Raw genomic sequence first — 67033 nt, 5'->3', positions numbered from 1 at the left:
GTTTGAACCTGCTGCGGAAATAGGGCCTTGAGAAAAAGGAAGTGGGTTTGGGGCAGGCAGAGGGAAGGAAATGGCGAGAGCAGTTGGTAATCATTGAGGTGCTGTGTCTACCCAAAGTTGTTCTTCCCCTCCCCTGTCCCAGGGAACCCAGGAGTCCTTACTCTTGCCTCCACCTGTGCTCTAAGTGATCCACAAATGGATGACAACAGGTCATGATCCTTGTCCTTCTCTAGGCCTGACACCCTTGTCAGGTCCCCCGCTGCTCCCTCCCAGGTTTCCCTCTCCCCATCCCTGCTTTGCAACACAGTTGCAGACTCCATTTTTCTCCCACCTGGCTGGGGTGTTTCAACCCTTTTCTCACTTTGTGGCCTCAGTAGCTGAGTTCTTTCATCAGCAAAATTGTACTCCTTGGAGGTTTAAGTAACAACTTGTGTAGGCTGGATTTGCAGATTCCATTCATAACCCCCACAATGGGCCATCATGTCTGTTTTTAGTTAGTAAGTTTAGATTTGGGTTGATGCTGTCCCAGTTTCCCCCACGATGAACTTCTGTTTGCCCCCAGGATACAACCATCTCATGACTCCAGTGTGACAGGGGAGTGAGGAGCGGATTCACACTCTTCTGAAACCAGAGCAACAAAATGGGGGGGAGGGAGGGGTGAGGATGTGGGGAGAGGCCATGTGACCATTGCCTAGGCCAGTGAGTCCAAGTCTGGTGTCGTGGCCATAAGCTCCCCTTTTGAGCTGGGCTGGTGGCTCTCTACATTGACCTGGTGCCCTCATTTTCTTACTGGACAGTTGCCCAGTTTCCTGCTCCAACTCGTTGATTGGCTAGGTGGGATAACTGGACCCCCTTGCAGGCAACGAGCAGGCAGTTCCTAGTCACAGTGGAAGAGGGAGGAAGATGGATTGCAGAGCTGGTATTGAAGGTGCTGGCAGGTTGGGGGCATAGCCTAGAGCAGGGGTCTCCAAACCCTGGCTGGGGGGGGGGCCAGATGCAGCCCGCAAAGTGCCTCTATCCGGCCCATGACCAGGCTCTGGTCCCCTGAGAGCCTCTGGCCCGGTTGACCAAACACAATCAGAGTTGTGCTGGTGGGGTGGGAGAATGGGGGTCCATTTAAGTGTGTGTGCTTTATTTCTTGGGCTGTGTTGGAGCTTGGAGAAATCCTGGACATTTGAGCCCATTCATTCATTTCAGTCATTCATCTAAGTTCCATCTCTCATGTATTTATTTAAATTTTATATTTAATCTTTTTTTCCGGCCCTCGACACCATGCCAGATATTTGATGCGGCCCTTCGGCCAAAAAGTTTAGAGACCCCTGGCCTAGAGCAGCATGACGACATGCAATTCCAATCTAGGGACAGATGGCAAATGTATTTGCCCATCTTCAGAGGATTATAAAGAATGGTATGAAGTTGCAGTTCCCCCATGGCTGCAGCCCCAGAAACCTAACTTGCTAGATGACCAGTGCAAAAACCATGCCTAACCTGTTCTTGTGCCTTTAACAACTTTTCAATGTGCAGAAATTCAGAGGTGAAGTTTTTCGCAAAACATCATTGCTTGCTAATGTGATTCAGCTTGCCAGGAAGTGCTATATAAATTGAACAGATAAAAATAGATGATGACAAGACGGGGCGATAATAATGCCTGCTGATCAAGCTGCTGCTAAAGACACAGGAGCAGGGGTAGGCTGAAAAGTTGGCAACCCTGCAGTTATTTCATGCTCTAAGTTGGAATTGTGGTTAAGCAGATTGTGCAGGTGTTTTAGGAAGAGGTGGCAAGTGTGTGCACTGCACACGAGCGCTAAGTACGGAAGGAAAGTGGTGTAGCTGGGAAAGAAGCAGAAAAGGGGATGAAGGAGCTTTGCAAACAAAACTTGATATGAATACAGAAATCCAGGTGCCCAATAACCACTTGGTGATTAAACTGAACCTGCCAAGCAGCAACTGACTTGTTGTGGGGGTTTCTCCTGCATCCTGTTTGGCTCTTAGAAAACAGTTAGTTCCTAAGTTTAAAACATATGCACACATGTATCCTGCTAATGAGGTTTCAGAGGGGTTGTGTGCATGCCCATAGGAGATTTTGGCTTATGCATACAGCAGAATAAGGAGATAAACTCATGAGATGATGAAGTGGACTGTACCAGGGCAAGTGAGAGATACCATTTTTGTCAGCTCTTGCCTTAAAAAAAAAATCCCTTCTAGTAGAAAACTAACACCGCAGGGAGAAAAGTTGTTTCCTAACCCTTTGTTTGCTGTGCTGGATTTCTAGTTACAAGGTCTGGATTTTTTATTTTTTTACAAAGGCAAGCATTCAGCATGATCACTCACCAGTAGCCCATTCTACAAGTTCAACGGTCTATCACCTCATTCCATTGTTTTTGTAAATCAGGCCCCCGGCCAAGAGTGTGGGGGTAAAGTGGACTGTATCCCTTTAGGCTGTAGGTTGTGATGCCTTTTTTTTTTTTTTTTAAGTGTAACTCTCCCCCTAAATTGAAAAAATAAAAATAATCAGCACATTGAGGAGAAGGGGTCTGGCCCAGCCTTCTTCCTGCCATGCTAGTTCTGCTGGTGCAGCAAATCTTTCATGTAGAAGAGCATTCAAATGGTGAGCCGTCACTTGTAGTCTGAAACGGAAGAAGCCACTCTACCACCTCATTCTGTTACCCGTCTAGACCAGGCCTTCATGTTTAGATCTTGAGTGGATTGGGATGTTTATACATTTGAGAAACCCCTATCTACAGGAAAAAGAAAACGGATTGTTGCAACCAGGATGTGTTGCAACAGAGCTGGGTTGTCTCTCTAACATAGGCAGCTGCCTCCTACAGAGTCAGTCCCTTGGTTCATCTAGTTCACTATGGCCTGTGCTGATTGGCAGGAGCTCTCCAGGGATTTAGACAAGTGTCTTCTCCTGTCCAAATTGGAGTTGTGAAGGGCTGAACCTGGGACCTTCTGCATGCAGAGCATGTAATCTGAGATATGGTCCCATGCCTCTAGAGGGCTTCCTGCTTAAATAGCCCCACATAGTCCACCACTACTGGAACTCTGAAACCATTTCTGCCTGTCCTCTGGCTGGTTAGGGCATAGGAAATATGACTATTTCACCTCTGAGTTGGAGAAAGCCGAATTGCCTGTTTGTTATGCGGCCAGTAGAGATCAACCCAGGTCACCTGTGTAATGCAGACATTGTGCTTTGACTTCTGAAAAAGCAGGTTTGTATAGAAAGATGGAGTATAAATACTTGGAAATAAATACACAAAAGTCACTGTGACATTTGAACAGGTGGGGAGTTCTGTGTATCATAAAGCTTGCAGATTCCTTGATCACTCTGCTGCGTTTCTCCCCTTGCCTTGCAGACTGGTCGCTTGGATAAGGCCTACCCTGTGGTCTCAGGGCACACGGCACCTGTGCTGGATGTGGAATGGTGCCCCCATAATGATCACGTTATTGCCAGTGGATCTGAGGACTGTAATGTTATGGTAAGCGGGTACTGTGGATGACAAAGGGGTATTGAAGCAGACAGGTGTGGAGCTGTACAGGCTGAGAGAGGGGTGGGAGGAGGAAAGTAGGTGGGGCTTAGAGGAAAATGGGTGGGGCTTAGAGAGAAAGGAGGCAAATGGGAAGACCTAAGAAGAACCGTGGATCAGATCAAAAGTCCTTTGAGGTCAGATTCCTGTTTCCCACAGTGACTGATCAGGTGCTTCTAAGACTGTAGGGGTCCTCCTCCATTGCTCCCCCCAGCAATGGATAATCAGTGCCTAGTCTGAACTTGGAGGTTCTGCATAACTGTCAGGACTGATAGCCATTCATAGACTTATCCTTCAGGAGTGTGTCTGTAAGAGCCTACACATAGCCTTTTGTCTATACAAAAAAGTTCAAGGCAGGGCCAGGAAGTATTTGCTGTCTACTGTAGGGAAGGCAGCAGCTGAGGGGCAGAGTAAAGGTGGGGCTTAGTGGTAGGGAAGAAGCCCAAGAAGCTAGCAGAGAAATGGCAGGTCAAGGATACAGGGAAGGGAGAGACAAAGCAATAGATGGGATTTGCAAAAGGAGTAGGGCCATAAATCAGAGGGTGGGACGCTGGGAACTGTGTGGGGTCAGAAAAGGATTTTGCTGGAACAGGGAAGAGAGAAGTCACACCAATTGAGGAGAGTTTGTCTGACAGGTGAGCAGGGCTGGTTTCTTGCTGTTTTCAAGGCTCTCACTGACTGAAACTCTCATGCAGTGCCACAGGTAATGCACAGGTGCAATCCAGGCCCTGCATCCCAGAATACTCTACAATGTTCCAAATGATCCTTCTTTGATTTCCCCCTCCCTCCCATGAAAAAAAAAATATTGTGGCCCCGAGCAATTGCCTAGGTTGCTTGTGGAGTCTGGGCGGTCCAGCAGGGCAGAGGAGGGATCACGGATGGGTCAATGAGCCGATGCTGGAAGGAGAGAAATGTCTCTTATTCCCATATCTCTGATATCCTCCTTCCCCGCATCTTTTCCTTTCAGATCTGGGCAGTGCCTGAAGGTGGACTTACACGACCTTTGAATGAACCCCTGGTGACCCTTGAGGGCCACTCCAAACGGGTGGGGATTGTCGCGTGGCACCCGACAGCCCAGAACCTCCTGCTGAGTGCAGGTAATAAGCAGTGGGCACAGACCCTGGCAGAGGGTCACAGTCATGGTCTGTGACCCTTTTCTACCCATTGCCTGGCAGACCATCACATCTTCAAATTGATGGTCTTACTCTTATGCCCTTTCCTACAGGCTGTGACAACGTTGTGACAGTCTGGGATGTAGGCATTGGGCAGGCGTCGCTGTCACTGGACGAGCTGCACCCTGACGCCATCTACAGTGCAGACTGGAACCGGGATGGGTCCTTGCTCTGCACAGCATGCCGGGATAAGCGCGTTCGGATTTTTGACCCACGTAGGGGGGGCGCTGTTGCTAACGTAAGTGCCAGTTGCAAGATGGGAGGGTGTAGATCTGACAGTGCTGGGAGGGGCAGATTCGGACCAGCAGTGAGTGCCATCAGTCTTCATGGTGCTTTACAGAGTGAATAGACAGGTCTCTGCCCTGAGGGGCTTACAATCTAACAAACAAGGGAGACAACAGTGGCAGAGAAGCAGGGGCAAATAGGAAAACATGCCTTTGTTTCAGTTGCATGCATGTAACTTAAGTGACAGGGGGGAGGAGATAAAAGCACAAGGGTGGCGGCTTTGCAGAAAAGGATGGGTTTTAAGAAGAAATTTGAAGGAAGTGCGTGAGGAATCATCCCCCAGGTGTTCCAGGAGGCAGTTCAAAGCATTGGGGTAGTTGGTTTCTGGTGAGTAAAATAGGTTTTCAACCCAAGTCTTACTGAACACAATGGGGTTACTTTTGAGTAAAGTTGGTTGGTTGGCAACCTTCAGTCTTGAAAGACTAGGGTATAAGCCTACAGCACCCGGTATTCCCAGGTGGTCTCCCATCCAAGTACTAGCCAGGCCTGACCCTGCTTAGCTTCTGAGATCAGACGAGATCAGGCATGCGCAGGGTAACAGTATAACACCAATTTCAAACACCTCTAGATGTGGGGCAGCAAGAGGAAAAGGACAGAGTCAATTGAGGGGGTGGGAGATCCTTGGATGGTGCTGGCCTTTGCTTATTTATTCAGAACTGAGTCCCACTGTGTTCAGTAGAACGTACTCTCAGGTGAATGTAGGATTGCAGCCTTCAAGAAACATGAGCACGCAACATAGTGTTAATCAGTTCTCAGGCCTTAGGAAAAATGATGGCCTAGATATCAACATGTGCCCTTAGGCAAATATCTCAGTTTGCTTTCTGCTGAGTATGATTGTTCTTCTTTAAAAAAAGTTCTGAATGCAGTACTGGATTGCTTCCGTTGATGACATCACTGCTCCTTCTCTAGGAGACGTCCCAGAGCTCTGCTCCCCACCCCCCACAACATCACTGGTTGTGTCTTGGTTGGAGTTAAGTGCCAATGAGGAAATACTTTAAAAGTCAGTTTCCTGACCCTTATTGTCTTAATTGGAACAGAAATAAAACACTGGTCCCAAAGAGAATTGGCTATTGGCACACCTAAATCCGTTTTCCAGCATGCTTTGTGTGCTCGACGATAGAATTCAATCAACAATTTATGTTGAGGACACCTCTGAGGCCCTCTTGCATCTCTCCATCAGGAGCTGCCACGTCCTCATGAAGGCTCCCGTCCTGTCCGGGCAGTTGCTGTGAAGGATGGAAAACTGCTGACGACTGGCTTCAGCCGCATGAGTGAGAGACAGGTGGCGCTGTGGGACCTGGTAAGGGAAACAAATAAGGACGGCGTCCTGGGCTGACTTCGCCCCCTGACTTTTAGGCATCTAAGGGCCCAATCCTATCCAACTTTATAGCTCTGGTGTAGCCATAATGCAGCCCCTTGGTAAGGGAACACATGTTCCCATACCTTAAGGAGGCCCCAGTGACTGCCCCTCCACCACAGGATGCAGCTCACACCCTACTGGCACAACTGCACCAGCACTGGAAAATTGGATAGGATTGGGCCCTTAGTTGCTCCTTTGCTATTGATATTGTGGGAATGACCTTCTTCCATAGGTTGGGAGATAGGCAATTGTGCACACCCCAGCGGAGAAGGGGCTTCAACAAAGGATCTTAGATGCTGGAGGGGAAAAGTATGTGAGCCTTCAGAGCAGCAGGCAGCACACAAACTGTCACCATTTACAAAATCAAAATATTTTCTGTCAGTCTGGGCAGGCATTAGGGTTGAGGGGGTATCCTTTGTGTTTTTACTGGAAACTTGAAAGCAAATCTTCTCCGAGTGACTATAAATCAGAAATTCTAACTGTCTTATTTAGAAGGAGAAAGATGTTGCTGCTGTGACACAATCAGGTGTCAGAAATTTATGTTGATCTACTGCAAATCCTCCAGCCATTTACCAGTGCAGTCCAATCTGTCTTCTGCCCACATGTGGGATGCTTGCAAGTGGAGTGGCTGGGAATTGCATCTCATAAATCAGTAATGATGTCATGGACACTCTTCACTCTTTGGTGCTTCTGCAAGTCACTCCTCTATTTCTGGGATCCACCAGCCACTAGGAGGTGGTGAAAGATCTTTAAGGCTTAGCATTTATATTGCACTTCAGAGTGTTCAAATTGCTTCACTGTCTTCATTTCAACATTGCTTACAATGATCCTGCAAGGCAGGCCAGTTGTTATCCTAACATTACAAGTGAACGTGGGGATGGGGTGGCCTAGTGGCTTTCTTCAGGACATCTAGTCCCTGGTAGAGGTGAGAGTTGAACTTGGGATTTTCTAGTGCAAAGCCGAGTCTTCTGGTCATCACCATGCCATGGAACCTTCAATTCTGATTTGTACTTTGCGCACTAGCAGAACCAGTTAGTCCAAGAGTGCAGGTGCAACTGCAAGGGAAGGCACCTGTGTCTCCCGCAGAAATATAATTACTTGTGGGCAGCTTCTTCAGCGCCGTCTTCTAGGCCTCAAGCATCTCCTTTGTCTCTGCTCACCTGTACTTAACTCACTCTCTCTTTGTCCTGTAGAGGAAGCCTGACGAGCCATTGACCCTCCAAGAGTTAGACACAAGCAGCGGGGTCCTGCTTCCTTACTACGATCCTGACACCAATGTGGTTTACCTGACTGGCAAGGTGAATTCTAGGTGGAGGAGGCTGGCAGGGTCTGGTCTGGAGAGAGAACTTTGGAGCTGTTGGCCAAGATGCCCCTTTGGAGTGTGTGCCAGCAGCAGACATGCGTCAAAGAGGTTGAGATGATATACCAGAGGGGAGGATGTTTTGGTTGTTTTGGTCAAGGAGAGTAATTGAAACTGGCTTTTACGAGAAGGGAAAAACCTGTCATCCCTCTGAAAGTGTTTGAATAGGGAAGAAGGTTACTGCTGGGAAACATAACAAGGAGGAGGAAATAAGCATCCAAATTTACCTCCTTCACTGCAGGGCGACAGCAGCATCCGCTATTTTGAGCTCACGGATGAGACGCCTTTTGTGCACTACCTGTCCATGTTCACCTCCAAGGAGTCACAACGAGGAGGGGGATGGATGCCCAAACGAGGCCTGGATGTCAGCAAATGCGAGATTGCCAGGTGTTTTTATGTATTTATTTGTTACTTTGTAATCCTACCCTTCCTTCTAGGGAAGGAATTTATATTCCTTGTGGCAATGGTTAGGTTGCGACTGTGATTGGATTAAGATCATCATATGAATTTTGGGGCTGACCAGAGATTTGAACCTGGTTCTAAGCTGACACTCTAACGGAGAGTCATTCTGGGCCAGACATTACATTCTGGGCATTACAGAATGCCCGGCCCTCTTGGTTTTGGGGATTAGGCCTTCTCCCTTCCAAAGTGTTACTCAAACTGCTTCTCATCTCTTCCAGGTTTTACAAACTCCATGAGAGAAAGTGTGAGCCCATTGCTATGACAGTGCCTCGGAAGGTAAACCCAGATTCTTGGTTTCTGTGGGGATTGGGGGGGGGGGAGAGAAAAAGAGCAGACTAGGCATAAGCAGAGAAGCCAAGAGCCTTGGGTTTTCAGTGAGGGGAGAAGGCCCTTAAAGCGGTAAGTCTCAAATTGTGCTTTGCAAAAAAAAAAATGGCTAAAATAATAAAAGTCACTTGTGAGCTTTCCTCTCCTCTAAACACTAGAAAGTGGCTTGTTCTTTGCACCCCCACCCCTGAGCCAGGTTCGTCATGTTGCTTTTGCAGTCAGACCTGTTCCAAGAAGATCTATATCCTGACACAACTGGCCCAGATGCTTCACTGACATCAGAAGCCTGGCTATCAGGGAAGAATGCCGAACCCATCCTCATCTCTCTCAAAGATGGTTACACTCCCCAAAAGACTCGAGAATTCAAGGTCAACCAGACCCTCCTCCAAGGGCCAAAACGAAGCCAGGTGTGCCACGAAGGAGCATCTCATGGGGTAAGAGTCTCTTGACACCTTTCAGCAGCTATGAGTCATGATGGCTATACACAGCCTCCATGTCCAGAGGCAGTGTACCTCTGAAGATTGGTTCCTGGGGAGCAACAATTAAAGAGGTAGGGTGGTGGACTAGACACACCTTTGGCCAGATCCAGCTGGGCTCCACCCTTTACCATGTAGTGCCTTTTACATACATGGCACTTTGCAAACAATGAGAGGACAGCCTCCTGCCCCAAGAAGCTCCTAGTCTAGAAAAAAGGTATAAGCGGTGGGGGCAGAGGAATTAAGGGGAAGTGGAGATTGCAAAGAACAGGGAGTTATTTCAGTTCCGCATTTCAGATTTACAGCCCAATCCTATGCATGTCTACTCAGAATAAATAATAATAATAATAATAAACTTTATTTATATCCCACCCTTCTCCCTAAAAGGGACCCAGGACGGCTACCCAGAAGTAAGTCCCATTAGTGTCAGTGGTGCTTACTCCCAGGAAAGTGTGGATAGGATTGGGCTCTTAGTTGTAGTGCCTTTGCAAAACTATGAAGGATTGGGGGATTTGTTATTTTGGAAGACCACCCAAAAATCTTGATTGGGGGGCATCAACAGAGCGGGGAGAGTGGTACTGAGATTTTGGGGTGGGGGGAGATCTGGACTGAGGGGCATCAGAAGAAGTAGGGGAGACAGCTCAATGCAGTGAAGGTCACCCTGTGGTCTCTTGCAGGGCCCGGCTTTAGAGCAGCTCTCCGAGGACCTGAAGCGGCTGCAAGCCACTGTTTCAGAGCAGGAACGACGCATCGTGGAGTTGGAGCAGCTTGTGAAGAAATAGGCCTCCCCTCCTCTAGCCCTGTTTCCTGTTTCCCCATCCGTCATACTGGACTTGGTTTCTTTGGTCTTTTAAAAAACCCTTCAGTTTGTACCTTTTCCCCATGGGTGGATCCTCAGGGCATTATTAAGTTCCACCCACTCCAAACTCAGGGCAGAAACCAAAGCCAGCTGTGAGAGGTGATGGTGGGACAGTTTATTACATCACACCCACACACCCCACTGCAACTTGCTGGTTTCAGACAGGCTCCTTTTCCAGCTAGCCTGGCTGTGCTCAATGCATCAGACAACTTCTTGCTATGTCCCTGTGAAATCAGGCAGCCTTTCATATACAGTTCATGGTCCCCTTTCCCTGCCACTCTTGAGCATTTTTCTCTCTGGCTGTTTCCCCCAGAACTTCTTCTGGAACTGCTGTAGGGATCATCCACTTGCTTTACCCTGGCTTCCTGTTTATTTGTGACAGTGAATCAAGTAATTGTTTAGATTGATGGATCATCAAGGTCATTTTAAACTAAATGGTGCACTCAATTAACAGGGCAGCAGATGCTTTTAAAAACAGTAATTTCTATTACAAGCACTGGTAGCAGCTGCCATGTTGTGTGGGGGAAATGCCTCTTCCAACACAATACCTGCTGCAGAGTATTGTTGAAAGAAGCAATACTTTTTAAAAAAGCAGTATCAAATGCAGATTTAGAGCACAGTCCTGTGCATGTCTACTCAGAAGTAACTCCCATTGTGCCAGATGGGTCTTACTGTCAGGCAAGTGTGCATAGGATTGTAGCCTGCATCAGTCAAAACTCACAGAATTAAGATCGCTTTAAAACACCAGACAATGGTAGTTGTAGCTCTTTTAGCCTAGTAATGGTTGGGTGTTGATATCTACACCTTCTTGCAAGCTCTGTGGAGCCTTCCAGACAAGGTGGACTGGAAATATAACAATCAGAAGGACTCATGTGTCTAACCAGAAGTGCCTGTGATATGTCAAAAGACATGCATACAGAGGCGTGATCCTAAATGAGATGGCAGTTTACAGAGAGGAAGCAGCCAGCTCTCTCTCACCAAAGATCACTCTCAGCATCAGTTTGCATAATAGCTGCTTGTGAGGCAAGTCACGTTTGGGGAAGGGCAGGACGTTTTCAGTGGGAAAACAGATCCAGAAAAAGCTGGCTGTCCTTCCCTGTATACCTGATGCAACTGCTTTTTTGCAAAAAGGGCATCTTCGGTTAGAAGCATGCCTCTTCAGCATGCATTCTTGCAAGTGTGCATCTAGCCCCTAAGTAAGCTGGATTGTTAGCCTGGCTATCCAACCCACTTAAATAGCATACCTCTTTAGGCATTGTCAGAGGGCAGTAAACAATCAAATTAAGCAGCTCTCTCCACCACCAGAGGGTGCCACACCAACCCACACCCTCCAACATTTTTTGCTACTCGAGGGGAGTACTCCACTCACTTGCTATTTTTCACCAAGCTGCTGCCTGTATTCAGCTTTTTCAATCTTCCTTTCATCGAACTCATTCATGGCCATACTTTGCAGAAAGGCAACATTTTATATCTGGATATGGTTCAGCTGGCGTCTGTCTCTTTTAGGAGAGGGGCAACTTGAATAAAGTCTGTAAATATCACAAATAGTGCTTCTTTGAGTCCAAAGCGGAGGATAACTAGGACTATCTTATCACAGAAGTATTTTTAACAAACAAATGGGGGTGGGAAACAGGATTTCTCACAAACACTGATTTCCATAGTCACAAAAAAATCACCTCCCACACCCTTCAATTATGTAAAAAAAGTTCAATCTGAACCATTTTAACTTGTCTGTGAATAAATCCTACTGAACTATTTTTCCAGATTTCCCCAACAGTATGCTGGGAGAAGACCATAAGACAAATGGTAAGAACATATGCTTGCAGAAGGTGCCAGGTTCAGTCCTTGGCATCTTTAGCTGGCAGGATCTCAAGTGGTAGGGCTGGGAAAGACCGAGACCCTGGGGGGCTGCTGTCTGTCCGACAAGACAGATAACGGACCAAGGTCTTAATATATAAGCCTAAACAAGAAGATTGGGAAGGGTTAGAGCAGTGGTTCCAAAACTGTGAGCCGTGGCTCTCTGGGGAGCCACAGAATGCTTGCACAAAACCTGCCGCCCTATACAATGTATAGGATTGTAGCCCTAATGGGGAGCTGCGGCCAGTGGACCAAGCTAGTGGACCGAGGTCAAGGGAGTTGCCAGCCGAATAAGGTTGGGAACCACTGGGTTAGAGGACCAGGCTGGCTCAGACCAGAAAGTCAGCAAGTAGAATTGACAGAAATAACATGCAAGGTAACATTTTTTATTTTCAGCTTCAGATGTTTTCCAAGTTTCCCCAAACACATCCATTAGGGTGGCATGGATGGGTCCCACAGATATGCATCACAAGGCTGCTCTCTTGGTCTCCTGGGCAGTTGTTTTGGTCTCTGGGCAGTTTTCTTTCTGTCCAAGGGGAAGGGGGACATCTCACTTAGCTTCTTGTTCTTTCGCCCATTGTTCCGGCGTTAGTGTTCGCTGTTCAAAGGCATGAATGAGTTTCAATTCATCTGCCAAGATCTCATTGACCAGCCTGAGGGAGGAGGGAGAGTGAAATGAATAGAGAAAACCAGAAACACTCCATACCTTCTGTCTGGTTTTTGTCCCACACTGCCCTTGAGTCAGTGATGCTCCTTTCTAAACTTCCATCCAGGAGGGAGATGGTGGATTCTCCCTCACTGGAGATCTTCAAGCAGAGGCGCTCAACAAGCACCTGCTGGAGATGTTCTAAGAGGATTTCCTGCTACAAGCAGGGGATTGGATTAGATGACCTTGTGAGTCCCTTCCAACTCTATGATTCTATAACATTTTCTGCTTCCAGCAACAAACATGGTAGGGCAGGTTAACACTAAAGAGGCCACATATAACAGATCTTCAACAGACTTTTTTTAATTTAATGAGTCCTATTTGTCAATACACTAGTACGTACGAATGCATTTAGGAATAGTATAATTTATTCTGAATGCAGCATTTGGAATTTGGAATGTCTGGGGAAGAATGAGACAGGAGCGATAAATGAGACAGAAAGTGAAGCCAAAGCAAAGAGAGGCAAGGAATCTCTTGATTCCAGGTTCTGAATCCTTTGTAGACACTGCCAAGATAGTTCCAACAACTTAAGAGAAAAAGAGAATCCCCTATTATTTTCTCCCAGTTCCACTTACCGGTGCCGCTGAAGCAGTGGTTTACCACGGAAACGTGGGGAGACCACGAGGACTTTGAAGCTTGTGGCACAGCGTCCAGGAGTCGTGTCTTCCACCTCCTTATGGGGCAAGGAAAAGGTTTATATAGACAGTTTTAGGTGCATCTGACACAGCCCATTCCCTCCCCTCCCCTGCAAATTCTTTTCAACAGGCAAGGCAATGGTTAGGCTTTGGTGGACAAAAGAAGAATCTGCACATGCATACAAAATCGAGATGAAAAGAACACCACACTTAGTGGTGAAGATATGGATAGTGGAGGGTAGATAGTGAAGATATGGAAAGCCAGAATACAGCCTACACAAAAAACATTCTAGAGAAGAAAACAGAAAGCCTTGGGACACAAGCACCAAGTGGCTGGAGCAGAGGAGGAGGTAACTTGATCAGCAAAGAGGCTAAAGAAAGAATGTGGACTCAGGTAGAGACAGAAAACCAAGAAAACAATTAGGTAACTAAGGAGGGACCCTACATGTGTTACGTTGATGAGCAATAAAACTCATGGATTATGCACTTGTGTTCAGAACCTACAAGAGTCATTTGGCCCACTGTGTTGTACGATCCCAAACATTTTATTTCATTTCAGAACACCTTTGGCTAACCCAAATGTCTACCCCAGGGGTCTCCAAACTACAACCCAAGGGCCACATGCAGGCCATCACCAGATTATATCCAGCTTGCAGCAACTTTTTTTGCTTGATATTTTTACTCATTATATACAGTATATTTCTCAGTTTAAGCCATTTCTGTCCAACACTGCATGTACACAGTAGGGACCAAATGTTTACACCTGTGGGCTGGGCAGAAATGGGTCAAGCACAGCATTGTTTCTTAGTAATTGTCACATTTCTCTCTTGTTCTGAATCATATCATACTGATTAAAAGACACATTAAAGTAAAACATTCCTTCATTTCAAATTCATGCATTCATTCATAAAACTGATTTTTTCAGCCTGCAAAAATGTATAAAATATACTATGTGGCCCTGGAGACCATTAGTCTACCCTAAGCCCAACTACCACAGAATAAAGTCCACTGAGGTCAGAATAATTTACTTCTAAATACACATATTTGGTTCGTCACATGCGAGTCCATTTCTAGAGCCCATGAGCACTCATTGCTCTGATTTGACCTAGTTTAACACAACACTTGCACCTGCCATTTATGACAGTGTTTCTCAACGTTTGTCCTCCACTGTACCACTTTGCATGGTCCACCTACTGGAAGTACCACCGGAAGTAACTGGCAATTATGTCATCACCAGTTACTTACAGGTTGGGAAGCCAGATGCAATGTGACAAATGTGGGTAAGAGGCTCAGGATGAATAGGGTGCTCTTTTTGAGAGTGTGAAAAGCACATGCTGGAGCTCTGTCCAATGAGCTGAGTCTCCTACTGCCACTTGTCGTGTTGCATTGTTGGTCTTGCTGCCAGGCAGTGGGGGTCTGGGGGTCCCACAAGTACCACCAGATACCACCTCAAGTACCACCAGTAGTACTAGTACCACTGCTTGAGAAATATTGATTTATGATAATCTCTGATGTTCATGAGCTGAGATCATAACGCTTTAATTACATCACGCCCAAACAGCAGCACACTATAACTCTACTGAAAAAGGCATCAAAGCACAATCTAAGTCAGTGGTTCCCAAACTTTTCAGCACCAGGACCCAATTTTTTAAAAGGGCACCCTATTGGGACCCACCTGGGTTTACCAGACTTTTAAAAAAAAGATCTAGAAATAAATAATTATTTCTAAGTAATAACCATAAGTAGTAATAACTTATTACTTAAGTAACCAGTAGTAATAAGCAAGAAAAAAATGCTCAAACATTAATCTCCCTTTATTTACACTTGTTTGCAAACTGTAGGAGCTCTGCTCCTTGCAGGGCAGTTAGCCATTACCTCGCAAACTGCAGGAGCTGAGCTCTTTGCAGGGTAGTCAACAGCTCCAGTATCTGATTTTTCAACAGAAAAAGATTTACACATGTTTGCAGGCAGGAGGAACTCAGCTCCTTGCAGGGCAGTCAGTCATTACCTTGCAAACTGAAGGAGCTGAGCTCTTTGCAGGGCAGTCAGCAGCTCCAGTATTTGATTTTTCAACAGCCTCAGGGCTTGAGGCAATTAGTTATCTGAGCAACCCATCAGCCTTTGGGGACCCACCAAAAATCAGGTCACGACCCACCAGTGGGTCCCGACCCACAGCGAACCACGGGTCCAAGCACTACCTCCCTTTCCCCAGCGAGGACCAAGGGGGATCTACAGCTCAAGCCCAGTGGGGGGTCCTGCAGGCAGCCAGATGAAGAGTAGACCTTTGAATGGAAGGGGGGTGAGGAGCTCCACACTGACCACATGCTCCGCCTCAAGGCCTTCGAGCAGCCGCTCCCGCAGAGCCTCCGCGCTGAGAGCTCCAGACGCCTCCATCCTCACCACCCTGCCCACTGCCTATGGTGGGCAGCACTTCCGCCTATGGTGTCTCCCTTCGCCAATTAGATCGTTGCTCCTCCCGTCAACGTCACTCTCACGTGGTGCAGATCCCGCCCTCTTCCGGGAAAGGGAAGTTTTGGTCTTAGTTTCCCCATAGATGTAATAATCTAGACTCATATAAAGTGTACATATTCCGGGTCTATCAACAGTGTTTTTCCTCCCCTTATTCCTGGGGAGCGGCGGGGAGAGGCCTGGAGTCACAGTTGCCTGTAGAAGTCAGGGACAGCCATCAAGATTGAACATGGGACAATCAGGGGCTTCTGGCGTGTCTGTGGGTAGAAGCCGGTATCCACACCCAACTCAGACCACACCACCGCCTGTGACCTGGAACAGCGGTTGTGCATTACAAGCTTCCCTCTTTTGAATAGAGAACCCGGAAGTGCGTACTCGCGACTACGCGATGTGACACTCTAGCGTTTTCTTAACTCTAAGTAGCTTACTCTGCTTTCGTGACGTCATCTGCTTCAAAGCGTCGGTTGGAAGGATGTGGCGGGTGAGCGTTGCCCGGGCAACAACGGTCCAGTGGGCGTGGATGGGTGGATGGTATCCTAGAGGTGCAATGCATGATGGGAGCTAACCATAGCATCAGACCTGGTGGCCAATGAGAAGAGCCAATGGGAAGGGGGCCTGAAGCAGGAAGGAGAAATGCTGGGCTAGGTCTGCATTAGGCTGGGTGGCAGGCAGGAGTTCAACATGTACAGCTTCTCCCCACCATAGTGGCTCAGTTCACCCTGCAGGGCTGTGTGCTGTTGCGTGCTTGGCAGGCAGAAATTCAACAGGTGCAGCTGTTCCCACCATAGACAGTCAGTGGCTGCAGTGGGTGGGGAGGCAGGTGAGGCAGAGCCTCCCCACTGGAGTCCTTTGGAAAGCGCTGCTGCCATGCGAGGCACCCAAGCACCCACAACCCATGCACTCTATGCATGGGTTGTGGGTGTTTGGGTGCCGCGCACAGCGGCGGCGCTTTCAAAAGGACTCCAGTGGGGAGGCTCTGCCTCACCTGCCTCCCCACCCACTGCACATCCCTGACTCTCTTGTGTTGTGATGCAGCACTTAAAGGCAGAGGAGCAGGATATGTTGGCAACCCTATCTGGGGAGGGTAGACCTATCAGAGCAAGGAGAGAATGGAGATGGGGCTGGAAACTATGGAGCCACTAAAACTTGGAGTGAACTGTTTTTTCTAATGCTTTCTGTCTTCTTACTTCCAGATCTCTTGACCGGGTGGACCCCTGGCAGCAACGGCGGCAGCAGCCATGGTGGTGGAAGTACGCAACTTCTTCGGGGTCTACCTTCTGTACTGCACCAACCCCCGTTACCAGGGTCGGATCTATATTGGCTTCACAGTCAATCCAGAACGGCGCATCGATCAGCATAATGGCGGGAAGCGGCGTGGCGGGGCTTGGAAGACAAGTGGCCGTGGACCTTGGTAATTCTCTTTTCTGTCCACAGCTTCCCTCTTGTATCTATATTTTAGGCCCACAGTTCTAAGGGGGGTCCAGTGTACGCTGCAAACCAGTTCTTTCTGAGCTGTGTGTGCTGTGAAATTGAGCTCTCCTCCTTCTCTCCTGGCAGGGACATGGTACTGATTGTCCATGGGTTTCCTTCTGATGTAGCTGCCCTGCGGGTAAGGCAATTTTATCTCACAGGGTGATTTTCCCACCATTGCTTAATTCCTCCCAAACCTTAGCGCTGTCTTTGATTGCTCCTCTCTTGATCATTCTCACAGTTTGAATGGGCCTGGCAGCACCCACATGCCTCGCGTCGTCTCACCCATGTCACCCGCCGCACTTCACGTGAGCGTCAGTTTGACTTCCACCTCCGTGTTTTAGCCCACATGCTCCAGGTTGCCCCCTGGTGCCGCCTGCCCCTCACCATCCGCTGGCTCAAGCAGGAATATCGCAGAGATTTCCCCCGTGGTTTGGAGCCTCCCTTGCACATGCCAGTGGCCTTTGGACAGGTTCGAGCTGTCAAGGAGACCAAGGGAATGAGACCAGTACCCTCAGAGGGACATGCAGCTGCTCCCAAACGCTGTAGTGTCTGTCTGAAAAAGTTCCAGGTAACATAGAATTGGAGTCTTTCAGCAAGAGGCTGGATATGATCAGGCTAGATGTCCAGACTTCTGAGTGATCTGAGATTTTTTTTTGGGGGGGGGGGGTTAGTTTTGTCTGATCAAAATAGTTACCAAGCCTCTGAAGCCCGCTGGGGGAAGAGCTGGATTGAACCCTGCTGGATCAGACCAAAGGCCCACCTAATCCAACAGCCTGTTTCCACAATTGACAGATTTCTTCAGGAAGCTTTCAAACTTGAGACTCCATACAGCTATCCTGATGAATAGCCATTGGTAGATTTATTCTTCATGAACTTTTCTAATGGTTTTTTGACACTATCTAAGGGGATGCTCATCAGTCACATTTTGTGACTCACTATGCAAAGATGGACAGTATTTTTGTCTCTCCTGAATCTACAGCCAGTAAGTTTCACTGAAATGGATAACTGGACACTTTGGTTACCTGAGAGGAGAGCTGGGTACACTGAATCAAAGCTTGAGGTGCCAGCTTCTTCTGTCTCTCTTTCTTCCAGGGCAGGTTCAACTGGAAAAAGCTGAGGACTTTGTTTCTAAAATCTTTTGCAGGATGAGGATGATGACACCCCCTTGCACTGTTTCCACCCTGGCTGCACCCTGGCTGCCCATATTACATGCCTGGCTCAAGTTTTCCTAGAAAAAGATCCACATCAGTTCCTTCCCATAGAAGGACAGTGCCCATGGTAAGCAGCTCCTCTTGTGAACTAGCAGAACTGAAGAGATGGCATGCTTTGCACAGACAGTGAATGCTGACCTACATTTCTTCCCTCTAGTCTCTCATTTCTGCCTTTCCTCCCCTTCCCCCAGCTGCAAGAATCTTGTGTTGTGGGGAGACCTGATTCATCATTTTAAAGGTTGCTATGGTAATCTGGAAGCTGATCTGACCTCCTCCCAGGTAAGAATCACCTGCCAGAATTCAAATTTGTCCCTTTTCTGCTGTAAATCTAGTTCTGTGTAGAGAAATATGCCTTGCTGTCATTTAAACCCCTCCCAATTTGATATAAGCCTTTTCTCCTTATTATCCTGGACACTTTGATGAAATGTTGTTAATTTTTTGCACTGTTAATCAGTGACACTGAAGGGGTGTGTGTGGACAACTCTTCCTGGATAATCTTCACCCATTTCCACATAACACCCTTTCTTTTATATCTGCAGGACCATTGGGCCAATGAATTGCAGCAGTGAAGTAGCACCCTGTATATGAGGAAAACCTGGCCAAGCCTGAGCTCCTCTACTTCAGGACAATAGAAAAGGAACTATGAATCTCAGGACTTATTTTATCCCTTCCTTAAACCCCAGCATCTCTTCTTGCCAGCAGCTTGGGGCCCCTAAATTAAGCTCTCCTAATTGTCTCAGTCCCAGCTGGACCTGGGACCTTTGAATTCCCTATAATTACCTAGCAAATGATTCATTTTAATGTTCTTAAATATAATGAAATAAAGACCAAGAATCATGCATAATGATTGTGAAATGAGTAAGCTGGGGAGGAGGAGATAGAACTTGATTCTCTGGCCAGTGGCGTCGTTAAGGGGGTGCGGGGGGGGGGTGTGTGCAGGCCGCACCGGGTGACGAGCACAGGGTTGACGCGCACTGGGGGTGACATGCTAAAATTGCAGTGGTTAGGAGTAACCCCATCATATTATATACAGTTGGATGCAGAATTTTGAGCAGAATGCAATGCAAAAAACCTGAGTGAAATATCTCCTTTCTATCAAAAGTTATGGCCAAGAAACTGGAGAACAAAAAATGCATGGATCCCTATGGAAAGTGAAAGTGAGCCATATTGCGCGTTTACTCATGAGTGGGTGAACGTGCCTTAGTCCGTCGGAAAGGGCAGGCTGAGAGGAATCCAATGACACCAGAATGGTCCTGATCCAATGAATGCAGCCCCCAAAAACACCTGAGAAGGAAGTCCCTCCCTCCAAGCAGATGAGTGTATTGCACCCTATGGAAAGGGAAACTAAGCCTCATGGTTGTGTTTACTTGCGAGTAAGCAAATGTGCCTTGGCTGGTGTGGAAGATCAGGTGAAGGAGAGTGCAAGGCTACCAGAATGGTCCTGATCCTATGCACCTGGAGCTAAACAAGTGCTCCAGAAGGCAGCCTCCCCCCCCCCCCCCACTAAAAAGGATCAAAACAGAGGCTTCAGCTAATAAGGTGAAGCTTTTTGAGACCTGCAAAGCCAGGTGGATCCTGACAGTGATCTGGTTGAAACAGAAGTTCTTAAATTGAACTGGGCACTGGGTAGGTCTGAAAACCTTACTGATTTTGGAGGGGTGTGTTATTGCAGGCAGGCTACAGAGGAAATTCACTTGCTGGACCAGGGCTGGCTTCTGCTTATTTAATTATTTGTTTTACTTTAATTATTTATACTTATTTATTTTAATTTTGCCTGATGATGTCACTTCCACTGTGACATCACTTCTGGTGGGTCTTGGACAGATTATCATTCTAAAAAGAGGGTCCCAGTGCTAAAAGTTTGAGGACTGCTGCAATAACGTGAGTTGACACCCGGGGGTGTGTGTGACACCACTAGTGACCAAAATCACTAAAACCATAATTTGGAGGAATACCATCATGCTATATATCAATCAATGCGTAATTTCATGCAGAATGTGTTCTATCTTTGTTCTATCAAAAGGTATAGCCAAAAAAACTAGTGGGGGCTGAGTGATGGTACATCACCACGCCCACCACCTGGGGTGTTGCCCTGCCCACTGCATGGGGGGGTGACGCGCTGGCATCCTGCACCGGGTGATGCAAACCCTAGTGATGCCACTGTCTCTGGGAAGAGAACAGAATCAAGTCTGTCTCGATTAAGTCTACTGTAAACCAAACGCCTGAATTTTTTGGTTGGGAATGTCTAGGCCTAATAGCCTAGTGCAGGGGGATAGCAGCAGTAGTTGTGCCACTAGCATGCAAAACAGTGAATAGGGATAGCACAGCCAATTGTTGCAGAAGGAGAGGGAGCCTACAGTCCAGATCAGATAGGTAAAAACGAATATTGTATGTAGTGCCCATAATGTTAGGTGTGTATAAGGAACCAAAGCACCATTCCACTTTGTTACTATAAAGGCTACTATGCTTCTCTTATTTGTGCTCTCTGCCCTAAGAGGGGCCATGTGCCCTGCCAGAGGCAATGAACAGAATAAGTGCTAGATTTTATATTTCCTCAAAATGGAGCAACAACCAGTAAACTCTTGCTGTGCCTATGGGGTATGCACTGATTCCTGTGTTGGGGATGCAGTCACAGAGGTCTCCTCAAGTTATGGGAACATCTGTTCCCTTACCTCCGGGCTGTGCTGAGGTTGCACTGGTGCTGGAAAGTTGGATAGAATTGGGCCCTCAATCAACAAGCATCCATATGGGTAGCTCCACCACACTTAGCTTCCCATCCTCTCTTTGTTCTACTTGACCATCCAGCCTGCTAAAGAGTTGTAAAGAACTCCAAAGCTTGCTGCTCACACCTTTGTTATATTTAGTTGGTCCCAAGACTAATATAACCCAGCTATTGCTTGTATCTAGAACTTGGAAGAGATGTGACTCTTGACCCCATTGCAGAAAGAATCATAAAGCACAATCCTATACATGTCTACTCAGAAGTAAGTATAATTGAGTTCATTCAGACTTGCTCCCAGGTAAGTGTGCATAGGATTGCAGCCTGAGCCTTGAAACGCTTGAGAAGACTTCATATTTCTGTAACCTTTTCTGGAATGCTCAAAATGTTCAGGTGCATTGTCTCCATAATCCTTATAAGTTTTGTCTGGTAGCACAGCATTATTATTCTCATTGATGGGGAGGGCAGGACTGACACCTTTGAGGGCCTAAAGCTTCTGAATAAGTTCATGGATGAAGTGAAAGTTGAACTAGAGACTTCCAAGCTCACTTCATTGAACGATTAATGGAAATCAAATGAAAGATATGATAGGAGGATAGTTTGATTAGGACTTGATCACTTGTGTGTACAATGGATATAATCTTTCCCCATCTTGTTCTATAGCAAATAGATGTTAACATAGGAAGAGTGGGGAATTAAGGGTATACAAATCACCTACCTCCATTATAAAAACCTGACAATCACATAAGCCAAAATGACCCTAGGACTGGATATGCTCAAACCTGTGGTTAAAAATAATAGAAACCTAAACTCTGCTCCAAGAGAAGTCAATTTCTCATGGACAAATGATGCACTTAATAAAAAGTTTTTAAAAAGCCAGATCTCCACTTTCCTGCTTTAACAGCTATGCAGGGATCACAAACCATTGTTGGAACAGGACCATCCTAGGCTGTCATGCTTGGGGAATAATGGGGATTGTTGCCACATTTTATTACGAAAGATATTCTTAGTCTGTGCATGTTTTATGGTTTATGCATTGCCTATTGAAAAACTTGTAAGTTGCTTTTGAACAATTATTAGAAACATGAGAAATAAATTATTAAACAAAATGCTGACTTGACCTTCCACTTTGAAAGGGTTAAAACAACATTTTAATGGCCAAGGGCCCAATCCTATCCAATTTTCCATTGCTGGTGCAGTTGGGGTATGTGCTGCATTGTGTGGTGGTGGGGCAATCACTGGGGCCTTCTCAAGGTATGGGAAGAGGTATTCCCTTGCCATAGGGCTGCATTGTGGCTACACAAGAGCTGGAAAGTTGTATAGGATTGGGCCCTAAATCAGCAATATATCATGTAGGCTGGAAGCACCCAGGACTGCAATCTCATCCCATGTGACTACTGCAGTGAGCAAAAGGATTGCCAGAGGACCCCATGATTCCTTCCTTGGCACATAGACTATATGGCACTCCAATCTTTACCCAAAATAGGGATCAGCTTGCTTCCTGTCCAGACCTCCCTCGCCACTTAAGTGCTACCAACTTTTCAACCAGCCACTTGTCTTTAATAGCAGCTTGATGTGCAAAAATTAGGCAATAATGTTAATCTGTGTACACTTTCACCTACAGATATCTGCATATCAACCTGGTGATAAGAGGCAAGGCCAGTTACTTTTGTTTTAGGTCAATTAGCAATCCTATCATAAATTCCAGGTTTGGCACTAATCTCAAGCTGGACTAGCCTGCACTCTTTTCAGCAAATTCTGCCATGATGGTGGTCAATGCAAACAAAGTCCACAGTGTGTCCCCAAAGGCTATGGGGGAGCAGGAGTCACTCTGTCAGTTGACACACCTGTCTGTTCTTGTAGCACATTGCCTGCCAGGCTCTTATGCTGTATTTATGGTGAGTACAGTAACCTCAACCTTGAGTATGGAAAGATTCAAAGTGTACTGCTGGTTCAGCAAGGCTCACTCAATACAAAGATGCATTGAGGACTTGGTAATTCCAACACTTGCTTCCATTCTCCTAGAAACACTAAATGGTTTGAGATCAGAGTTCCACCAAAATCACAATTAAATACTAACTTCTGAGCAAATAAAACTGCTGTATACCAGATCAGACCAATGTTCTTGCCCAATATAGACAACAACTCTCCAAAGTCTGAAGCACAGAGACCTTTTCCAGCCCTGCTACCTGAGCTCCTAGCAGGAGACACTGAGAATTGAACCTGAGGCTTTCAAAGCATGCATGAACCTGAACATGCAAAGGATATGCCACAGAGCTACAATCCTTTCTGCTCCAGCAGTCCATGTGTAAAAAGAACACAAAAAATATGGAATTCCATCTAATAATCACACGCTGGATCAGATAATGTTGAGTGCTGTTTCTGAGGTTCTCTCAGTCTCATTGTCTTTTGTCAACTGATAGAAGTGAGCATGGATCCTCTTCCTTACCCCAATCAAAGCAGAACCTTTCCAAGTCGCTTGTCCTCAGATGCGTTCTGATCCTGACGTTAAAGGTGCACACTAACAAGAAAAGCTCTTGAAGCGGCCCTTTGTAACAGCTTAGCCTGCATTCTGAGCCTCATAACGTAAACATGCAGCTATTCTTTTGTCCTCTGGATGCAACGTAAAATGCTCCCACGTGCTCAGTCTGTTGCATGGCTTGGAGGTGATGGATTCCTCATCAAGATCTTCCCTGGCTGCAACCAAAGTAAAGAGTGAATCAACAGAAGGAACAGGAAGTCAAGAGTTGCTCTCCATCAATTTGGCCCTGAAACTGAGTGCTCTCACGTAGGACCAAGGCTCAGAACTGAGCAAGATAGTTCACTGTCCCCCCACAAGAGAAGTGGTGGATTCCTCTTGGGAGTGCACCACTATAGAATGCCCATGGAAGAATTGCTTCCTTAAATGTTCACATTATTATTATTTTTTTAAATAGTCTCTTCATATACAAGGGAGCAGGTTAGCCAATTTTTCTCAGACATTGGCTCTTGAGCAAAATGTGCCGGTCTCTAGTTGTGGATGCCCAGGAACCCTTGAGAGAGAGAACTGTGTAGTAGTTACTATGGGTTGTGGCTTGGGGAGACTAAGTTCAAATCCTTGCTTAGTCAAAAGGCGCACTTGTTCTCTTTGGCCGAATCACTTGTTCTCAGACTAATCTACCTCAAAGGGCTGTTGTGAGGATAAAGGGAATGAACATGTGATCACTCTAACATCCTTGAAGGAAGCACTAAACATATACCAAATGAAGCAATAAAAGTAATAAATATAGCAATACGACTGTCTTTCTGGTCACACTTTCCTTCTATTCACACACTCCCATCCCAGCTGGGCTGCGTATTGTTGCACTAAAACCAGACCCAGGACAGACAAGAGAGAAAGGAAGGGATGGAGTATCTCCTACCACGAGTAGCGTCTTTGGTGGTTCACAACATGTGAACGCCGTGTGAACCTCTTCCCACAATAAGTGCACTGGTGAGGTTTCTCTCCTGAGTGAATGAGAAGGTGTTTTGTAAGGGTTGTATTCCGGTTGAAGCTATTCCCACATTCGGGACACTGATATGGTTTCTCACCAGTGTGGATCCTTTCGTGCCTAATGAGATCCCATTTCTTGCGGAATCTTTTCCCACACTCCTTACACAGATGCCGCTTTGCTTCTGGGTCGGTAAGGATCCCTTCGAGGGCTTGATCCGCAATCATTCTCATGGACAGATAGCTTTTCTGTTGTCTTCCTATACCATGCTCGCTCATACATGCTCTTCTAGGGTCACTTCTTGGGAAAGCGCCCTCTCCAAGCTGTCCTGGAGATACCCTTCCTTGTTCCGCCACCTCAATCTCTCCCTGGTGCACATCTGGGATCCCAGTTTGGGTGGCAAAATTGCTTTCTGTTGGACAAAAGGAAAGAGACAAGTATTTTACTTCTGCTGGTCAGACAGCAAGTTAGGGAGGATTTTGTCGTCTCTGTTTCTGGCAAATTGTTGGTCCCAAATTTGTGGAAAGGTTTTCTGATACTGATGATGGACTAACTGATTTATTTAAAGTACTGTAATTGTATCCCATCCTTCTGCTTGACAACTGGCATCCAAAGCAGCAGACAATAAGACACAATTAATATACAATATATTTCTCCAGGCACCAGCTTAGAAAGGGGTCAGTTGGGCCAGAGCCCTTTTGAGGCAGGGAGGAGGAAGCCAAGCTCCAAGAACCCTCTCTGGTTGATGGTAGGGGCCAAAGTGGTCCTCATCCTGCCATGGTGTACATCTTGGGAATCAGAGACCCTTAGTCCTGGCATGTCCCTTTAAATCAATATTGCTGTTTTATGCTGCTTTGACTGTCATTTTATTTTTGAAGTTTACAAGCCACCCTCCGCATATTCTTATATAGATAGGTGGGATCAAAATAACAGATATAGGTAAATAAAATAATACTCCCACAATATTAATTCACATTGCTAATTTGGAGGGAATGGAAGGAGGACATGAAGTAGCCCTTGGCTCTAGTAATAGTTTTCTAAACTTGAATATAGTTTAAATATGTTTGCATGGAGGGTAGTGCTATTGATCATTTTGGGGAATCCCACAAATCCTTTTGTTTGACACCCATGTTCAAGATAGTTCCATCCCCTTCCAATTCCCATGAATCTTCTTCTCTCCACTTTCTTTCTTGGTGTTAAACAAAATCATGGAAGATGCAGGCAGAGTGCTGACTTCTCCAGAGCAGTTTGCGGCCTCTTTGCAGCCTCTCTGAATAGAAGAGCTGTGGCGAACTAAATCACAGCTTTGGATTCAATGTATGTTTGGCTGCACTTACACATAGCTGGAGGCAAGCCCAGTTGTTGACATTTTCTTTGTGAAAAGTTATTTCAGAGGAAGGAGGGGAACAAAGGCAGTCAGAAGACTCCATCTTAAATAATCTTCTAGCTACAGTAGAAAGTCCTGCAGCCCAGAGCCCCAATCCTGAAAATACTCCCTTCAGAGGTAATCCTTGTTACAATTACCTTGTGAACTGCTAGTATTGTCAGCTTGCTGGGCCACACTATGAAGATGTCTCTGCTCCGTGTCTGAAAGAGCCTGATCTACAATAGGGGAGTTTACAATCACCATCTCAATTGGCACTGTCATCTGAAACAAAAAGAGATGGAGGGACATAACCAGGGACATTAAACCAGGATGGGGTAGAATAGCATGAAAGATACAGCATTTGCTTTCCACTGGGAACAGTGGGCAGGGCTTCTGTGATTAGGTTGCTTGGAAACTGATATCAGACATGGAATTTGGCACCTGGAGAAGCTCTGTTTTCATGTTTAAAAAAATCAGCTTGCCAGCCTTCATGGTTAGGAAGCTAAGCTTGAAGTTGTATGGACCACTGTTTCTCAACCAGTGGTATGGGTTCCATCAGTGGTACTTGAGGTGGTGTCTGGTGGTACTTGGCGAACTGCTGGACCTCTACCATCTGGCAGCAAGACCAGGAATCCAACACAACAAACAGTTGTAGGAGGCTCCAAAGCATGCTTTTCCGTGCTCAGAAAGGCCTTCCTGTCCACCCTGTGCCTCTTCGTGGTGTTTGTTATGTCACACCAGGCCTCCCAATCCAGAAATAACTGGAGATGTCTTTGTCAATTATTTCTGGTGGTACTTTGAATAGATGGACCATATAAAGTGGTACAGTGGAGGCAAACATTGAAAAACACTGGTATGGACAATAGCTGATAAAAAGAAGAGAGAGAGAAATCATAGGACTTCCAGTGGTCAGGTGAAGATGTTCCCAAGATGAATGGTGATAGTGACTACGTTTTTGATATTCATCATAATACATACAATACACAAGTGCATAAGAGACAGAGTATCCATGAACCAGGCAGAATACATATAAACAGCAAGGAGCTTTCTCAACCTCAGCAGAATTTTGGGAGCAAAGGGGTGATGGGCTTGCAGAAGAGAAAGTCACATACACAAAAGTTGGTAAACATGGATTCACCTACGGCTGCAATCACACTCCCCACACTCCTTATTGAAAAAAGCCTCCTGTACTTACAGTGAAAGGTAAACCCTACCCACTTTCAGATGAAATCAGTGCCCACATTCAGACCTCTATACTGATTTTCAGGATGGTCTTTGCAAAATCAAGGCCACATGCAATGTGTCAACATATCTCATGACCCCTGTAACTGCTTATGGAAGTAGAAAAGTCCGCTAGCTAATCCTGACACAGCTGCATATTTTAACTACCATTTTCCTTTTCTGACAATCTGAGACTGCCATTCACATCCCCAGAAAGGATCAGGACTGAAAGGTTCCTCACCTGCTGTTCCCATCTCTTGGTCTCGCGCTGTTCCTGCAAGAACACCTCAGCCAGTGCCACAGCCTGGTCACACGACTCAGGTCCACGTTCCCGGATCCAGTCTTGCATTTCCTGTGGCAAGATCACAAGGAATTGTTCCAAGATCAGCAGGTCCAGGATCTGCTCCTTGGTCTGACTCTCAGGCCTCAGCCAACGATGGCAAAGTTCCTGGAGCTGCCGGCATGTCCCCCGAGGCCCCTCAGCATCCTGGTAACAGAAATGCCGAAAGCCTTGGCGATGCGCCTCTGTGGTGACGAAGTCATCCAGCCTCAAAATAGCCACCTTCACCTTCCCATAGTCCCCCTTGTCCTTTGGATCCAGACCGAAATAGGCCTGCTGGGCTTGTCCGTTGAGAACAGGCACCAGCCGAGTCACCCATTCGTCCCTAGGCCACTGGGAAGCGTCAGCCACTTGCTCAAAGGTGGCAAGGTAGGCCTCGGTGTTTCCCCCTTGAGTCAGGGGAGGTAACTGTAAATGGTCCCATACCGGGGTGGCCACAGGAGTAGGCACCACCTCCAGCACCCTCTGCCACTGACAATCCCACTTCTGAAGTGGCTTTTCTACCAGCTCCTGCTTGACCCTAAGTGCAGATCCCTCTCTTGATAACTCTTCAGTGGCCTCAGGCTGGATTGTATAGGGACATTTTCCATCTTCTCCTGTTGTGCTGCCATCCACGGAGCACTGCGCCTCCATTTTTACCCGAACCTGCAATGGGAGCATCAGGTCTGCAGCTTCTCCTGGAGAAGCAGCCACGACGCTTCCGTGTTGTTGGGTGGTCATTTTGCTTCTCAGTGGAATGGGCAGTCTTGTCACTGGTGTAGCCTTCTTGCAGCTGCAGTCTCTCTCACTAGGGAGAAATGCTCACACTCCTGTCAGAAAAATGGAGCAGTTACTTTTCCAGGATCAATGGATAAGGGACAGGGCTGCTCATCTTATTTATCTCCATGCAAGCTTCACAAGGTTCCTGACCTCCTGGCTGCATAAGAGGGAAACATGCAACCAATGATGGGGTACTGCTTCACCAGCTGAATTTCTGCCTGTCAAGGTATTGTTAAACACTTAGGGCACAATCCTAACCCCTTATGTCAGTACTGGCATAGTGGTGCCAATGGGATGTGTGCTGCATCCTGCAGTTGGGTGTCACTCATGGAGGCTACCTCCAAGTAAGAGAATGTTTGTTTCCTTACCTCAGAGCTGCATTGCCCTTAAGTCAATGCTGGAAAGCACTGACATAAGGGGTTAGGATTGCGCCCTAAGTAGTGCAGCCCCCCCCCCCAAAAGGTGATGAATGGCAACCCTCCAACTTGCTCTCTTCCAACTTTTCTTGGTCAACCTTCATAGAATTAGACCAGCCATCTCAGGTTCCAGTGGAGGCATGGCTAATGCTGCAAGCACATGTGTATTTAAATAAAGGAGCAGTCATATGGAAGGACACTTAGGTGGGCTTTTGCTGTACTTGTGGCCACTGGGATGTTGAAATCAGGTCCGAGCCTAGCTCTAGATGCAACTAAACAAGATGGAAATGAGCTGTGAAAATGAATTGAACTCATTCGGACTGCAGGTGGGGAAAAACTGCATTCTCCCTCAGATTAAATTCCTTGCACGTAGAAATCTAGCACAACAGGGCGAACAGTTCTAACTCAGCCCATTGTCAGTTCTGCCTGTTTTTGATTTACAGAATTTATTTTTTTCAAAATACAGGGTAGAATTCCAAAGTGTAATTCCATGCTCCCCATCCACACACACACACCCTGATTCACACACACACATCGGTTGCTTGAAATGGTGCAGTCATCTTACCGCCTGACAGTAGTGCTTATGTAGACCAGGCCTGATCTACATGCTAGAAGGATGGGGTGACAAGAACAGACAGCAGACTGCTGCTGAGGAGAATCAAAAATATTTTTAATGCTTCCTATACGAAAAGCTCTTGCAGGCGGAAAAGCAGCACATCAGGGAGTGGTCAAAACCTGTTATCTTGATCCACTTTGGGGGGGGGGGAGTTTGCTTTCACCTGGGGAAACATTCAGAAGGGAGGTTCCCCTGCCTGGATGCCTATATTCCACTTTCCGCCTCATTTGGCTGCACGTGAAGACCACAGTGAGGTGGGAGTAACTCAGGATGCAACCCTATGCACATTTTCCTGGGTGCACGCCCTATTCAACACAGTGGGACTTAATTCTGAGCAATGCACAGGGTTGTGTTGCAATCCATGTGATGTGATCATGGATACCATGCTAAAGACAGGAACAAAGGCTGTGATCCTCTACGGTCTGACCTGTGAGTAAGCCCCACTGAACGCAACGGGGCTTACTTCTGAGTTGACATGCATAGGATTGGGCTGGAACTTAAAATACTGCAGTCCACACACCAGATTCAACTCCCCACACATCATCTAAGGAGGCCAGGTAAATACTCTTGAGCATGGAGCCACGTGGCCCTCCAAGGAAGGGAGAGAAGTCTTATTCTTCCCAGTTGTCTCCTATCCTTGCAGATTGTCCTCTGTCCCCCTTTCCCCCAGTTGCATCTGGAACTCACCCTGTGCACTGCGCAGTCTCCCACCCTCTCTCTCTCTGGTTTTGCTACTGCAAAAGGGAAAATTCAAATGCCCCTTCCCAGAATTGGCGGAACAGGAAAATACAGCAGCCCTGGATGCTTCAGAGCCTCTCTAGGATCATGGCTGGAGTTCTGATTTTTTTTTAACCCTTTCAAGATGTCAGTGCACCGAGTCAGTGGCTCATTGGGAAGGAGAGATTCTCTCCTTTCCCAACTGACTGCCCCTTTCAGTGTTCTTTGAAAAACTGAATGAATGAGCCTGCTGAATTTCTGCCTGCAGTGCAGAGGTTAAATTCACTCAGGTCCTGCAATTTTTTTTAAAAAGACACCAATTTCATAGAGGTTGCAGGCAAGTTTCTTTCTTTCTTTCTTTCTTTCTTTCTTTCTTTCTTTCTTTCTTTCTTTCAATTGCAGGACTTGATTGAATTTAACTTCTGCACTGGAGGCAGAAGAGTGCGAGTGCAGGTCTCTGTGCATGTCAAGAGTGCGAGTGCAGGTCTTTATTAGTTGCATGGTTGTGCTAGTGACTTCTATATAGATCTCAAGAATGAACTGTTACATACGTAGAAGACCTGGGGCCCAGTCCTATCCTACCTTCCAGCACCGATGTAGCCAAAATGCAGTCCTGAAGTAAGGAAACCTTAGCTTACCTTAGCTTGAGAAGGCCTCCATGACTGTCCCCCAATCACAGGATGCAGCACACACCCCATTGCCATGGCTGCATCAGTGCTGGAAAGTTGGATAGGTTTGGGCCCTTAATGGTTGCCAGTGATCTCCTTTTCCAAAACATGCACTCTCCTAACTCCGACTGGGTTCTTTAACTGGGTTCCTTAACTGACATTCCCAAGCATCAACCAGGATTTTGCCCTAGAGAGGGTGAGGCACAGCTCCTTGTAATCAAGACTGTGTAATAAAAGGTCGGAATGGACAGCTGTAGCACTGCAGGGCATTTCTGTGTCACCTTTCTCGAAGGCACCGATTTCCAACCACTGTGCTGTCGCATATCAGTGTGCCGTGAATGGTCCTCAGATGTGTGGCGCAGGAGTTTGGGTCATTTTTTAGTAAGGCCATTGAGGGATGCGAGTCCCTTGCTGGGAGTGTGGTGCGCCTTGTCATTTGTCAAAAAATGGATGATGTGCCTTGACAACTTTAGTGCCATGTCAATGTGCCGGGAGATGGAAAAGGTTGCAAATCGCTGCTCTAAGATCTTGCAAATTTGGGCTCATCATCTTGGAATAATTTTGTTTGCAAGCACAAATCTGTTCTCATGATAAAGCCTGAGCGCCCAGGTCACCTGGACAGCCTTTTCAGATTCCTTCTCCAGGAAGCCTTTCCCACTAAGGATCTGAGCATGGGTATAGGTGCAGCCCACACCATGCCCACACCTTTTGTCTCAATCAGGAACCTCTTGGATTGGGGTGCTGTAAAGATATCGTTGTCCATGGATGCACCATGGGGTGCTGTAAAGATGTCATGAGAAGGGAGGACTCTTTCGAAAAGACCTGGATGCTGGGAAAAATTGAAGGCAAAAGGAGAAGGAGACGGCAGAAGATGCGATGGTTAGATAGTGTCATGGAGGCAATGAACATGAATTTGGACACACTCCACAAGTTAGTGATAGATGGGGGGGCCTGGCATGCTGTGGTCCATGGAGTCAGCAAGAGTGGGACACAACTTAATGACTGAACAACAAAGATATCACCCATGTGGCCAACACCAACACTTTGGATGAAAGTTTATTTGGGAACTGGGTAGCAAAATAATATGTATAGTTCCAAACTTCTGCTTTCCAAAAACACTCTGTCCACTCTCCTCCCCCTTGCTCCACAGAGGGATTCTTATTTAGATTAGCCTCTGCCATCAGTCCCATAATTAGCACATCAACCACTCAGCCTTGGACATTGCTGAGTTGCCTTTGCTCACAATCCCTTTTGACTTGCTAACATGGCCAATTACTCGACTAGACACCAGAATAGCTCAGAGTACAGTATGTGGATTTCAGCTCCCCCCAAAGGAAATACACCTGGCTAATGTTACTTAAAAAGTTTATTTCAGGAAAGGTTAACAACTAAGGGTGTCAAAGCCCTCATGCATAATAAAAGAAGCATTCAAGGAGTAACACCCACTATGGAAAACAATGCATTTCTAGCTACCTCTAACTCCTAAGGTACTTAACTTCTTCAGTTGAATCCATGGAGAGAGTCATCAGGTTGCAAGCACTGGTGAACATCTTCTTTGCCCTAGGAAGGCCAGCCAGCAGCCAATTCCAAGACAGCAGCACAGATAGTAGGCAAGGAAGAGGCAAAATGGCTCTGGTCATGTCCCTTTTTATAGTTCCTCAGTCTTACAGCAACAACAAAAGGTAGGCCGATGCAATCCCTGGCCTATGTGCGTAACTGCACATAAACACTCTGAAAAAGCAATGGTCGTCTTCTGACCCCCCAGGAGATAACCCAGTCTGGTGATCATGCACTTCTCCTCCTTTATTTCCCCCAGCTGTGTTCCGTATCTTTCGAGGATACCATTCTGGTGCCTTGGAACTGTAACTCTGCATCTTGGACCACTCATCCTACAAAGGTTCACAACCCTGTGGCTTTGGTGTATTTGAACCATTTGGGCTGCAGTCATAATTTAGTCCTCCCAGCTCAGAAAGACAGACCCATCAGAGTGCTCCCTCCTCCAGAATTCTGCTTTCCTAGCTAAGGACCAGTACAGACTTCCATTGATGATACATTTCCCTTACCTCACAGCTGTCAACTGTTCATTACTAAATCTTTATTCTAGGACCCTCTTAAGTAATAATAATAATAATAACTTTATTTTTATCCCGCCTTTCTCCCCAAAGGGACTCAAGGCGGCTTACAACATATAAAAACATAATTTAAAAACAAATAAAAACATATTAACACATCATAAAAACAGCAGTCAGAGTAAAAAAAATAGGTAAAAAGAGCATAGAGCAGCAGCAAGTCATAAAAGAATCAGGCCTGTAAAAATATTAAAAGATGTTAAAAAGATGTTAAAAGGCCGAGAACTCAGAAGGCCTGTTTAAACAGAAGGGTCTTCAGGCCTCGCCGAAAGGTCTCAAGAGAGGGAGCCATTCTTAAGTCAGGGGGAAGGGAGTTCCATAGCGTTGGTGCCACTACTGAGAAGGCCCTATTTCTTGCAGCCGCCCCACGTACCTCCCTAGGCGGCGGCACTTGTAAAAAGGCCTTCTCTGATGACCTAAGAGGACGAGCCGGATTGTACGGGAGCAGGCGATCTCTAAGATACCCTGGTCCAGAGCAGTATAGGGCTTTAAAGGTCAATACCAGCACCTTGAATTGGGCCCGGAAACGAATGGGCAGCCAATGCAGCCGCTGGAGAAGCGGACTGACAGAGTCGAACCGCCTACCTCCAGTAACCACACGGGCCGCCGCATTCTGCGCTAGTTGCAGTTTCCAAACCGTCTTCAAGGGCAGCCCCACATAGAGCCCGTTACAGTAATCTAATCTCGATGTCACAGAGGCATGGATCACCGTGGCCAGGTCTGCACGATCCAAGTACGGCCGCAGCTGGCGCACCAGCCGAAGCTGAGCGAAGGCCCCCCTAGCCACAGCCGCCACCTGGGTATCCAGGAGCAGCTGCGAGTCCAGGTGGACCCCCAAGCTGCGGACCTGCTCCTTCAGAGGGAGTGCAACCCCATTCAGCGCAAGCCGATAGTCCAGCACCTGCATCGAGGATTTCCGAACCAGGAGAGCCTCTGTCTTATCTGGATTTAATTATCATTTAAGTATCATTCCCTTCACAGGTACAATTAAGCTTCTGTTGCCTCCTGGAAGGGCATACATTCAAGCAAGCCCAGGAAACTCCTGGCTGCACACACAGATGTTCTAGATACCATAGTTTGGCCAGGAATGTTTTTGTACGTTCCAGACTGCCAAGGGACACTTTTGAGCTATGTTTTCCTTTTCCCCTGGATCTGAAGCCAGGCAGCCTAGTCTCGCTTTGCAGAAGGATGTAGTACCCCAGTCTACCCAGCAGATTAACCCATTTCTGCCCAGCCAACAGGTGTACACATTTGATCCCTGTTTCCTATATGCAACATTGGGCAAAAATGGCTTAAGGATAGGTAACTGCTCTTCCTTGTATCCCACTAACCATCATAACAACTCCTCCTCCCTCCCCCAGTGCTTGTTTTAAACCTCCTTTTCTTCCTTTGGGTCATCTCTGGTGGAGGAAACTCAAACTAGCTAGCAGCCCAACTCCCCCCTCCCCACTTAATCTGTGCCTGTTCATACAGTCAGAACTTGGTATCTGCAGGGGATTCATTCCTGGACCCCTCATGGATACACAAATGGGACCTGTATTTAGAAATATTCTTTCATCCAAAACCATTTAAAACTCTGTGCAACTGATCTTACAAGTAAACATTGCTTTTTCCTTGTTTTTTGACATCTCTTAATAAAATCTATACAGTATTCTTTTGGAAAACTGTTTCATGGTTACTCTTAGCCCATGAAGAGGCAGTTTGAAGTTGTTTACTCCACTATCTAATCAATGATCCCCAAACAGCCACACACAGCATTTTCACCTCTTGCATTACAAATTCCCCAGTTGAGTTTGGGTGTGTACACATATATAGGAAGCATGTGTTATGAGAGCAGTGTTGGCAACTGAGTACAATAAGACAATTGTTAAACTAATATTAGCGCTTATTATTATTAAAGAGTCAGGAGACCCATATAAGATAGAAAAGACAGATGTTGCTTAATGTGATGCAACAAATAGTTTATTTCTGTTTTCCAGTGCACCTCTTTAGCTTTACAGCTCATTTCCCAGACATTTTAGCTACTCACTTTTTCTAAAGTCTAGTAGTTGCTTATGTTTTAAGAACAACAAAGAAGTCTCTTGAGGTCTGTCCCTGTCCTTCCTCCCCCCCCTCCCAGTACTGCCCACTTTACCTCCAGCAAACGCATCCGCAATTGTATCTAGTTTCTATAATGTGATCTGGCTTAAAAGAAAAATGGGGGGAAAAAAACCAGAACTCAGGTCTGTGTCTGGATGTTAGTTTTATTCATTAATTTTATTACATTTTTATCCTGCCCTTCTTCTAAAGAGCTCAGGGTGGACTGTATGGTTCTCCCATTTTATCCTCACAATATTGATAGATAAATTAGGTTGTGAGATGGTGACTGGCTTAAGGTCATCCAGGAAGCTTCATGACTGATTAGGGAGTTTTGAACCCAAGTCTACGTGGTCCTATATGATCAAATAGTTACAGTTTTTGCAAAACCTGCTATAATAAATACATTCATTGTCACAATTAGTTCGTCCTATGATATACGTATAGCACATGTGTCCGCGTCCCACTCAAAATGATCCCCCCTCCCTGCATCACCATTTCATTATTTAACCCCCATCCTATTTTGTGAGATTCAGAACAAATGCAACTTATTAAAACTAGAACTTTAAAACGATAATAGAGTAAATTCAAATATCCTTTCCTATTTGTGTCACCCAAAGTACCAAACGTTTAATAGAATACAAAAGTATTATATGGCTTCCTATATAGGCTCAGGCTGGGACTCTGGAGAACCTCCAGAGGAAGGCAGTCGATTTCAAGATGGAATTTTTAAATGCAGTTTTTACTGTTGTCTTGCTGGTATAAGAGACAACTGGCCTTCATTCAGAGAGATCCCTCTTGCACAATCCCAAAAAAAACACGGCCATCGAGTTAAGTGAATTGGCTGGAGATTCAAGAAAAACAAAAGAAAGTGCTCCATCATACAACACATGGTTAATTTATCATTTGCTGCAAAAAGGTGTAGCCATGCAGCAGATTTAAAAGGGGATTAGACAAATTCATGGAAAAGGTCAGTCACTGGCTATTTGACATGATGGTTATTTAGAACCTCCAAGTTGAGAAGCACTGAATAGCAGTTCCTGGAGGGGAGGTGCCTTCATGCCTGGCTTGGGGCGCCTGGTTGGCCACCAAGATGGTGGACTAGATGGGCCTCTGGCCTGATCTAGAAAAGTTCTTGTAATGTTCTTGTGCAAACTGCATGCGCCCAGCCACCCAACAGGATGCGGAAATAGGATGCAAATTTATAAGAGATATGCCCATTTGTTTCATCTGTACCTTTCATTCCCAATTTTGAAATATTTTAAGAACTCTGAAGATATTGGGACAACATTCAGCAGAAAAGTGGACACACTCACAAAGTTGCACAGACATATGCTATATTCTTTCTTGGCATGCACATGCATGATTGCATGGGAGCTCCCCACCATAGCTTACTATGGCCATGATCCTAAGTGGCTTTCAACAAGGGATGAGATAAATACATGGAAGGTATATCATTAACATGGCCACATGAGTCAGGAGAGCAAATTCTGAGTACAGGAAAAATATACTTGTGGTGAAAGTGATCAGAACAGATAACACAGGCCAGCACACATTTTGCTTCCTTAAACGTTACACCAGTTCCTGGGTATATTTGGGGTTCTGATTCCAAAAATGGCATCCGTTTTGCCCTATCACGTCTAGTTTTGGAGATATAGTATAGCCTCATTCGTGAATGGTTCAAGCAGCTTCCTCATGAGGAAGCCCGCACCATGGTTTCCTCATGAGGAAACTGCTTGAACCATTCACTAAAGAGGCTATGCCGTGTCTCCAAAACTAGACGTGATAGGGCAAAATGGATGCCATTTTTGGAATCAGCACCACAAATTCATATCAAACCACCATAAAGTTTGGGAAAAACCTTTCTGACCCTCAATTTTGTAGGCCTGTGTAATTAAAGAACATTGCAAATTAGTCCATAAAGTTACTAGTTCACAAAGTTTTCTTCTGGTCCACACATACCCATGTAAATTATAGCATTATTTGTGGCATGTTAAGGTACATAGGGTATATCTTCAAACAGGAGCAGACACAGGGGAGCGATCCCCTTTGCTATGATGTAAGCTCTCCCCCCCCATAATTAAACATGTATAGCCTCCAGGTTCCACACTGTCCTGCCCTGCCACGCCCTGCTACAGGTTGGCAGTCCACTTTGAGGACTTTTTAATTCTCAAAGGACATGTATTTCTGCCCACACACATCTGATGTTTCATTTTATAATTTTAATACTTTAAAAACTTCTCTAAGAAGAAAGGGGGAATATAGCCAATCAAAGGATTGTACATTTCTCCTGAACACCAGGCTTCCCCTAAACTTGGTCTGGGGAAGACTGTAGAGCCTGTGCTCATAGTTCCAAAGCATGCTCACCTTTTCACCATCATGCTTTATGCATCCTCATTTCTGGAAATGACTGCCCGTTCCAATACTTTCAATTTACAAATGTTGCCCTCTTTGGTTGTCTAGAAATGATTTGCCACTGGCTAGAGGCCCACCCACACAGCGTACCAGCATAGCTGGTAGGGTAGAATTTACCATCACCAGCAAGGCATCATGAGAGTTCTGGAAAGACATGCAATCCCCATTCATCCCAGTAATCAACCTCCAGCTGCTGGGTTCTTGGGGGACCATAAGAGGGATGCGTATCTCTGACTTGCTTGGCTTGTGAGCGCCCACATGACATGTTTGGCCACTGTCTGAAGAGATAATACTGAGCTGGTGAACCATTGGTCTGATTCTGAACCATCCAGACATTCTTCAGCACCTGTGTGCCACAGACAACCCTGCAACCAGGCCAGGCCAAGCCACCAAGCTTTGGATACCTTTGAGGAGCAGTAACTTGTCATTTATCTGTTTGCTGTCATGGATGGAAGCACCATTTAGACTTTTTGCCTCAGTCACCGGAAGCTTTTTGGGCCTGCATTGGTATTATATGTGTGTTCATGCTCTTTCAGGTAATTCTTTTCTCCTTGGCTCTGGGAGGATCTGGGAAGCTCTGGACCTGTCCGGCTTCAGCATTCTAGCAACCAAATCATTCAAGCTCCTTAAACCAGACAGCAAGCGAGGTGAATCATCACCAGGTTTATGAACACAGAAGAGAGCAGAAGGGCTGGGACTAAGTGCCAAACCAAATGCTAGGCTAAGCACAGGGTGTGGACATTCATGCTTGCTTCTCCTAACTGCAGATGCAGCAAAATGAAAGGGTGATCAGGATAACAAACTCTCCCCCCCCCACTGCCACTGCCCCTGGGAGGAAGTTCCTGTTTGCATTGGCGAGTCAATTCCTATGAATGAAAAATCTAGGGAGAGCCAGGAAAATCTGTGAGAATCTGTCAGGAATTGTATCTTTGGCAGGCCTAAAACGCAGTATGGCTTGTGGACCCTGAAGAACTAGTTTGAGCCTCCATTCCATGTGTGATGAAAACTGATGGAAATCTTCTCTCCTTAATGAGAAAGGTTGTTTCCGTGACTGGATCTCCACTCCCCACAATTTCTATCTGCTATTTGTTTTGTCCACCCGGGCTGGGCCTGCTGCCCTTCTGGTTTCCTTTTCTGTTCTCCAAATTGTCTATGTGCAGTTCTGCCGAGGGCTAGCATTGGAAGAGAAAGCCCAAGCCTTTGAGATCCAGGCAAGGTTCTCCTCTGCCTTTGTTGGTATTATCCTGAAAGAGTCTTTTGCATTTGATTGCATGAAACAGCTCTTTTTGGGGCTGAGAGAAAGTGCTCCAGAGGGTTTAGGAGGTGGTGGCGATGGGCCTCTGGCCCCTGGGTGAACACGGCTGTGTTTCACAAGGTGTGATATCTGACTGAACCTCTGCTCACAAACCCGGCAAGTATAGGGCCTCTCACCTGTGTGTATGCGTTCGTGTTGCACAAGGGTGGTTCGGTCACTGAAGCGCTTGGGGCACGTGGAGCAGGGGTAGGGGCGCTCCCCAGTGTGCACACGCTGGTGGATGATTAGGTTAGAGCTGTGGCGGAAGGACTTGCCACACACAAAGCAGCGGAACGGCTTGCTGTCGGTGTGGATCTGGCTGTGTGTCCTAAGGTTGCAGCTCTGGGTGAAGGCCTTCCCACACTCCAAGCACTGGTACGGCCGCTCGCCGCTGTGTGTCCGCAAGTGAATGTGGAGGTTGCTCGGGTGCCTGAAATGTTTGTCGCACAATTTACACGCATATGGTTTCTCCTTGGTGTGGGTGTACCGATGGTGGCGCAGGTCGCCCCTCTGCTTGAACGTCCGCCCACAATCCACACATGTGAGATCTGAGATGACGGTGGCACTGAATGGTGGATGCCATGTGATTATTGGGATGGAAGCTCCGTGGAGTTTTGCCTTTATGGGTGGCTGCTGCTGCTTCTCCTGCTGATCTTGGCTCTTCTGAAGAGGGTCCTCCTCTGGCAATGGCGGTTCCTTGTCCAGTTTGGGGGGCTCACACAATGCCTCAGATTTATTTCTCAATTTGGGGGCTTCCTCTTGCGATGCTGGCTGCTTCTTCAGCTTTGGTGGCCCATCCTGAGGTGCTGGCCTTGCCTTTTGCTTGCGGGATTTGGCTGTTGTAGTCGGGGTGTTGGATTCCTGCCTTCCAGAAGTGTCTCCCTGCAACTGCACTTGAGACAACCTTTTCCTAGACACAGGCTTCTTTGTCACTGCTGGCTGCTGTTTCTTCTTCTTAGGGGTGTTACCTTTTGGGGCTGATGCTTGCCTTTTGGTGGGGTGGGTTTTGGCTGGGGGCATCTTTGTAAGCCCCTGCTTGCAAGGTGTTGAAGATTGCTTCTTAGAGTTGGGAGGCTCATCATCAAACTCTTCCACTGGGCTCCAAGGTTTGCAAGTTTCTTCTGTTGCTGTGGCCTTTTCCTTTATGGCCGCTCCAGCTCTCTTTGCTGCAGCCCTCTTTTCTGCTATCAGTTCCTTAAGGGCTGGCAGTAGCCCCTTTCCTGCAGTGGAAAGAGAAAAAGGACAATGCAGGTTTGTATCTGAAGGAACTAAACAAATGCCCCTTCTTGGTGGTCTCATCCTTAGTGAAGGAAGTAAGAAGATTCATGCCACGTTAAGTTGCAGAGAAATCTCAAGAGTTGGCCACTGGATACTGGTCAAGGACTTATGCCAATCTGAAGGCCCAGCTGGGCCAAGTCCTGAATCTCCTAGCACTGGTAGCAGTAGAAGTGGGAGTGGGATTGAGAGAGCTATGCTGCTGTAGCACCCAGTCATCATCATCCCCTCACAAAAGGAAGTTTCCCTGAGAGGCCCCCCTGCATCACTACAGTTGCCTTTCTGAGATGTTCCTATTGATGGGTGGAGAGGGTGAAAGGAACTGGAGGGGCACAGAGGAAGCTCAAACACTATGGGGTATGTGTGATGATTGAGCTTTCCTTTCTCCCTTCTTTTCCCCCATAGATTTCCCTTAAGGAGAGTATCAGCTTGAGGTTCCACAGGAAAGAGACTTTCCCGAGACACTCTGAAAGACCATCAGTGTCACTGGAGAAAGACCGCATGGCCAAGCGCACCATTCTGGCACACTATGGCCAGGCATAAGGTCATTCTGTGGATTCACTTTCTTCTTCATCTGTGTCTAGCTAAGGCAACAGCTGCAAGCAATCCATCCACTGGAACTGGTATGCACCTGCATCCAAGCCCACTTGACCTAATCAAAGGGCTGGAAGCGATGCCCAGAGGAATCAAACTACCAATCAGATGGACCAGTGACATAATCGACCCAATGTTTCTGAAGGTCAAGTGCAAGGATGCTTGTATGCATCGGTTACCTCAGATATCACATCTGTGTGTGGCTAAGCCCTCACCCATCCCCTGTTTCAGAGAAGTGTGATGAACATAAGAAGAGCTCTGCTGGATCAGGCCATAGGCCCATCTAGTCCAGCTTCCTGTCTCTCACAGCGGCCCACCAAATGCCCCAGGGAGCATACCAGATAACAAGAGACCTGCATCCTGGTGCCCTCCCTTGCATCTGGCATTCTGATGGATTCATCAAGCTGTCCTTGGAATATGTGTCAGTAACAGAGCTGTGAAATTTAGATGTGTTCAGGAATTATTTTTCTTTTAAGTCTACTTGTAATCATCTGCTTGCATTTTCATTAAGATCTACACCTGAGTACACTGGCTCCCTGAGCTATGGAAGCCATTTCCCAGGCCTGTTTGATTTATTCTTTCCACCCTGCATTATCCATTCCCTGAAATATATTTTAAACAAACATGTTTTTGTTTTAATCTTTCATCAAACATAATGAGATTATGTTTCATAATCGTAATTGTGCGGTAAGAGAAAGAGGACGACAATCATATTCCTTTTGAAAGACAATGGTGATGCACAAGTAAAACGGGTTCAGCAACGTCAATTAAAAGTTTATTGGTTTTAGGAAGAGCCTGCAATTACAGGCACAGGATTTATGAAAAGCCTGAATAGTGCTGGTATTGCAATGATGTTTTGTTTTATGTGTGCCCTCTCAGCAAAAGAAAGTTATAAATCAGGTCTAGAAAAAACATGGGACAACACAACAGCACAAGAAATACTGAACAACAATCTGAAAATAACATTATCTGGACGTTCCGTCAAAAGTGAACTAAAGATGGCAGTTCCAGAAAAAAGGGCTTGCATGGAAGCAGCCCAGAGCTGTAGGTTACCTCGCAGCACAAGCCTATACATATCTACTCAGAAGTAAGTCTCACTGTATTCAATGGAACTTAAAGCGCAATCCTAACCTCACTTTCCTGGAGGTAAGTCCCATTGAACACAATAGGACTTACTTCTGAGCAGACCTGGTTAGGATTGTGCCCTTACTCCTACAAAATGATTATAGGATTGCAACCGAAGAAAGCCAAGGACTGGGTTTTTTTAGTTAGTAAGTTTCAAGTCCTCAGTCCTCAAGAAGACATAGAGAGACAAAACCCCTGAAGATGTGTGACAAATTTGTGCTAATTGTTTAAAACAGCAATTTTCAGCTGGTGTGCCAAGGCACATTGGTGAGCTGTAAAAGGTCTGCAGGTGTGTAGTGGAAGTTTGGGGCACAGTAGTTAAAAATCACTAAAATAGTGGTTTTCAACCTTTTTCATCTCACAAGGCACTAAAATTGTCAAGGCATGCCATCAGTTTTTTGACAACTGACAAGGCACACTGCACTGTCAGAGGGGGCTCATGTCCCCCAATGCCCCTAGTAGCAAATGACCCTTCCTCAAATTCCTGTGGCACAACTGCAGACCATTTACTGCACATCAATGTGCCACAGCACCGTGGTTGAAAAACTGATGAACTAAAAACTTACAGGTTCTGCGGGTCTGTTTCTAGGGCAACTGTCTGTAGTAATGAATTGACTGTCATTACAATAGCTAGAACCTTGGTTAATCCCTTTCCTCACCTATGAACTGATGCTCTAGAGAATTTCCTATCATGGTGCCGGAAGCATCATCATGGAAACATGGTTTTACCCCTTGCTGTATCCGGGTGATTACCTCAGGTTTCTGCAGAGGAACTCCTGCCAAAAGGAACAGAAGGGAAAATGAGTGAGATCTCAGTCCATCACTAGAGTCTGCTTAAAAGTAAAGCCAAGAAAGGCTGCTGTATGCAATAGATCTACGTAACAAGTGTAAGCCAGTTTCAGACCTGTCGTAACTGCTGTGGTTCCTAACCAAGGCACTCTGAGAAAAGCATGAGCTGTTGTAGAGAACCTGCTTTGCCTGCCTAAGATCCCAGTATAATTAAGTTCATAAAAAGGCCTATAAAGGAGCTTTAATGAAAACATTTGGTAAGTTCTGAGTTCTTAGGAGAGTTCAGTTGGCATCCTTCAGTCTCAGAAGACCACGGTACCGCGCTCTGAATAGTGCTCTGGAACAGTGTCCTCTCCAGTGCGCGAAGCCTGGGTAAAATAGGTATGGAGGATAGACTGTTACCCATGCAGCAAATCCCCCCCTCTCCACGTCGCTGAAATGATCCAATGGAAAGGCAGAAGCCAATACGGTTCGTTCCAGTGACGTCGCAGGAGTTGCCAGAACGTGACTGTGTTCAGCCATGAACTGCCTCAGGGACTCCGGCTCCGGATTTTGCCTCGAGGTTGACTCCTGAAGCCTTTTCCATAACTGGATGTAGCCACAAGGCAGTGGAGGTTTGGGATCAGAGTTTTCCTTCTCTCAGATGAGCTGCCTTCCCAGGCTGACGTCCCATCTACCCGGTTCTTAGGAGAAAACTCTGACAATTTACCCATTTCTGCCCAGTCCACAGATGAACACATTTGATCCCTGTTGTGTATATGCAATGTTGGGTAGAAATGGCTTAAGCAGGTTTTTAACCACTTTACATGTGTAGGGTAGGTGTGCTTGCTAAATGCCATTGGATATTTAGATATAGGTCTGGAAGGGTGCAGGAGAACCTAGTCCAAACTCCTGTAACAAGGCAAAATCTTTTATAGAGCAACTTATGTCTTTATCTCTCCTTTCCCTCCTTCCAATTAAACTATAAAATCCAGATCACAGAACACATCAAGCAGAAAGCAAGAGTAGGCAAAGGTGTGTCGTGCTAAAGAGTTTACTAATCAAACAGAACACTCAAACAAGTGGGCCAAGTTACATGTTTAAAAACAGCCAAGCAGAAAGGTCCCCGAAGCTCCTGAGTCACTCTGGACAATCTAACATTGATCCCAGTGTATAGATGAAGGTGAAGCTACCTGGATGGGTAACCATCTGGGAACTCCTTGTGCATTGCCTTGAGTTTCACAATGGAAGAAAGTGGGATATAAATGTCATAAATAATCACAATATGGAAGGGAAAAAAAATGCGTTCTGATCACAAGAGCTCGGGTAGCTCTACAGGGGTACTAGGAATGAGTCGGCGATGTCCTGGGTTGCCATGGAAACAAGAAGGCGGCCTACCAAAGCAGGCCAATCCTTACCCAATGTGGACACATTTTGGAAGTTCTCCAGCATGACATCACGATACAACCCTTGTTGCTCCTCTGTTAGCAAGGCCCACTCTGCCTTGGTGAACTTCACACAGACGTCTCTGAATGGCACCGGTGGCTTTTGGGATGGGGAAGAAAGACACAACAAGCGCTTGTTTAGAAATATAATGGGAGGGGGAACCAAACCATACTAATTCCCAAATACCCTGAGGAAAAAGGTGTTGCCTCAGCCCTTCTGATGCAGCACCTTCTTCATCCAAGCCATGGAACCTAAACATGCCTTTGGGTCCAATTGTATCCAACTTTCCAGCACTGATGCAGCTGTGCCAATGGGACATGCTCTGCACCACTCTGCACCATGCTCATCACTGGGGAAACAGACACAGAGGACTCTCCAAGGTAAGGGAATGTTTGTTCCCTTACCTTGGGGCTGCATTTTGGCTGCATCCGCACTGAAAAGCTGGATAGGATCGGGACCTTTCTCTCCTATTTGTGGGTGTCCCAGAGGCTGCAGGTGGGCCGAAAACAGAATACTGAACTACACGGTCCTATGGCCACTTCGCTCATTAGCAAAATCCTTCAGGAACTGTACAGGAAAGAGTTGGGAGTCCCACACTTAGGTCTTATGGTATGATGAACCTCCATGGGTGTACATAAAGGCCATGACACATGTGCAGCAATTGACAAGCATCATCACAGATTACAACCTATATGCATGAACAATGAAATTTCTTATACACAGAAGTACAGTATTGGCACATGATTTCGGATATGTGGCACCTCTCCCTGGTCCCCACAACGTAACAAGCCAGGAAAAATCTAAGGAAATGCAATTAAAATGAAGCATGTGGCGGTTCTCAAGTAAGCCAAGGATGGACTCAGTGCATGGCCAAAACTGGTACGAAATGTATCTTTTAAAAGGAGCCAAACAATCTAGAAAGATATATACCCGGAAGCTCCCCCTCTGGGGGAAATATATGATAAATAAATGAACACTTGGAATTTATTAGCAAAGAAACGAGTAAGAAAAGGCACAGTTTTCAATGAGAATTTTCAATTCTCCCTCTCACCTGATTTCCCAGCTGAAAGCTTTCAGCAAGATCCACTGCCTGGGTGCAAGTCTCAGGACCACATTCCCGGACCCAGGTTTGCATTTTCTCTGGCAGGATGGTCAGGAACTGCTCCAGGATGAGCAGGTCCAAAATCTGCTCTTTGGTGTGCTTTTCTGGCTTCAGCCATCGCTGACAAAATGCCCGGAGCTTCCGGTGTGTCTCCCGGGGCCCTCTGAAGTCCTGATACTGGAGCTGCCTGAAGCACTGGCGTTGTGTTTCTGCAGTGATACCATACTGCTTCAGGATGCTCTCCTTTACCAGGTTGTAGTCTTGAGCTGAACTGAACTCTAAGATTCCACCAGCTGGGAGAGCTTTGTTGCTCAGATGAAGCTTTAGTCGGGTTGCCCACTCCTCCCTGGGCCAGTGGTAGGAACAGGCCATACACTCAAAGGCCTCCAAGTAGGCTTCAATATCATCCTCTGGATGTAAGTGAAGAATCCACATGTTTTTCAGTGGATGAGACATGTCCTCAAGAGAGGCACCTATTCCTGTGACCAGATCCTCAGATTCATCTCTTGGCTCCAGACTTTTCAGAGGACTGTTGGCTTCTCTGGGTTGCTTTTTTTTGATGTTCAAGGCACGTGGCAAAGACTGAGTGTCCGCGGCCTGCAATACCTGCTGCCAGGCATCCTCCCAGCACTGGGGCACCTTGGCATGTGCCTTCTTAGGGGCCACATGATGGAGCAACTCTTGAATAGTTCCACATTGCACCACACTGGGCAGCTTAGCTGATCTTGTGGAAAAATCAGCTTCCTTGGGAATTGGCTTTGTACGGATCTTAATGGTAAGCACTGATCCAGTCTCCACCTTGGAGGCCGCCATCTTCTCACTCGTTCCACTCCTATGACTTGAAATTATAAATTCTCCTGAAGTTGTTTCATGTGCTAGACCAGAGGTGTCAAACTCATTTCATACAGTGGGCCGAATAGCATTCATGGCGTCTGCTGAGGGCCAGAAGTAACATCATTAAGCAGGAAGTGATGTCTTTAAGCAGGAATTGACCTTGATAAGCACTTTGTTCTCACTCAGGAATTCAATAGCTGCAAATGACAGAGAAAAAGTATGTAAATCTTGATCAGTCATAAAGTAGCCACAAGTCAGCAACTTGATGAAGCCTAAAAAAAGGCAAATGCTACTCTTTACATAAGAACATAAGAAGAGCCCCACTGGATCAGGCCATAGGCCCATCTAGTTCAGCTTCCAGTATCTCAGTGGCCCACCGAATGCCACAGGGAGCACACAAAACAAGAGACCTGCATCCTGGTGCCCTCCCGTGCACCTGGCATTCTGACGTAGCCCATTTCTAAAATTAGGAGGTTGCAAATACCCATTATGGCTTGTAACCTGTAATGGATTTTTCCTCCAGAAACTTGTCCAATCCCCTTTTAAAGGCATCTAGGCCAGATGCCATCACCACATGCTGTGGCAAAGAGTTCCACAGACCAACCACACACTGAGTAAAGAAATATTTTATTTTGTCTGTCCTAACTCTCCCCTCTCAATTTTCATGAATGTGCCCTGGTTCTGGTGTTGTGTGGGAGTCTAAAGAGCATCTCTCTATTTGATGTATGATGCAACAACTACCAGTACAGTTAGGGACACATATTGGAAGCTCATACTATGTTATACATATCTTGCTTCTGCATGTGTCGAAGTCGGTCCTTGAAGTTTTTTAACTTCAGCACCTTAGTCTAAACTATTAAATGATAGTGTGGCCGCAATATTTGTTCTTATTTATTTTTTTTAAAGCTATGGTTCTATTCTTTTAAAAAAAAAAAGCCATAAGCATGATTTCTCAAAATCTTGGGTTCTGAAGTCTTATGAGACCCCATAACTTGGCCATGCAGATCTCTGCAGTGACACCATGAAGCACTTATATGGGCTGGATTATGAAGTTCCTGGGGCCAGATACGGCCCACAGGCCTTATGTTTGGCACCCCTCTGCTAGAGGATCCAGTGATATTCTTGTCCAAACACAATACCTCTGGGCACAGAGAGTGAAAAGAAGCAAAAGTTTTAATCTACAGAGAGGTTGATCAGAGTTAAACATTAAGGAAGAGCTTCCTAATTTTCAACAGCAATTCAGCAACAAAAACTTGATTAGGAAAAAAAGATGGAATCTCCATCCTTGTAAAGTTTTCATGGAAAGACTGAAGACAGATCAACCTGGGGTGCTGTAAAACAACTATCTGACATTTGCAGCTTTGGAGTAGGTCAGATGGGGATGAAAGAACTTTTCACTTACCATGTTGGCTTTTCCCTATTTGGGGCATTTCTACACAATCTTTTTTTCCTCTAGAGTTCCCATAACTTGGTTCATTTCGCTTTCTACAGAACATCTACTATGGGTGTAGTCAAGGGTGAGGAGGGAGGAGGCGCAGTACTTCTTCTACAGTAGGAACAGTGATATAATCAGCTGGAGCACTCGGGTGCTCCCTTTGAAACTCTTTTCAAAGGACCTGAACTGAGAAGATTCAGACTCTGCACAAGGCTGACTGAGAAATTTGCCTAGGGGCACATGTTACTGTCTATGCCAGGGCGGTCGAATTTTGATTGCTAAGGCGGCCACAGTACACTACCCCCTCCAAAGGCATAAATATATAAGTAATTGGTGGCGACGTGATGATGTCACTGCCAAATACTTCTGGGTTTGGAGCTGGGTGGTAGGAGAAGAAGCTGGAGGAGAAGGCAGTGGGTACAGCGGGGCTTTTCTAACTCCCTGCTGCGCCGTTCCAGCTTCTCCTTCTCCAAAGGGAAAGGTTGTGTGAGAAATTGTATATAGTTCATGTTACATTAAGGCTATAATCCAATGCAAATTTACCTGGCAGTAAGTCCTACTGAACATAGTGGGGCTTACAGTACTTCTGTGGAAACCACCACAGCAGCTGCTATACCAGCAGCCCAGGCCTTGTGCTGATGGAACGGAAGTTCTATCAGTGCAAGGCCCGGATAGGATTGGGCCGTTAGTTACGGAGAGCTAGCATGGTGTAGCAGCTTAGGAATCAGACTTAGACCTGGAAGATCCAGGTTCAAATCCCCGCACAGCCATTAAGTTTTGTGGACAACCTTGGGTCACTCACTATTTCTCAGCTTCTCCTACCTCACAGGGTTGTTGTGAGGACAAAAGGAGGAGAGGAACTATGTAAACCACTTCTTGGAGTTCCTTGGAGGAAGGGGGGTTAAAAAAATGTGAAAAATAAATAAATAAAACCAATAAGTCAATAAAACTACTTTATATTTATTGTTACTGACCAAGATGCACAGCTTTACTAAAAATTCTAGCCTATTACTTTTTCCTGCTTTGATGTAAATGTCTTTGCTCAGATCTGCATTCAGTGAAGCCGGCTGGTTTATAATTGGTAGATGCTGATTCCTATACAGGATCAAAGAACCTATTCTTCCTTGGGGGCAGACTAAATGAAGTCAGAACTGGTTTGTCCTCTTTACAGGACTTCTGCCTGTTAATGCCTTTGCTGCATTCCAAGAGTTTGACTGGGACAGGCCAGGCTGCAAAATGACTCAGCTGTTTCCTCTTTCTCAGAATGTCATAGAAGGTGTGGCCTGTGATTCCTGTGTGCTGACATGAAGAGGAAAGTTGAGGAGGTCAGAACACCCTAACAACAAGCTTTGGCATTGTTGCAAACTGAGCCCTTGGCTAGCCACAGCTCTTGCATTTGCAAAATGGTGATGCATATAAAATGCAATGAAGATCATGCCAGGCTTTCAATCATCCTAAGTACAGCCACTTCTGAGTTTCTTATATAAATAAAGCAAATAAAAGAGACATAAACTATTGAAAATGTATATTAGATTTTAAAAGGGTTCTCTCCCACAATGGGTTATCACAACTACTTTCTAGGAAATTACCCTAAAGGAGAACAAACACTAAGAAGTTTGGAATAAGATGCCAATACCTATGCACACACTATTTTTTAAGGATCCTCTTGGGGTTGTTCCACTCAAGACAGCATTTCCTATTGGGAAATCAGTTCCAGCCATGCAGGATGCAAATTTCTTACATTGGTCCATGTAGCAAGCATACACACAGTGGGGTTGTATTCAAAGTGCATTGATCTTGACTAAGTACCACTGAAGTTCCAAACAACACAGTCCTGTAACGTGCTGGAATCCCTAGCATGTATGCACTGCTGAAACAGAGACGCCTGCGTTGGCTCGGTCATGTCGTGAGAATGGATGATGGCCGGATCCCAAAGGATCTCCTCTATGGAGAACTCGTGCAAGGAAAGCGCCCTACAGGTAGACCACAGCTGCAATACAAGGACATCTGCAAGAGGGATCTGAAAGCCTTAGGAGTGGACCTCAACAGGTGGGAAACCCTGGCCTCTGAGCGGCCCGCTTTGAGGCAGGCTGTGCAGCATGGCCTTGTCCAGTTTGAAGAGACACTTGGCCAACAGTCTGAGGCTAAGAGGCAAAGAAGGAAGGCCCATAGCCAGGAAGACAGACCAGGGACAGACTGCACTTGCTCCCAGTGTGGAAGGGATTGTCATTCCTGAATCGGCCTTTTCAGCCACACTAGACGCTGTTCCAGAACCACCATTTAGAGCGTGATACCATAGTCTTTCGAGACTGAAGGTTGCCAACAACTGCACATCCCATTCTAAACAGGCGCTAGCCACTGTACTGTATGTGCAGTCTTGTGCCAAGTGGCCTTCACTCTCCTTGCTTAGAAAAAGAAGAGAACAACTCCTCCAGCATTCTTCCCAAGGCAGTAGTCAAATCTTTCCCCATCTCCTCCACGTCATATCCCCAGGTCTTCTCTCCTTTCCTGGAAGAATGCTAATCCTCTGGATTGCAGAAAGTGAAATTCCTACACAGTAATTTCCATACTCAGAACATGTTAATGTATCACCTGCTTTCCTGATATCTTTACTCATGGCTGGTGTGGGACAAGGTCCACCTACTGCTGATTTAGCCCCACCACCACCAGGACAACTGTCCGGCAGTCTGCTCCACCTTTTCCAGCCCTCAAACCCAGTATGCGGCAAACACCTTTGGGTGACCAGTTCAATGGCAACCCCTCCTCGACATAAGATTCCCCCGTACTGCACACCACCTTAAACAAGGCTAGCTCTGCCCACAGACCATGCTATACACATGCTCTAAATAAACGCATGTAAAGTCTCTAGTTTCTGCATTCAGCTCCTTCTCCATTGCCCCACTGACGGCATTCATTTGCCTCCCCCTGTCTCTTTCCAGACCTCTGTGTGCTTCCTTCCATATGCCCTTACATTAAGTTCACTCCCTGTACACTGTTGATGGCCACAAGTATCTTTATGCTTTCGCCGACAACTATCCACAGTTCACAAAAGTCAAATTCTATGTGGCTTGCAACATCCACACACTTGTCACCCCACCCTACAGCCCCATTGCCTCATACCATCCACAGCAGTGATCTTTCCCCCTACCCTGAAACCTCAGAGTGTTCTTCTGTCCCCTTTCATATGATTCTCCTTCTTTGGGCATCTGTCCCCTTCATCTTCCTCTTTTTTTCCCACAGTCCTGCTTGCTTATGTAACTATCCAATCCTACACGTCTGGAGGAGGTCAGAACACATCTGGGATAGGCTGAGAAGTCTGTCACTCTGAAAGACGCAACACAACTCTTTCCCTTTTTTCCCCCCTTTCTGTTTCCAATTCACCCTTTCTTTGTTAAATCCATAGATCCTGTTTCCTTAATGCTTAAGTGTCCCATCCTCATGGACCCATTAGTGAGTCTGCTTGGAAATTCTGAAGGGCACTCTGAACGGACTTGTTTTATTTTGCACATTTATATCCTGTCTTTAAATAGAATTTTCCCAAAGTGGCTGAACCAAATAAGAGCAACCAATAATAATCAGCAAAAGTTGAACAAATAAAATGCAACTGGCATAAAGCATGTTTAAATTCAAAAAGCAAGAACTAATATAATTAACAGTAAAATGCTTTAAGCATGTTTTCCAAAGTCAATCAAAAGTGGTGGGGGGGGGGAGAGAGAGAGAGAGAGAGAAAAGAGAGAGCGAGAGAGTGGCAAATTCTCAGTGATGGAGTTCTATCCTTATAGTGCCATTCCCAAAAAGGTGCTGTCCCTGGTACCTGCTCTTCAGATCAGAGCTAATGACAGGTTAATTGGTTAATTAATATGGAAATCAGGAATTTGTGTGGAATATGTTTGTTGCAGCTAAAATTCCTGTAGCCAAGCAATGGTATGAATCCATGACAATGCACTAAGAATGGCTCAGGAAGATAGATCTGGAAGATAGTAGAGATGTGGAAAATAACTGAGAAATACTGTTAATAATAATAATAATAATAATAATAATAATAATAATAATAATAATAATAATAATAATATCCATAAGAGATAAAAAAATAATGCAGAGATGTTTAGAATTAACCAGCTTCCCTTTTAATGACTATATGAAGAATAACGATAGATGTAAAAGTCCTCTGTAGTACAGTTATTTTGTATAAATGTAGGTTTTTGGTATTTTCTATTTTGTATGTTTTGCATAGTGATTTTATTTATATTTCAGAAAAAGAGAGAGTTCAACCCAATTTTAAAATTGGGCTGAACTCTCTCTTTTTCTGAAGTTTGATCACCCTCAACTGTTTATCAGATTGCAGCTTATAATTACTATATATTTTTTAAAAATTGACGTTTTACTTATCAGAACAAACTCTGGAATAAAAACACACTTAGCAGACCTTTGCACATTTAATACAGAGTAGCAACACACCCCTGGTTCTGTAAAAGGGAAAGCAGAAACTGTATGGAAGGGGCTTAAAGCACAGAGACCAATCCACATCTGTCAGTGGTCCTAGTGGAATGCTCCTTCCAGATGTGGCAGCCAAACCTGTAGATTCTTAAAACACCTTAAAGACTTAACAAATGTATTCCAACACAAGAGCATTGATGCTATCAATTGCATATCAAAGGAGTTTCTAGTCCCTACTGTTAGGGGGAAACACTTGCAGTGTATGGTGTTTTTGTCCCCTTTGCATGCAAATGTGCCTTTCAGCCCCTGGCAATGCACATCTAGGCCATGCAAGCAACCTCAGTGCTTTCGCTTTCCCCCCCCAAAATCAAAGCCCATATCAGGAGTTTCTCTGACAGGTCCTTCAGTAAAAACTTCTTTTTCCAATTGCCACCCAAACTAGGATTACCTGCAGTCTTGTAGCAAACTTCTCTCTCTCTCTCCCTGCCACCCAGAGCGAGCCGTCCCTGGGGAAAAAAAAATGCATGGCCCCTTTGAGCACTGGCATGCGGAGATGATCGGGTTAATGTTAGACACCTCCTCCCGGGGGTGGGGCTGTAGCAGGAAGAAGTCTGGGGAACTGTGGGAGGCAGCCATTGGTGGGTAAGTGGGTAATGCTGGGTGTGCTGGGAGAGGAGTGGGGCTCTTGCATGGGCACAGCTGATGGGAGCACCAGTCCCTGGGGTGGCTGATGTTGCAATCTCAAGGTCACAAGGCAGATGTATCCCCTTAGTGTAGGTGAAACACCATCAGGATTCCCCTTCTCAGTCTTTCCCACCTGCATGGAAGTGAGAACTGTAATCCACATTAGTTTGAGTCCAGCACCAGAGATTAACACCACAAGCTTATGCATGTCTACTCAGAAGTATATCCCATTGTGTTCAGTTGGGCTTACTCCTGGGAAAGGGTTATTATAGGATTGCAGCCTTAGAGCGCAGTCTGATCCAATTTTCCAGTGCCGGTGCAGCCATGCCAATGGGGCATGCGCTGCATCCTGTGGTGGGGAGGCAGTCCCAGAGGCCTCCTCAAGATAAGGGAATGTTTGTTCCCTTATCCCGGGATTGCATTGCAACTGCACCACTGCTGGAAAGTTGGATAGGATTCGGCCCTTAGTAGCTAACTGGAAATATATAGCTGGGTGTGCTCAGGGCCCATGGGGGGGGGGGTAATTTGTATCCAGGCCCAGGGTCAAAAAGGGGGCCCAGGAGCCAAAGGAGGTGACCCAGGAATTTCCTGGGTTCTCACATTTCCTGATCTCACCCAGACTGACTTCCCACGCAGGATGCTGGGGGCTGCCGCAAGCCATAAGCCCCGAACCAAATGCATACATGACACTCCTTAATAGTGTCAAATCTGGGAGGAAACTGGCCTGCTGCAGTAACTCCTTGGCTTGTAGATCCACTTACCATGGAGGAGTGTATAGGAGCTCAGGCACACAGCTGCAGGACTACAGCTGCAGAAGTACGTTTTGTCTAAACAGGACACTTTCCATTCTAGTTTGAGCCTCAATTCGATGATGCTAATTTTCCACAATGATTTTCTATATTTCAAAGATTTTAGAGACTTAAGAGTGTGTTTGGTTTTCCCACTTACTGTATCTAGCTGCTGATACCTGCCAAGGCAGGTAGACCTGGGCTCTGCATGGGGAAGCCTGGTAGACCTGGTCTCCAAAGACTTTCTGGCTGTCACTACTATCCCCTGTTCTGTTTTCTCCCTCCCTGCCCCTGTTCTGCCTATCCCCATCGCCACTCCCCCCCACTCTGTTTTACCTCTACCCTCCCTCTTGGGAGAGGGCTCAAAAGAAATTTTGTACCCCCTGATAAAATTCCCATCAGAGGCCCTGAGTGTGCTTTTTGTGCTTGTGCCATGACCCACTTGAACCAGACATTTGGGCTCACCATTCATTATGGTTACATGAAATACTAGTTCAAGAACTGCTATCCCCTTTTCCGGTGCACGCTGATGTACTCAGTGGATACTCTGGGCCAGGGATGGGGACTCACACTCAAGCTGTGAAAAAATAATGGTGTTTTTCTACTTGTGGGAAACTTGAGTCAGGCACACCAGTGACTCAGGCCTGACATGAGACGTGGCAATGACTCAGAAAAGACTTGTGACTTGAATAGACTCAAGTCAAAACTAGCTTTTTTGTGTGCCTGCGACTTTGTGTGTGCTTGCTTTTTTTTTTGCCGCTTCTGCGACAGGACTCGTTTCTCGAAAAGACTCCGACTCGAGTCAAAATGACTTGAAAAATGGCTCTGGATGAGTTGTGACATCCTCCATTATGACTCATTTGTGACTCAAGTTAAGAAGGGGGGGCAGAGACTCGGAACTCAACTCAAACACATCCCTGCTCTGGGCAGTATCAGTCTTTCTGGGTGCAGACCCAAGAGGCTTATGGTGGCTAACCTGTATTTAAATAAGCTGGAGTAAAACAGCATGATCTCTGCATAAAATAAAATGGAAAACAGATCAGAAACTGGAATCAGGATGCCTGGAAATCTAAAAATTCAGCAGGGGAAAGTTGGGAGCAAGCACTGCTGTAACCTTTGAAGGTTTCTGTACAATCAGTTTTTGTCACAGTAAACTTGCATTTGTTGAATGCCACATTGAATGTTGTGAGTTAGTGAACTCACTGTCTATTTCTCCTTCCCTGTCATATAGGAAAATCTACTCATGCAATGTGTTGCAGAAGCTCTTTTCCCCATCCCATAAGTTGTTTTTGTATTTTTACTGCCCTTTCAGCAGTTTCTTGATTCTTGTAGATTTTTTCCCCCCATTTATTTAACGATTTTTGTCTGAACTGAACTCCAGAATTTACAGGAATAATTTTGAAGTATTATGTTAGAATATAACGTTGGATTATCTCTTTCAAGGATGGTTGTTTTCATCCTTGTTGTTAGGCTCTCCTAAGGAGAGCCTCCTCTAGCCCAGTAATGATATATATATTTTTGATCATATCTCTTACCTGCCATGATACAGTATTTTTATATTGCAATAGCCATTTTCATTTTTATTGTGTTTTCAGGACCATGCGGTGAGGTGACCTCTTCTTATCCCATCCAAGTTATGTCTGTAGGCTCCACTCTCATGCGAATTAATGTCCTCTTTCGCCAACACTTTTTGATGTTACTGGACCACCCGAGTCGCACCATCCATGCTTCCTGTGTGTTGTTCGCTGGACACAACAAATGGTCCAAGGTCAAGCATATTAAAGGACCCAAGGACACTGCACGTAGTGTTCTCTTCCAGAAACTGACCATGATGATCCGGTTGGCTGTAAGAGGTACCCCCACAGGGGTTGTATGTGTGTCTGTGTCCATGTGTGTAAAAAAGGGAAGCTGTGATTCCTGAACTCACCACTTTCATGGCATGACAACCCTACTTTTAGTTCAGCCTAGAGTGGCAGTGCGATTAGAATGCTGGACTTGGATTGAGGAGACCTGGGTTCAAATTCTCACTCCTCTCCAAAGCTCACTTGGAGCCCTTGGGCCAGTCATATTTATTTGTAGTTCTTTAAAGATGTAATACTGCTGGAGGTATTTAATATTCCTGGGACAGGGATCTGTTTTTGTATTCTTTATAAAGCTCCATGCACAAAGCACCATAACAATATTCCTTTCTTTTCCCATATCTCTTTGGCAGAAGGAGGCCCCAACCCAGAGCTGAACAGTAACTTAGCCAACATTATCGAGCAGTGTCGGAGCAAGAGCATGCCAAAATCCTCCATTGAAGCAGCCATCACTGGTGGGGTATGTCTACAGCCATGTGAGATGGATGGGATGAGAAAATGATTAGAAAGGGACATTCTGTTGTATGTACAGTGGACCTTCACATTATCATAATTCTGTTCTACATGCTATTTAAGAAAATACTCTAAGTGGTTGATACAAAAAAAAAAGAGTAGAAATCTCATAACAAACACTAAGTTAAAAAGCCAATTTCATCAGTAACAAAACCAGGACAAATTAAAATCCAGAAAATTGCCACATAATTGTACTTTGGAAATTACAAGCAGTTCACCGGCTTGTCCCCAAAGTTCTTGTCCTTTCTGGAAACAAACTCAAATGTTTTCACTGCTCATCAGAGAGTAAGCAAAGATGGAGCCAGGCGAACCTCCCACAGGAGAGGGTGTTTGGTGCCACACCACCTTGGTGTCACAACATAGAAAGCCCTATTCTTCATACCCATCCCTTGCACCTCCAAGAACAGAGGTACACTGAGCAGAATGCCCAATGTTCATTTCAGCATATGTGCCATTATGTGGGACAGTGCCATTCATAAATCTATGCAGCCCAGCATGCCTTAGTATAGTTTTTGCTAGGGAGTAGTCAGTTGTGCCATCCCCTATGGCCCCTGTCACTTGTGGCATTCATGCCATAGTTTGGCTACATTTGGGAACAGTGCGAGAAATAACTGTCTGTTGTAAACTGTGAGCACATATAGAATAGTGCAGGGATTCTCGTCTTCCTCAGGGAAACTATAGCTTTTCAGCAACAAGAAATCAGAGGACACACGCTCTTTTCCCTAGTCCAGTAATGACACAGAGAATATACACTCTAGGCAAGTCAGAATGCTAAAAATACAGAAAGTGGATATGGAAGCATTTGGAGTGGTATCACAGTTCAGGGATGGCTGATGTGCACTTAGGCATTGTCTCACTGATCCTCTTGTTTGTTTTTACTTGCCTTGGGAGAGGATGTTGATTCCCCCATTCCATTGAATTGCTGCTAAAGGTATATTTGAGTGTCTTTTAAAAAAAAAAAAACCTGTAATCTATCCTAAACCTAAGAGATAGGCTGAGCGTAAACGAAATTACAAGGAAGGGCTTTTGTAGCCTCATATTGGGGCTCCGTGAGGATGCATTTTATTGATTTTTGGCAGGAGAAAACAAAATCCTCCTACCTGATGTATGAAGCACGAGGCCCTGGAGGTGCCTCCCTACTTATCGAAATACTGACAGACAATGCTAAGAGGTCCTTACAAGAAATCCGACATCTTCTGAACCAATATGGGTAAGTGTGGGTCAGCAAGAGCTGCATCCAGCTGTGCCTTTGGGTTTGAAAGAGCGAGGGAGGCAATGGGTGATAGAGCCTCGTGGGGCTGGAGGAGAGGGTCTGGATTTTCTGCATTCCTATTACCATGGTGAGTTTTATGGGTTTCTTTTGGATTAGAGGAGAAAGAATATAGATTATCTGGCTGTCTACTCAGCTGATGAAGAGAATGTTAATTTTCTCATTGATTAGGGAGGAGGGTGGTCCTGCTCTTTGAGAGGATGGAGACTAGTGGGCTAAAACGGGGGGCTATGTCAGTAGATCCTTTAAGAGAGGGCACTGTGGGGATGGTGGAAGGCAGAACTTTTGACATTCTCTCTGGCAAGGGAGAGGAAGGTCGTCCAGTAGGTTGGAGGAGGAACCTGGGAAGCCTATGTTCTCAGAAAGAGAGTGACATCTACTGGTCAGCTGTGTTCAGGTGTTATTTTCATGTGGTTGCTTTCTACATGTTGTTGGGATGGGAAACAAGAGCATTCTGGCATGTCCCACCCCCAAGTGCTTTCAAAGCTTGCCTCCTTCCCCCCATATAGCATTTGTTTGCATCGACAAATGTTATATTTGAGAGATGCTCATTGTGATTTGCGGTGCTGAGCATTTGCTGTTCCAGATCACAGGGAGGCCCCTTCCCTAGGTACAAGGCTTTGTCTATGCAGACAAACACTCTGCATGTGGGAGTGGGGCTTGTGGGCATGCTCTCGCTCTTCTCCCTTAACGTGTAGGCAGCATAATGTCTGAATAGGGCTCTTAAAGTTAAAGAATGTTTGTGTGGAATAGATTGGGGAATCATTCTTCAGAAAGAAAGCAGGGATTGGTGGGTTGAAGTCATGTGTATAAGGAAGTGAGCAAGAGGTGGGGTGAAAAGATGGATTTTCTGGTAGGGAAATAAATCCTCTCAGCAAATCATAAGCCCACTGCACTTGTTGTTTTGACATTTGTACTTCCTGTTAATCGCTCAAGTGATTCTGGAGACGGATTCCTAGTTCCAGTGCCACTTATTTTCATGCTGGGAGCCTCCTGCTCCCCTTTTGGTTCCCTGCAGGGGAATCTCTTGTGATGGGGCTCGGCACAGCTTTGAGAAGAAAGGCATCGTTGCGGTCAACAGGAAGGACCAGTCAGGCAGTCCTGTCAGCCTGGACAGGGCACTCGAGTTGGCTATTGAAGCTGGAGCCGAAGACGTCCAGGAGGAAGACGATGAGGATGAGAAGGCCATGTTCAGGGTGAGGGGTAGTAAAGAATTAAGTGCACCAGGGCGGTGAGGATGTACCTACAATGCAAAGCTCTTTATTAGGGTTGGGCACACACCCCAAGCTTATAACATACAGAGATCCTACAAGTACCTTTTCCCAAGCCGCCTTCTTCTGGAAGTGCATGCTTACCTGGGAGTAAGTCTCACTGAACTTAGTAGGTCTTGCTTTTGAGTAGAAAAGCATAGGCCTGCACTGTAAGTGACTTTGAAAATGTGTACAGTACAGCATCTTCTAAAGTCTCCACATGTCAGAAAAGAGCAGAGCAGGACTTTAGCAGTCAGAGGTTGGAGTTTCTGCCTCCCTCACAGGTGATCTTCCCTGAACCCTTCTTGATTAGATATCTCAGGAAGCGCATAGTGTTAATTAAAAACAAATCTGCACTGTTTTCACTCAAGCCCTTTATATATTATTTATATCCATCATGTTTGCATATATGCTTATGTTTGCATCATTTTGTGTGTACGGTGAAAGGGAAGGAGCTGTGCAGGGCAGGGCAGCATGTCACCTTCTGAGATTTCTTTATGCATTACCTCAGCCGTTTCAAGCCCATCTTTACAAGCACAACTGGAAGCTTTCCCTGCCCCAGAATCATGAAAGCAGAGGTTCTCAGAATGCACAGTTCTACTCCAAATCCCAGATTTTGCACTTATGCAGAATCTATGCAGTCCAATAGATACAGATCTGCATATATCCTCCATTCTTGTACCATTCTCTACTTTTATTCTCCCAGAGCTTGCCAGTGCCTTTAACCCTCCTCCCCATTTACCTTGGACTAGGTAACATCACTAAATATATGTAGATTTATTCAGATGTGCTTAATTTGCATAATACATAAGTACAGAACTGGGTGTATAATTTAGGGCACAATCCTAACCAGTTTTCCAGCACTGGCAAAGCTGTGCCCATGTGACGTGCACTGCACCCTGCAGTGAGGAGGCAGTCAAGGGGTCCTCCTCAAGGCAAGGGCATATTTGTTAGCTTGGGGCTGCATTGCAGCTAGGTCAGTGCTGAAAGGTTGGTTAGGATTGCACCCTTAGGGTGCAATCCTAACCCCTTATGTTATGTCCTTTCCAGCACTGGCATAGCAGTACCAATGGGACATGTGCTGCATCCTGCAGTTGGGTGTCACTCACGGAGCCCTCCTCAAAGTAAGGGAATGTTTGTTCCCTTAGCTCAGAGCTGCATTGCCCTTACGTCAGTGCTGGAAAGCACTGTCATAAGGGGTTAGGATTGTGCCCTTAATCATATTGGGCATAAGATACACATCTCCCTATGTAGAGCAGGATGGAAGAGTCGTGGCTCTCTCTCTTTTGCTCTAATCCTCTTGATCTCTCTTCTTTCCCCCCAAACTGCACTAGTCAAAGCTCCTTATTGAAGGTATCCCAGAATGCCTTGTTCTCCACCAAACAACTAGCCCTTCTTAAGAGTACCTAGGAGTTCTCTCAATCTTCCTCAACTTTAGGAAACTAAGCCTGCAATCCTATGTAGGCTTTTCTGGGAATCCCATTGAATTAAATGAGATTTACTGCTATTTCTGAGTAGACATGCATAGGATTGTACCATAACTTAAATAGCATTTATTCTGGGGTAAATGCTTCGGTATTTATTTTCAAGACTCTAAAGAAGTTGCAGCTGAATTTTCTTGGTTTTTCTTTTTCTCTTCCGTCCAGTTTATTTGTGCTGGACCCACCCTGCGCCAGGTTCGTGAGAAGCTGGACTCCATGGGCCTTTGCTCAGTCTCTTCTAGCCTCGAGTTCATCCCAACCATCACCACACAGCTGTCAGATGAAGAGATGGAGAGAGCATCACAGCTGCTAGAGGCTCTTGGGAACTGCTTGGATGTTGTCCGAGTGTATGACAACATTGCATAAGTTGATGGTCCAACCTCTGTAGAACCTTTCCTCCACGTGAAAGCAGGAGCTGTCAAAGACTTATAAACTGAGTGCTTTTTGTTTGATCTCACACTGAAGTCAATCCTGGGGTGTGTCTTCTGACTAGCAAAGGTGGTAGTTCTGGGTGAGGGCTATCATGTTCTTGTGGTGTCAACTCCCTACCACCCAAACTCCTTTCACAGCCATTTTTTCCTTACCTGCTTTGTCCCACCCACCAAATTTCATGTGCTGTCTCAAGCAAGGCCCATGGTGGGAGCACCCTCCAGCAAGAGCTTGGTCTCTGGCCCTTTTCTCTATGCTGCTTCTGCTGGAAAATTCTGGGAAGACCATCACAAACTTCCTTAAGCCCTTGCTTACTTGAGACTGCAATGCTTGCTGCCTGCGGAACACAAGCACAGCAGTTACCCTTCAGTCTTACTAATGGTCCAGCATCATCCCAGGAATAGCCAATGAACTGCAAGTATTTCTGAACTAGCAGTGGTGTAGTTACTGAATGGCTGTCTGTCCCCATTTGACTTGATATGCAGTGTAACAAGTGGGCATTGGCTTGATACAATTTCTCTCAGAGGATGTTTCTGGCTGTGTGACTCTACAAGCTCACATCATTTTGATAACAAGAAGTCTGTATTGTAAGAGGCTTCCATGGAACATAATCCAACCTATATTTTGAGGTGGGGGTAAAGGGGACATAAAGTTTGGAAGAAGTAACTAGACACTCACTTGTTGCTTCAGTTGCCTTCTGAGGTCTGTGGTCGGGGTAGCAATGAGTGTTCAAAGCATCTCCATCACACTTAATATGTCTACCTTCCTCCTGAGAGTTGCTTACTGATTTGGGTAAAATAAAGAGTGTATTTCAGGATCTCTGTCATCTCTTTCATTCTGGTTCTGTTCTTGTCTTGTGCCATTCTTTTGGACAGAAGTGAGGCAGGGGAACATGGCTGGAAGTTAAAAAGAAGATTGCACCCCTGCTGGGATACAGAAGCACCACCTCCTGTCTAATGGAACTTTCACAAATACATGCAGTGTGTGTCTTCTCATTACATGTCCAGGATGGGGGAGCCTCTTAAGAAAGACAAGTGCATTTACCCCAGTGCATTTACTTCCTCTTTGACTCCCTTCATAAATGAGAATTAGATAGCAGGTAGCCAAAAGTTATGACCTTTAACATTCTCTCCCACTCTATCCCAAAGACTTAAAGTACAGTCGCAGTATATCTTATTTTGTCCTAACAACCTAGGCATGTCCTTGATACAAAATTTCAGTCCATCCTGATGAGAATGGCTGAAATGGGATTTGAATCTAGTTGCTCTACATCCTTCAGCCCTGTTCTGAGGCTATCTGAAAGCCATTCCTGTGGAGTGGGGGGAAGTAGTGTGAGCATGACAAACTCTGTCCCCTGCAATTGGCTTTTATCTGCAGCAACACATTCTGAACTGGGGGAGAGCTCCCTGTGGTTATTACCCTGGAATGTTCAGCATTTGTCATTGCAGGCAACCATTGATCAGAGGGGGATTTCATGCGCACAGCAGTGGCAAGGTTTCACAGTGCATGTATGCTACCCCTCCCCACATACAGGAATGCACAGGGGAACTTCTGGACTACTGTGTGACGTGCACAATCCACAACTTCCGGGAAACATCTCCCCTGTGTTACTGGTGGTAAGATTGTATTTGGACCCCAGGAGAGTTATGCTCACCCCACAGTTCCTTCAAACACTGGCCTAGTTCTACTCCTCTTTGACTTGAAAAAAGCTACAGAACCTGCACCATCCAGTCATGTGGATACACAGGGAAGCACATTATAAACACACACCTCATTTTAATTTTTTTTTACTAGTTTTAGAAAAATTTCACTGCTTTCTAGCAATTCATATGACCGCACACCTACAGGATAACATCCGAGAGTGGATTAACACACTAAGTGAGGGAAGAAAAAAATTATCCTTTCGTGAAGTTGTCTTCCTAGACTTCATGCGGCCAAACTTATTTAACAATAGTCCAAAGAACACCACTAAATATATGTAAGGCAATACAGGGGTACATCTATAAAAGAACTTTTACTGCAGAATGACAAGGTAAAATCCCCAGCCTTTGAAATAAATTAATAAATCAAATTCTTCACCCCAGAGTGTGTTAAAGCAAACAGGCTATTGAGTGTGCATGTAAAATTGATGCCTAGAGAGGTCAGCCTAACACTTGCTTTTAGAATAAGCTACAAGCCATTTATGGTGTCAATACAATTCCAGCTACAGAAAAATGCAAGGGTAAGAGACGCACCCCCTTCCCCACAGTTCTCTAGTCAAAACTGTTCTACACAGCTGGGGGGATTGCCCAGATTCAGTCTGTGTCACTTTCTGGGCTCTGAGGAATGGGAGACCCTCCTGCCGGAGCACATGGCAGAAAAAGTTCTGCATATCCATTGCCACTGGGTGGAGAAGGGGAGGCAGCTGGGAAGTCCAGGCCCACAGGCCCTGCCAAAACTTGGCTTTGGAAAGCCTCATAGTCAGTTCCAGGGTTTCCTGAGGGCAACCCCTCCGGCGGGAGGCCATCTGCTGGGCGGCACACTTCAAAGCGCAGCCAGTGATACCTGGCACACTTGCGTGCACCTGGGCAGCTCTGAATGAGGTGTTGAATGGCAGGGTGTGAGAGACCAAAGAACTCGGCCCCGGCTGGCTCGAGCTGTGCAGCACCCACAGCCTCCAGGAGCTGAGCGTGGCACGCATCAGGAGTGGGACCAGCGACGACACAACCGGGTTCATCTTCGGGTGCGATCTCAAAGCGAGGCCCAGCGCCACCGTCCTTGATCTGGCAGGTGTAGAGGCAGCGGTGCACTGGTCTCTGGGCACTGGCAAAGATCCTGGTACTGCAGTAGCCAACAGGGTAGATGGCACTCTCTGTGTGGAAGCTGGGGCGGTCAGAGACAATCTCACCCAAGCTGTAGACAGTCAGTGAACCCAGTGTGATGGGAAACACTGGACGGCCAGAAGGATCCAAAGGAAGTGGCTGCACCAGGCGGCGAGTACCAGGTTCAGAGGCTGTTCTACGCTTGGATGCCCGGCCATTCTCTTTGCCTTTGCGTTCTCGACGGGGCTTGCGAACCGCTGGCTCCTCTGGTGAAGGCTGTGAAACGGCAGAAATAACTGGCACTGGAGGCTCGTCTTCTGCCAGAGCTTGGGCCTGCAACAGACGGGCAAGCAGAAACCTGCGCTCCTCACGCACTCGCAAGTATTTGGCCTCGAGCCGGGCAATCTCGTCACACAAAGCCGCATTCTCGTAAACCAGCACTTTGGCTGCGCGGCGCAAGCGCCGGAACTTTAAGCGGTAGCGCTCACCTTGGTTTTTTCGTGGAGCTTTCTTCATGGTAAAGCAACGGATGGACAGGTTGGAGAAGGGGGAGAAGGAAGCTGGGGAGGAGAAAATCAGAGTCAAAATACTGGCAGGGCCAATGTGTTATTTACAGACATTTCCAGTTCATTCCTATCCTTCAGGCCCAGAGGCGTAGCTAGGTCATTTGATACCCGGGGCCCATAAATTTTTGTCACCCCCATATGACCTAATAAATAAATAAATAAATAAATAAATAAATTATTAATTATATTGTTTAATTAATTAATTCACTTTTTATACCACCCTTCCTCTAAGCAGCTCAGGGTGGTGTTCCTCCCCTTATTCTGTCCTCACAACAACCCTGTGAGGTAGGTGAGACAGAGACAGTAATAGCCATGACATGGAATGAATAATAATAAAGGCCAGAAAAATAAATGCAGTGAATACTCCCCCACAAGCAATGGCTGAAATTCTGCATCAAATGGTATATAACATGATGGTATTATTCCTAAAAGCCACAATTTCCAGAATTTTGCTCACTAGGGTGTCACCCCCCCCGCCCCAGGATATCTCATTGGTCTGTTTTGAGTTAAGGCAGTGGTTCTCAAACTTTTAACACTGGGACCCACTTTTTAGAATGACAATCTGTCCAGGAACCACCGGAAGTGATGTCATGGCTGGAAGTGACATCATCAAGCAAAATAAAATAATTATAAATAATTAAGGAAAAACAGATAAATAAGGGGAAGCCAGCCCTGTTTCACCAAGTTAGATTTTCAGCCCTCCCCAGTGCCCACCTTACCATCTCAAGCCTCTGGTTTATTCTTTGGGGGTGCTGCCTTCTGGAGAACTTGCTGAGCTCCACTTTCATTAGATGGGGACCATGCAGCTAGCCTTGCATTCCCCTTTGCCTAACTTGACCAGGAGCCAAGGCACATTTGCTTACTCACGAGTAAATGTGACCTTGTGGCTTACTTTCGCTTTCCATTTCCACATTTTCCACATTTGTCTGCTTGGAGGGAGGGACTTCCTTTTTGGGTGTTTTTGGGGGGGGGGCTGCTTTCATTGGATAGAAACCATTCTGATGTCATTGGATTCCTCTCAGCCTGCCCTTTCCGACAAACTATGGCAAGTTCTCCTACTCAGGAGTAAACGCATGATATGGTTCAGTTTCATTTTCCATAGGGTTCCATGCATTTTTTTGTTTCCGGTTTTTTGGCCATAACATTTGATGGAAAGGAGATATTTCAATCAGGTTTTTTGCACTACATTCCGCCGGAAATTCCACATCCAACGGTATATAGCATGATGGGGTTACTCCTAACCTTTGCGATGTTAGCGATGTTGGGGCATTTGTGATGTTATACCCCCCCAAGGGTGGTACCTGGGGCGGATCGCCCCCCCTGCTAGCTACGCCACTGTTCAGGCCCAAAGTAAGTAACAACCATTGCAAACTGCACAATTTTGACAATATTAAAAACCCTGATTACTAAAGAAAAATTTAATAAGAATATACATACTGATATGCTGCCCTCCCTAACTCAACACACAAGCATACAGTATTTCCTCAAGTGACACCCATAAGTACATTAGGCTTAATGTTTTGCCCCATTGGACCTTCACAAATTTGATACTAGAGATGGACACTGGATTCCTAAAGAGATTTAGGGTGCAATCCTAACCCCTAAAGAGGTTTAGGGTGCAATCCTAACCCCTAAAGAAGTTTAGGGTGCAATCCTAACCCCTTACATCAGTGCTTTCCAGCACTGACATAAGGGCATTGCAGCTCTGAGGAAAGGGAACAAATATTCCCTTCCTTTGAGGAGGCCTTCGTGAGTGCCCCCCCAACTGCAGGATGCAGCACATGTTCCATTGGCACCACTTTACCAGTGCTGGAAAGTGCCCACGGTCCCTGAAATAATGTACAGATCACATGGATGATCACTGTAATGCTTTCTACCATCCCAGTATTCCATGGTTTTCATCTTGTGGTCATGGAACTTTAGAGGATCAGAAAGTGCAACCTACTACTTAGCTTTCTTATGGATTATTAAATACAGTATACTGAACAAAGAATAATCCTTTAGAGAACTGAAATATGGAAACAGACTTTCTAAGAAGACAAGAATGCTCTTTTCCAGAAAAGGGGCAATGTAAATGAGGAAACTAAAACCAATAAACTCTAGGGTTAGAGTCAAAGACTAGAAAAAGATCAGCTAAGGGGAGACTTGTTAAAGGTTTATAAAATTATACATAGCATGGAGAAAGTGGATAGAGAAGTCTTTCCTCTTTCTCTTATAATGAGAGCTGTTTGTTTCTGTTGAGCAAGATAGGATTACAGCCTATGTCTTACTGAACACAATAGGCTTACTTCTGAGTAAAATAAACAACATGGTTTTCACAAGACCTCTACTTATAATACTAGAACTTGAGATGGCTCAATGAAATTTATGGAAAGCAGAGTCAGGAACCACAAAGGATGAAACTTCTTAAGACACTGCATCAATAAATTACAGAATTGTCTGCTACAAGATGCTATGTGGCTTAGAAATCTTAAGCAAACAGGTCTATCCTTGGCTTAAATTCCTGATGGGTAGGGTTTTTTCTTTCTTTCGTTAAAACACAAAACATTGCTATTTTGTGTTTAAAATAGCTGAATGAAAACACAACACATTTTGGTGTTGATATTTTCCAAAAAATAAAACAGATTACTATCCCACTTTGAAATAATACGAAGGCTGCATCTGCTGACCCTGTATCACCTCCCTAATACACTTTTACAGTGTTTAAAATTAGTAAAAATGAGAGCTTGGAATAAAAATACATAACATTGCCTTCTGCCTTTCAAATCACAAATCTACAGAGAAATAAAACCATTTTCAAACACCCCTACAGATAGGTACATGTAGGGTTATCAGATACAAAAGGGGGGGGTCTACCTTTGACCACTGTATAGCAGAGGGAATTTGGGCAGGTGCAGCTTTGCAAACCCTTCCATGTTGAGCTGCACCTGCCCAAATTCCCTCTGCTATACAGTGGGGTCAAAGGTAGAGGCAGTCTGTCCCTCTTGTATCTGGTTACCGTAACCCTAGGTATGTGCCATTTCCATGCTCAAAGGCAAGCTTCCTCTACAATAGGAAAAGCTATTGTCTTTGCGCCCTGTTTGTGGGTATTCTAGGGGGCATCTGGTTTGCCCACGCTGGGAAGCCAGATGCTGGACATGAGCTGCAATCCCATCCACACCTACCTGGGAGTAAGCTGCATTGAATATAATGGACTTACTTCTGAGTAGACATGCATAGGCTTGGGCTCTAAGATTGCACTCCGGTACACACCTACCCAGGGCAGAGTCTGCCCTGGTGAGCTCTATGGGACTTAACAGCCAGGCATAGGATCGTGCTGCAGATGCACCTTTCCGAGCCAAGGAGACTCCACTTGCATTCTTCGCAGAGGGTCAAACCTGGGCCAGTCCTAGGCCAGAGCATTAAAGAGACAGGAAGCAGTTGAGATCAAGAAAGATGCAGTCATGTGCATGATTGCAATCTTGTGCAAACCGTCCAGGGGCTGCAGCGCCTCAGATCCCTTCTCCTCCGCCCCTATACTTCTCCCTCCAGCGCCTCACCTTAGGGGGCTGCTGCAGCTGCTCCTTCCTTTTGCACAAGCTCCAGCAGGAAGCGGAAGGTGCAGCTGTTCTAAAGCCTCGATCAGGCGCGCAAGCCTGGCTTGGGTAACTCACACAGGGACGCCAAAGCTTCAGATCTGGAGAGGGTGCGTGTCAAGCTGCTCGGTTGCAACTTGCAAAAATTCCTGGCCAGGCTCCTGTGCCTTTAAGAGAAGCACTCTCAGCAGGGCAGCCATTCAACAGGCAGAGCTTCCTCTCCTGCCACCCATGAAATGCGCCCCCAAATCCCTGCCTCTCCCTGCCACCCATGAAATGCATCATCACCCATGAAATGCACCCCTGAAACAGCACCCCTGAAATGCTCAGAAACCCTGCCTGAAGGACAGGTGGCAAACGTATTGAGTTGGTCCTTGAAGCATTTTGGGCTCTTCAGTCTAGAACAGGCGTCTCCA

General features: G+C 45.9%; 7 protein-coding genes and 1 pseudogene across 20 annotated transcripts in view; 3 read left to right on the top strand and 5 right to left on the bottom strand.

Annotated features, from left to right (window-relative positions):
• The window catches only part of CORO1A (coronin 1A), a 13066-nt gene extending 1716 nt beyond the window's left edge, over positions 1 to 11350 (top strand). Inside the window, exons 3-11 of the mRNA XM_066626977.1 lie at positions 3357 to 3479; positions 4495 to 4624; positions 4753 to 4937; positions 6165 to 6284; positions 7538 to 7642; positions 7946 to 8091; positions 8385 to 8442; positions 8712 to 8927; positions 9647 to 11350. Coding sequence (XP_066483074.1) covers positions 3357 to 3479; positions 4495 to 4624; positions 4753 to 4937; positions 6165 to 6284; positions 7538 to 7642; positions 7946 to 8091; positions 8385 to 8442; positions 8712 to 8927; positions 9647 to 9751 — 1188 coding nt within the window. The 3' untranslated portion in view covers positions 9752 to 11350. The remainder of the gene's footprint in view (positions 1 to 3356; positions 3480 to 4494; positions 4625 to 4752; positions 4938 to 6164; positions 6285 to 7537; positions 7643 to 7945; positions 8092 to 8384; positions 8443 to 8711; positions 8928 to 9646) is intronic.
• Positions 5417 to 5538, bottom strand: LOC136654814 (5S ribosomal RNA; annotated as a pseudogene).
• Positions 11351 to 12050: 700 nt separating the features above from the next.
• On the bottom strand, positions 12051 to 15471 carry BOLA2B (bolA family member 2B). Its single transcript, XM_066629057.1, has 3 exons — positions 15346 to 15471; positions 12967 to 13064; positions 12051 to 12338 (listed from the first exon to the last, which is right to left on the bottom strand). Exons 1-3 carry the CDS (start codon positions 15418 to 15420, stop codon positions 12236 to 12238), a joined length of 276 nt encoding a protein of 91 aa, XP_066485154.1. The 5' UTR covers positions 15421 to 15471; the 3' UTR covers positions 12051 to 12235.
• A 462-nt stretch (positions 15472 to 15933) lies between these two features.
• SLX1A (SLX1 homolog A, structure-specific endonuclease subunit) lies at positions 15934 to 19668 on the top strand. 3 transcript variants are annotated; one of them, XM_066630938.1, is made up of 7 exons: positions 15934 to 15976; positions 16689 to 16906; positions 17053 to 17104; positions 17207 to 17536; positions 18113 to 18246; positions 18371 to 18458; positions 18719 to 19668. In XM_066630938.1, exons 2-7 carry the CDS (start codon positions 16734 to 16736, stop codon positions 18746 to 18748), a joined length of 807 nt encoding a protein of 268 aa, XP_066487035.1. In that variant the 5' UTR covers positions 15934 to 15976; positions 16689 to 16733; the 3' UTR covers positions 18749 to 19668. The 3 variants fall into 3 exon arrangements, with proteins under 3 accessions (XP_066487035.1, XP_066487034.1, XP_066487036.1); XM_066630937.1 differs by lacking the exon at positions 15934 to 15976 and adding an exon at positions 16054 to 16140; XM_066630939.1 differs by lacking the exon at positions 15934 to 15976 and adding an exon at positions 16174 to 16262.
• Positions 19669 to 22436: 2768 nt separating this feature from the next.
• LOC136654069 (zinc finger protein 24-like) lies at positions 22437 to 29847 on the bottom strand. Of its 3 annotated transcripts, XM_066630936.1 has the most exons (6): positions 29774 to 29847; positions 27197 to 28104; positions 25893 to 26016; positions 24469 to 24780; positions 24300 to 24384; positions 23499 to 23595 (listed from the first exon to the last, which is right to left on the bottom strand). In XM_066630936.1, exons 2-6 carry the CDS (start codon positions 28013 to 28015, stop codon positions 23580 to 23582), a joined length of 1356 nt encoding a protein of 451 aa, XP_066487033.1. In that variant the 5' UTR covers positions 28016 to 28104; positions 29774 to 29847; the 3' UTR covers positions 23499 to 23579. The 3 variants fall into 3 exon arrangements, with proteins under 3 accessions (XP_066487032.1, XP_066487033.1, XP_066487031.1); XM_066630935.1 differs by lacking the exon at positions 24300 to 24384 and having other exon boundaries at positions 22437 to 23595; XM_066630934.1 differs by having other exon boundaries at positions 24300 to 24780.
• Positions 29848 to 36430: 6583 nt separating this feature from the next.
• On the bottom strand, positions 36431 to 51935 carry LOC136651769 (zinc finger and SCAN domain-containing protein 30-like). Of its 5 annotated transcripts, none has more exons than XM_066628435.1 (5): positions 51850 to 51935; positions 44645 to 45726; positions 43566 to 43692; positions 42039 to 42155; positions 36431 to 39605 (listed from the first exon to the last, which is right to left on the bottom strand). In XM_066628435.1, the coding sequence occupies exons 2-5, from the start codon at positions 45506 to 45508 to the stop codon at positions 38242 to 38244; spliced, it is 2472 nt and encodes an 823-aa protein (XP_066484532.1). In that variant the 5' UTR covers positions 45509 to 45726; positions 51850 to 51935; the 3' UTR covers positions 36431 to 38241. The 5 variants fall into 5 exon arrangements, with proteins under 5 accessions (XP_066484532.1, XP_066484533.1, XP_066484531.1 ...); XM_066628436.1 differs by lacking the exon at positions 51850 to 51935 and adding an exon at positions 50113 to 50194; XM_066628434.1 differs by lacking the exon at positions 51850 to 51935 and adding an exon at positions 50085 to 50182.
• A 64-nt stretch (positions 51936 to 51999) lies between these two features.
• On the top strand, positions 52000 to 60510 carry TACO1 (translational activator of cytochrome c oxidase I). Of its 3 annotated transcripts, XM_066628439.1 has the most exons (7): positions 52055 to 52174; positions 52722 to 52901; positions 54469 to 54726; positions 55086 to 55192; positions 56325 to 56455; positions 57534 to 57711; positions 59412 to 60510. In XM_066628439.1, the coding sequence occupies exons 2-7, from the start codon at positions 52769 to 52771 to the stop codon at positions 59610 to 59612; spliced, it is 1008 nt and encodes a 335-aa protein (XP_066484536.1). In that variant the 5' UTR covers positions 52055 to 52174; positions 52722 to 52768; the 3' UTR covers positions 59613 to 60510. The 3 variants fall into 3 exon arrangements, with proteins under 3 accessions (XP_066484538.1, XP_066484536.1, XP_066484537.1); XM_066628441.1 differs by lacking the exons at positions 52055 to 52174; positions 52722 to 52901 and adding an exon at positions 52000 to 52043; XM_066628440.1 differs by lacking the exon at positions 52722 to 52901 and having other exon boundaries at positions 52058 to 52174.
• Positions 60511 to 61452: 942 nt separating this feature from the next.
• On the bottom strand, positions 61453 to 66623 carry TBRG1 (transforming growth factor beta regulator 1). Of its 4 annotated transcripts, none has more exons than XM_066628690.1 (2): positions 66582 to 66623; positions 61453 to 63036 (listed from the first exon to the last, which is right to left on the bottom strand). In XM_066628690.1, exon 2 carries the CDS (start codon positions 62990 to 62992, stop codon positions 61970 to 61972), a length of 1023 nt encoding a protein of 340 aa, XP_066484787.1. In that variant the 5' UTR covers positions 62993 to 63036; positions 66582 to 66623; the 3' UTR covers positions 61453 to 61969. The 4 variants fall into 4 exon arrangements, with proteins under 4 accessions (XP_066484787.1, XP_066484788.1, XP_066484790.1 ...); XM_066628691.1 differs by lacking the exon at positions 66582 to 66623 and adding an exon at positions 66371 to 66516; XM_066628693.1 differs by lacking the exon at positions 66582 to 66623 and adding an exon at positions 66242 to 66299.
• Positions 66624 to 67033: the final 410 nt, after the last annotated feature.

The sequence above is a fragment of the Tiliqua scincoides genome, chromosome 5, assembly GCF_035046505.1.
Source record: "Tiliqua scincoides isolate rTilSci1 chromosome 5, rTilSci1.hap2, whole genome shotgun sequence".
In the NCBI taxonomy this organism is placed as follows: Eukaryota; Metazoa; Chordata; class Lepidosauria; order Squamata; family Scincidae; genus Tiliqua; species Tiliqua scincoides.
The sequence above is the reverse complement of the archived record's forward strand: the minus strand, read 5'-3'. Positions and strand labels throughout refer to the sequence as shown.

Bases quoted from the DNA above. Each gene is read 5' to 3' on its own strand.
- LOC136654069 (XM_066630934.1), bottom strand. From the start codon at position 28,015: ATGACCACCCAACAACACGGAAGCGTCGTGGCTGCTTCTCCAGGAGAA. The intron at 26,017-27,196 runs GTGAGGAACCTT...TTTTTGTTTCAG, and splicing joins CCAAGAGATGGGAACAGCAG to ATGACAGTGCCAATTGAGAT. The intron at 24,781-25,892 runs GTAATTGTAACA...TTTGTCCAACAG, and splicing joins CAATACTAGCAGTTCACAAG to AAAGCAATTTTGCCACCCAA.
- LOC136651769 (XM_066628435.1), bottom strand. From the start codon at position 45,508: ATGGCGGCCTCCAAGGTGGAGACTGGATCAGTGCTTACCATTAAGATC. The intron at 43,693-44,644 runs GTGAGAGGGAGA...CCATCCCAAAAG, and splicing joins GCTTTCAGCTGGGAAATCAG to CCACCGGTGCCATTCAGAGA. The intron at 42,156-43,565 runs GTAAGGATTGGC...TCCTTTTGGCAG, and splicing joins CCAAAATGTGTCCACATTGG to GAGTTCCTCTGCAGAAACCT.
- TACO1 (XM_066628439.1), top strand. From the start codon at position 52,769: ATGACACTCCTTAATAGTGTCAAATCTGGGAGGAAACTGGCCTGCTGC. The intron at 54,727-55,085 runs GTACCCCCACAG...TCTCTTTGGCAG, and splicing joins GATCCGGTTGGCTGTAAGAG to AAGGAGGCCCCAACCCAGAG. The intron at 57,712-59,411 runs GTGAGGGGTAGT...TCTTCCGTCCAG, and splicing joins ATGAGAAGGCCATGTTCAGG to TTTATTTGTGCTGGACCCAC.
- BOLA2B (XM_066629057.1), bottom strand. From the start codon at position 15,420: ATGGAGGCGTCTGGAGCTCTCAGCGCGGAGGCTCTGCGGGAGCGGCTG. The intron at 13,065-15,345 runs GTCAGTGTGGAG...TTGCCCCATAAG, and splicing joins GCCTTGAGGCGGAGCATGTG to GAGGTGGAAGACACGACTCC. The intron at 12,339-12,966 runs GTAAGTGGAACT...CTCCTCCCTCAG, and splicing joins CCACTGCTTCAGCGGCACCG to GCTGGTCAATGAGATCTTGG.
- TBRG1 (XM_066628690.1), bottom strand. From the start codon at position 62,992: ATGAAGAAAGCTCCACGAAAAAACCAAGGTGAGCGCTACCGCTTAAAG.
- SLX1A (XM_066630938.1), top strand. From the start codon at position 16,734: ATGGTGGTGGAAGTACGCAACTTCTTCGGGGTCTACCTTCTGTACTGC. The intron at 18,247-18,370 runs GTAAGCAGCTCC...CCCTTCCCCCAG, and splicing joins ATAGAAGGACAGTGCCCATG to CTGCAAGAATCTTGTGTTGT. The intron at 18,459-18,718 runs GTAAGAATCACC...TTATATCTGCAG, and splicing joins CTGATCTGACCTCCTCCCAG to GACCATTGGGCCAATGAATT.